This window comes from Saccopteryx bilineata, chromosome 9, assembly GCF_036850765.1.
Source record: "Saccopteryx bilineata isolate mSacBil1 chromosome 9, mSacBil1_pri_phased_curated, whole genome shotgun sequence".
Lineage (NCBI taxonomy): Eukaryota > Metazoa > Chordata > Mammalia > Chiroptera > Emballonuridae > Saccopteryx > Saccopteryx bilineata.
This window is the reverse complement of record NC_089498.1, coordinates 45,564,214-45,620,245: the sequence shown is the minus strand read 5'-3', so window position 1 is coordinate 45,620,245 and position 56,032 is coordinate 45,564,214. Positions and strand designations below refer to the sequence as shown.

Here is a 56,032-nt window from a genome sequence, read left to right as displayed (position 1 = left end):
ACATTGATTTGTTATCCCACTTATTCATGCATTCATGGCTGATTCTTGTGTGCACCCTGGGGATTAAACATGCAACCTTGGCATATAGAACGGCAATCTAAACAACTGAGATTCCTGGCTAGGGCTCTACTCTCACACAAAATTTGAATGATGAACATGAGATGTAGGCCATGCTTCCAGCACCATCACTGTGGAAGTGTCCACTTTTCTGTGATGGTCATCTAATTATAGCGGGTTCCTGATGGCAGTTGTTCCATAATTGTGACAAATTCCTGGTTGTGCTGCCTTCCTGATCTTGGTGGGGGAAGCTAATTCCTAATAAAACAGTCAAGATCCTGATCCTAGTATTGATTAAAAAATAATATCAACTAGGTGTTTTTCACCAAAAAGGATTTACTCAGGAAAAAGAAAGGGTTGCAACCCAGTGCATGCCGACATGGGAAGTCACCTGCACACTGTGGCCTGTGTGTAGTATTTATAGAAGGAAAAAGAAAGTTAAGGGGAGGGGAAGTGAGAACCAGAGAGCTTTATTATGAACATGGAGTTCTTCCTGGAGGGTTCCATGATTACAGAGAGTATGAGAACTTCCATAAGCCCAAATACACTCTCCCGACTGAGTGTATTTCCTTAAAGTTCCAGTTAGTCTTTATCACTAGAAAGGAAGCAGGCCCTTGAAAAGCCTAGGTTTTTGGTTTAGGTCTTGAGGTTGTATCTAAATGGACAGCACAGAGTCTATTTGTTCAACCTTCCTGACACTTCTGAAAGCCACTCAACACTCTACGATAAGTTCCTTTCTGCAAACATTAACTAGAATAGGTCTTGGTCTCTGTAATGAGCTGTATAAATTTCCTATGGCTACTGTGACAAATTACTACAAACTTTGTGGCATAAAACAACAAAAATCTATTCTCTCACAGTTCTGAAGGCTAGAAGTCCTCAATCAGTGTCACTGGGCCATAACCAAGGTGTCAGCAGGGCTGTGCTCGCTCTGGGGCGCTAGGGGCGAAACTGCTCCTCACCACTTCCAGCTTCTGGTGGCTGGCGGCACTCTGTGTGTGGCCTTGTCACTCCAGTCTTTGTCTCCTCCTTTCTGTGTATATAACCTCCCTCCATCTCCTTCTCTTTATTTCCCCATCGATTTGAGAGAGAGGAAGGAAGTCAGAGAAAGGAAGGGAGAGAGAGAGAGAGAGAGAGAGAGAGATATCAACTCATTGCTGCACTTAGTTGTGGACCCATTGATTGTTCTCATATGTGCTCTGACCGGGGTTCAAACTGGTGCCCTCAGGATCAAGACAGGGCCCTCAGTGCTTCTGGATGATGGTCTGTCCATGGTGCCACTGCCAGGGCCCTCTACCTCTCTCATATAATGACACTGGCCATGGCATTTAGGGCCCACCTGATAATCCAGTATAATCTTACCTTGATCCTTAATTAAATCACATCTACAATGACCATTTTTTACAAATAAGGTCACATTTACATGTTCCAGGTATTAAGGCATGGATATTGTTTGGACAGCCCTTTCTCACCTTCCACAGGAATCAACACAAACCTTCCTTAGAGCCCTCACCTCTCCAAGCCAGATTCCCCCATCATCACCCAGCATAGGAGTCCCTGTGAACTATGTCCTCTCTTTCCTTCTACATTCACTCTCTGCTCTGCTCTAGGTCTGGGAACCTGGACGTCAGTTGGGACTCCCTTGCCTTCTGTCTTCCTGGACGTCAGTTGGGACTCCCTTGCCTTCTGTCTTCCATCCGGATTCAGCCAACGGGAGGGGTTAGCAGAAATTTGCAGGGGAGAGTGAGCTGTTGGGTATTGTCAACATAAAAAATACCCAAACCTGTAGAGAATATTTATGAGTTTATTTGAGCCAAAGTGGGGACATGTGCCAAGAGGCAAGATCTCAAATGCTCTGGAGAACGACAGCTTGGCGGTTCGGTTTATGCAGCTGGAATGAGGAATGATCGTAAGGAAGACTACCGGAAGGTGGGAGAAAGCAAGGCGGAAATGGCATTACAGGCTAGTTAACAAGATGCTGTGCTGTCTTGAGGGTGGTTATGCTTTTGAGGGGTATTACTTCTGACTCCTCAAAGCTGGGTTAACCTGGATGCACAAGAACAACGGACAGGAGCATTTTAGATCTTGCTTCCTGGCGTATTTCATTGGTTTGGCTCAGATAAACTCTTACTGAAATTCTAAAAATTCTTTAAAAAAATGAGCAGAGCTGGCTAAAAGCCGCTCACTAAAGAACTTGTATGCCTGGGGTATGACTACCCACTATGACCTGCCCATTTAGGAATTTTTAATCAGACCTTGCTGTGAGGTTACTTTCCATACCACCCCTTCTTTTCATCCACAGTATGTTCTGTCCTGTTCTGTCCTGTCCACTTCCCTGCTGGGCTGTGGGCTGGCAGCAGCGGCGTCCCAGCATCTCTGACCGGGGACTAATGGCCACTCCCTCTGTGTGCCCTCTGGTTTAGGAATGGTAATAGCTTCTGGCTGTTAGCTGGGCCTCAGGAGCTTACCTTTGCTGGTGTCCCTTAGCCAGGCCCTTTATCTGTCCATGTTGTTTAAATAAAACCCTTACCCCACATGATGGTGACATTGGTTTCCTGCAGGAATCCTGGCTGATATAGCTGCTTAGTCATGCCTACACTCACTCATCTTAGCAGGAGAAACGGGAGCCCAGGTCTGGTTTGGTCACTCAAGTTTCAGCAGGATAAAGGACATGAGGAATTGTTGTTTGGCTGGCTACAGCTGTGCCTCTTCTATCCATTTTATCAGTAGGGATAAAGCTCCCTCTCTTATTTAAGGGTTCACATGTTAGAGCTTTTAAAAGGATGATAAATTGATTTAATATTTAGTCCTACTTTGTGCCAGGGATCTTGCCTTAGCACTTGACACGATTTGATGCATTTAATTCACACAACCGCCCATTGAGGAAGGATATTATAACTATTTTACTGATTAGAAACTAAAAGTTAAGTGACTTCCCTAAAGTCACACTTCCCTGAGCAAAAGTTGGAACTTGAAGATCTCTCTGACCTCAGAGATTACATTTGTAGCCACTATAACCATATTGTCTCCTTGTGGTTCTCAAGATATTTCTACCTATCAGATGAGTAGTTAATTGCTTTACATATACTGTTTCTAATTCACAAAAGACATAACTATGTATCCTCTCACTTCCGCCTCACTGAGGTCAGATTTGCCATCATCTCACACCTGACTCCCTCATCCACTCTCCGGCATTCCGGTGCACTCTCCTCTAACGAGGCCTGAACTTGTAGACATGTGCATTGTACTTGCTCCCCTGATAAAAACCCTGTAAGGAATCCCTTGCTTGCAAGTGCTTTGAAGATGTTATAGATAGCGTTGACCTGGCTCCTGTCTACCTGTCTAAGTGCACTCCCAGCCACCCCTCTGTGAGCTCTGGATCCAAGTTATTTGCCTCCTTTATGTGCCTCAGACTTCTTCTTCTTCTTCTTTTTTTTTTTTTGCCTCAGACTTCTTTGTTGGTTCCCTCCCCATCCTGAAGCTCCCTGAGGACAGGAGCTGTGGCTCAGTATCCCCAATACCTGGCCAATAACAGGCGACCAGGCAATACTGTTGTAGGCATTTAGGCATGAACAGAGCAAGTGCAGAAAGCACTGGGTTCCTAGCAACAGACAATGGTAGGGTGAGGCCTTGCCTCCCAGGGGCCCTTTCCTCCCCTAGCACAGCTGGTCATGTGGGTTAGAACCCTTGAATTTTTTTTAAATTTTTATTTATTTATTTACTTTTTACAGAGACAGAGAGTGAGTTAGAGAGAGGGATAGACAGGGACAGACAGACAAGAACAGAGAGAGATGAGAAGCATCAATTATTAGTTTTTCATTGCGCGTTGCAACACCTTAGTTGTTCACTGATTGCTTTCTCATACATGCCTTGACCGCGGGCCTTCAGCAGACGGAGTAACCCCTTGCTGGAGCCAGCGACCTTGGGTTCAAGCTGGTGGGCTTTTCCTCAAACCAGATGAGCCCGCACTCAACCTGGCGACCTCGGGGTCGCGAACCTGGGTCCTCTGCATCCCAGTCCGATGCTCTATCCACTGCGCCACCGCCTGGTCAGGTGAACCCTTGAATTTTTATATCACTGGTCATGCGGTTGGGACCCTCCCTGCCCTTTCCTCCCCTGGCATGTTGCAGGTGACCCGGTAGATCCCCTTAGATGAGGAACAGGGTACCAGAGAGTAGCCTCCTCGGACTCTGATACAAGTCTTTGTATGACCACTCCCTTGAGCATTAGGTCTGAGAGACACCATCTAGGCTTCAGTTGTGTTTCAGTTCCAGGCCCAGAAAAGCAGCAAGGCATGGCACCCCAGGATCAGCTGTGATGACTAATGACCCCGTGACCTCATACCGACTGATTGGTGGAGACCAGGACCCTGAAAGGACACAGCTGGAAAACCGATGTTCTATTAGATTGTCCCCTGAGATCTCCAGCTAAAACCCTGAGGAGGAAGGACCCAGGGCATGCTCCTTCTCTCTCTTCAGCACCCTGTGCCTCTCCCCACTCCACGTGCTCTCTCTCTCTCTCTCTCTCTCTCTCTCCTGAATACCCTGTGCCTTTCCCCTTCTCCCAGAGGCATGCTTTCTCTGCTTTTCTCTCCCTTTTAAGCTCCAAGGGCCCTACTTTTGCCTCTGTAACTTATTCCCTGAGTTCACAGATCCTAGCTGACTCACTTCTACTGGCTAGTGACTTTCATCATTATTAATTTTTAATTTAGAAATTAGATTTAGTTTGGCCTCTGGTGATACAGTGGATAAAGCGTCAACCTAGAATGCTGAGGTTGCTGGTTTGAAACCCTAGGCTTGTCTGGCCAAGGTACTATATTTCCCCCTGTATAAGATGCTGCCATGTATAAGAAGCACCTTAATTTTGGAGCCCGAAATCTGAAAAAAAAAATTACATAAAGTTATTGAACTCAATTTTATTCATCATAAAATTCAATGAGTGCAAAAACAAGTGCAAAAATGTGGGAAATACAAGTTTAAAAAATCTACAACCACGTGTAAGACACACTCTGTTTTTAGACCCCAAATTTTTCAAAAATTGGCACGTCTTATACATAGGAGAATACGGTACATGCGACAAGGAACCAGAGAACAACTAAAGTGAAGCAACTGTGAGGTGATTCTTCTTACTTCCTCCTCCCTTCTCTGTAAAGTCAATAAATGAAATTCAGAAGAAAGAAAAATAAGAAAGAAATTAGATTTAATGGAGTGACATTGATCAATAAGAGTACATAGGTTTCAGGTAAATATTCTTATAGCATTTGAACTGTTGATTGAATTCTGTGCCCATCACCCATATCTCTGTGACTTTTTTTTTTTTTTTTTACAGAGACAGAGAGAGTCAGAGAGAGGGATAGACAGACAGGAACGGAGAGATGAGAAGCATCAATCATTAGTTTTTCGTTGCGTGTTGTGACTTCTTAGTTGTTCATTGATTGCTTTCTCATTTGTGCCTTGACTGCGGGCCTTCAGCAGACCGAGTAACCCCTTGCTGGAGCCAGCAACCCTGGGTCCAAGCTGGTGAGCTTTTTGCTCAAGCCAGATGAGCCCGCACTCAAGCTGGCGACCTTGGGATCTCAAACCTGGGTCCTTCCACATCCCAGTCCAACGCTCTATCCACTGCGCCACGCCCTGGTCAGGCTCTCTGTGACTTTTTAAACCTACTTTTGCTTGTCTTTGAGTCTTGGCTCTGAATTCTTTTTTATGCAGAACTCAAGTACCGAGGTTGCTGAACAGAGGTTCGGTCTAATCTGGTTGGTAAAATTCTGGTGCCCTTTGGTAGCTAACAATACCACCCATGGAGAATGAATGAGTGATTTAATGGATGGATAGATGGATGGATGGATGGATGGATGAATAGATGAATAAACAAAGTTTTCAAGGCAGTATCATAAGTTATTTGCAAATGAAGAAAACTAAAGGCCAGAAAGGGTAAGTATACCACTAAAAGTCACTGGGCAAATAAATGCCCTATAAATTCAAATTCCCTGAGTTCAAAGTCGGACTTCCTCCACTTAACACTATCTCAAAATGATTGCTCATAGTACTAAGTGTGGCACAATTAAATAAATGAAAATAACACAAGGAGAAATTGTAACACCACAAGTACATAGGTCTTACAAGCACAAGGACACATAATGAACAGGTTCCCCAAAATATCATAATACAGTCAGGAGTTGCATGACAATGTTTCAGTCAATGATGGACCACATGTATGACAGTTGTCTAATTACATTATAAAAGAGCTAGAAAATTTCCATCGCCTGGTGACACTAAGCCATTGTGATCTCATAGCACAATACATTGTTCACATGTTTGTGATGATACTGTTGTAAACCTAATGTCATATACGAGTATAGCACACACAGTTCTGTACAGTACATAATACTTAATAATAAATGACTATACTACTGGTTTATGTATTTACTATACTTTTTATCATTTTTTTTGTATTTTTCTGAAGTTGGAAACAGTCAGACAGACTCCCGCATGCGCCTGACTGGGATCCACTTGGCATACCCACCAGGGGGCGATGCTCTGCCCATTTGGGGCGTCACTCTGCCACAATCAGAGCCATTCTAGCACTTGAGGCAGAGGCCACGAGCCATGCTCAGTGCCCGGGCCAACTTTGCTCCAATGGAGCCTTGGCTGCGAGAGGGGAAGAGAGAGACAGAGAGGAAGGAGAGGGGGAGGGGTGGAGAAGCAGATGGGTGCTTCTCCTGTGTGCCCTGGCCGGGAATTGAACCCGGGACTCTTGCACACCAGGCTGACGCTCTGCCACTGAGCTAACCGGCCAGGGCCTTTATCATTATTTTAGAGTGCACACTTTCTATTTATACAAAAAAGCTTGATGTAAAATGTCAGCAGTAGCCTCATACCTCTCATGTTTTCACCGTCTCTTGATTGCTGAAATTTCCCTTGTACTTGATTTAATATCGTGCTGTTTTATAAATTTAGTGTAGCCTATATATACAAAGTTTATAAAGTCCATAGTAGTGGACAGTAATGTCCTAGGCCTCACATTCACTCAGCACTCACTCACTGACTCACTCAGAGCAACTTCCAGTCCTGCAAGTTCCATTCATGATAAGGGTCCCATGCAGGTGAACAATTATATATATATACATATATTTTATCTTCATTTTTCATCTTTTGTACATATTTATACTGGAAGTTTCCTATGTTTAGATATGTTTGGATACATAAATACTTACAAGTCTGTTATAGTTGCCTACAATATTTTTTTTTAAATTTTTTAAATTCATTTTAGAGAGGAGAGAGAAAGGGAGAGAGAGAGACAGAGAGGGAGAGAGAGAAGAGAAAGAGAAGAGAGAGAAGGTGGGGAGGAGCTGGAAGCATCAACTCCCATATGTGCCTTGACCAGGCAAGCCCAGGTTTCAAACCGATGACCTCAGCATTTCCAGGTCAACGCTTTATCCACTGTGCCGCCACAGGTCAGGCAGCCTACAATATTTAATACACTTAAACCTGCATACAGGTTTGTAGTCTAGGAGCAGTAGGGTACACCAGTGGTTTTCAACATTTTTTTTTTACAGTTGGGAACTAGTGGAAAAGGAGAATTATTTTGGGGTCCATTGACAGAAATATTACCCTAAGCATAAGCAAGGTCTACTAAGATCATTGGCTCCGTAATTGTCAAATAACATGAGGATAGTTAACTCTTTGATGGACCAGCATGAAATTTCTGGCAGACCGGTCCACAGACTGGCGGTTGTAAAACACTGGACTACACCATACGGCCTCGGGGTTGTGTAGAAGGCTGTGCAGTCCAGGTTAGTGTAAGTCTACTCTATGATGCTAGCATAACAACAAAATTGCCTAACCATGCATTTCTGAGAACATTCCCCCGTGATTAAGCGGTGCAGGACTGTAACAGAGAACTTTGATATCTATACTCCCCAAACCCCTCAGAAATCAGACGTGCTCAGATGGGGAGAGCCAAGAGTCAGAGATTCATAGAATATCAAAGAGACCTTCAGGGTAAATAAGATTGGTCCATGGCACACAGGGTCAGCACCAAAGTGGACACAGGAATCAGATCTCTTCTGGACCAACCCTGGATGATGTAATCCACACAAACACACAGTCCCACAGCAACAATGGCATCTTTTCTCATTGTTTATATGCACAGTTTTTTTTAAAGTATAAAAAATAAACAATTTATTGGGTGTGAGTTTAAAAATTCACACATATAAATATATAAATAGGGATTGGGTGGCAATAAATTAAAAATGATAGATGCATAAATAAAATCTAAGATAAAGGGACAGGTTGCAGGTGGGTCTCAGGATCAGACACACAGGTCTCCACTGGCGACACATTTCAGGTCACAGGTGAAGAGGCGGAACAGGTTGAATGTGACAGAAGCTTCAAGGCAGTCAGGGGATTCCTGTGGAGAGGAAGGGACAGGTCAGTGGCTGTCCATCATCTGGGCTCCCAGTTGGCTCCAGAGACTGGACTCTCCGTAGTCACTCACCTTTTTCTGGGCCTCGTGGAGGCGGTGCAGCCAGTGGCGGAGGTGGCCCTGCGACCTGGAGCCTGCTGTGGACGGAGCTGGGACCTGTGGGCAGAGGAGGGTGGTGTGTGAGGCAGGGTCTGGGACTAAGGGGGACAATATGGTGGTCAGAGACCACAGACATGACCTGGGAGCCCAGAGCACTCACACAGGCCTGAAGCTTGGCGTGGATGTAGCGCAGAGTGTGAAGTTTAAAAATTCACACATATAAATACATAAATAGGGTTGGGTGGCAATAAATTAAGAAAAATGGTAGATGCATAAATAAAATCTAAGATCCAGGATGTTCCCCGGGGTTACATTAGCCACAGTTCCCAGGACCTTCAGTGTCAGGGACAGCTCAGCCTCCAGGGCCACAGGGCGCTCCCACACCTGAGGAGGGGAGACAGAGGCAGGTAAGGGCTGCATGTGAGAGAGATAGGGAGGAGGACAGGTGAGGAGGACTAAGGAAGGAGCAGGTGAAGGTGAAAGGTCAGGGAACAGGTGAGAGGGCACAGCCAGTGTGGGCAGGTGAGGGGAAGAGGCCAGCGGGACTGAGGGGGAGGACAGACAGACAGGGACAAGTGAGAGGGGAAAGTGAAGGGGCCACTGAAGGAGCCCGAGGAGCAGCCAGGTGAGGTCAGGGCGGGGCCTGACTCTCCCAACTCACCTGCAGCTGCCTCAGGTCCCGGGTCCTGGGGAATGGGCGGGAGCTGCAGCTCCAGTTCTTCAGTGAGAGCGACTCTTCCTGGAGAGCAAGGGCAGAGGTCAGCCACAGCTGGAGGGTTAGAGGTCAGACCACAGCTGGATGGGAGGATGGCTAGCAACAAGAGAAGGGGCGTGAACTTCCAAAAGGATGGCAGAGGAGCACCATGCAGAACAACACGAGTCAGCCCAATGCAACAAGAGCATGAGAGAGCCCGCTGTGTGAGGCTGGAGGCTAGCCCAGTGGAGGGAGGGGACAGGTCCACCTTCAGCCAGATGTCACATGGTAACCCACTGAGGGAGGCGTGGAGGTCAGCCCACAGCAGGTGGGCCAGTGGGAGACTCACCAGGGCATCCTTGGCCCTCTTGAAAGCCTTCATGTCTTGTGGGGACAGCATCTTAAACTGGGCCATGTGGCAGTTCCTTGCACCCGGGAGGGGCATGGGGACAGGAACTGCTCCTGTCCTGGTCAGCACCATGGTCATCAGCACCGGCACCAGTGTGCAACCCACAGTCAAGTCTGTGTTACAGAAGGAGAGACAGATGAGGGGACAGGGAGTGTCAGGGTCTGAGGGTGGGGTGGGGAGGTGAGGGTCATGGACGTGATGTGAAGGCTCATCCAGCTTCATCGTGGTCTCTGGTCTCTGTCAGCAGATGGGACCCAAATGTTTGCTCACAGGCTGTCACCTGGGTCTCTCACTCAGCCTTGTTTGTTGTCTCTGACCTCAGTCTCCTCTCCTGGGCCTCAGCCTGCTGCTCTGTCTGTGTCTCTGAACTTACAGTTCTGCGTGTGGTGTAATTTTTTCCTGAGCTTATGGTGCAGTTTTTAGCCTGGACACATGGGCAATCCAGACTGATGTAGGAAAAGTGAAAACATGCCTTCCGCCAGGGGATGCCCCAGGCTGGGGAAGCCCGTGTGGGGCGGGGCCTTAGCCAGGTGAGCAGCTAGAGTGAAAGAGAAACTGGCACAGATTCACCTACAGGAGATGAGTTCCTAAAGAAATTTCAGGATAAGGCAGCCTCAACCCCATAAAGAGGGCTCATGGTGTCCTGGTGGGGAGGGGACAGAGAGACTTACTTGCCTTTCTGCAGGATACCCCAGCTCAGGGAGAGGAGAAAGGCACCTCTAGTGGTGTTGACACAAAGAACTCTGGAACTTCCAAAAAGGAGGCTGTGAAAGGGTGTAGGGGGATGACAATGGGAGCAGGTTGCTGGACGGTGAGAGAGTCAGAAAGGCAAAGCAAGCCAGAGTTAAGAGAGGAGACCAGCTCTTCCCTCCCTTCCTCAGTGGTACTGAGAGAGAAAGGAAGGGAGGAGGGGAGTCTGACTAACATCTTTCATTGTCCAGGCACAGAGGGACCCAGGAATAGGAGGTTCTGCTAGGAAATTGGGGTGTGGCCAAAGTCTTCAGGGGAACCAGCTCCGTTTGTGTCAAATGCCTTCACTCATTCACCAAGTATTAGTCAGCCCCACTCTGTGTCAGGAACTGCTCAAGATGCCAGGAATAAGGGCATTGAAAAAACCTTATGAAACAACCCTTTTCTGGAGCTTTTTACTAGAAAGGAGTAAAGGAGAGTAGAGGAAGGGGGCTAAGCACATGGTATACGTTATACCAGGTAACAGAAAATGAAAAACACCTTTAAAGGAGGTGAGAGCAGAGTGAAGGAGGGTGCTGCACTGAATAAGGTGGCCTGAAAAATCACATTTGAGCAAAGACTCAAAGGAAGTGAAGGAGGGAGCTATGTGAATATTTGAGGGGGAGCAATCAGTACAAAAGGAAAACAAAGACGCCCCCGTTTGTCAAGTACTTTATGTCTCACCTGTCAAGGAGGCTATGTCACAGAGCAGTATTGAACCCATTATATCTTCAAGGACGTACTGTACTTTGACTATATTTTAAATATGGAGTAACATTGGCAGAATGAATTCAAAGCTTAGTTCTGTGACCTATTTTAAAAATAAAGTATTTTGAAATAAAAAAAAATGAATGAATGAATATGGAGTAATTTGCAGAGACTCAGAGAAGTTAGAAGACCTGTCCAAGGTCACACAGCAAATCAGTGGTAAGGGCAGGGTTTACCCAAGTTTTGTCTAACAGCCAGACATTAGCCTTGAGCTCTCCTGCTTCTGTGCAACGATGTCTTCTGAACATGAAGACAATGAATTTCTAGGACAGAAGGTACAGAGTGCTTTTTGACAGTTGACTCCCACCCCAACCCCTTTTTTTCATTATTCATAATTCCAGGCAGAGATTGGAGAGAAATCTCAGATGGAAAAATTGAGCTCTGATACACAAAAACGTTTCAAAGCCAAGAGCAGAAAGTGTCCAAGACACCTTCTAGTGCATTGGTCAGTTTCTGTCAACTGCAGAGGCCTTAACCCAGAGGAGGAGACATTGCATCAACAGTGAATTCTGAACATGAACACAGGATCTCAAAATTCCTAAACTTCATACTAGTTTTCTTAGAAAGTTCAGTGAGGTGTTAAGAGCATGGGCTATGGAGTAAAGGGGCAGGGATTCAAACCTGGCTCTGACCGTCGCTGGCTGTGTGGCCTTGGCAAAGAGGCAGGTAGTTAGCAACTTAGACCACCAGCCCATAGAGGTGGCCTAATATAAAAGTGTAAATGTTTGTATACTTATGTGTGTGTGTGGTTTCTTAATAGAAACCATTAATTAAGACCATCTTGCCTGACCAGGTGGTGGCGCAGTGGATGGAGCGTCGAACTGGGATGCGGAAGGACCCAGGTTCGAGACCCCGAGGTCGCCAGCTTGAGCGTGGGCTCATCTGGCTTGAGCAAAGAGCTCACCAGCTTGGACCCAAGGTTGCTGGCTCCAGCAGGGTGTTACTCGGTCTGCTGGAGGCCCACGGTCAAGGCACATGTGAGAAAGCAATCAATGAACAGCTAAGAAGTCGCAACGCGCAACGAGAAACTGATGATTGATGCTTCTCATCGCTCTCCGTTCCTGTCTGTCTGTCCCTGTCTATCTCTGCCTCTGTAAGAAAAAAAAAAAAAAAAAAAAAGACCATCTTATGGCTTCAGCTAGAAGCTTTATAAACATTATTGCAATGTACATTACTCGTTTGCAAAGGAAATATAATAATACCATTGAAGAGATAAGGAAACTGAGGCTCCGGAAAAAGTAATTTGCCCAGTTACACCATAATTAAGTGGCAGGGTCAGGATTGTAACTTACCTGATTTCCCTGGCTCAGCATTATTATTTTTACTTAAAAATATTTTTAATCTTGTTAATTTTAAAGCAAGGAAAAGAGAGAGAGAAACATTGTATGTTGTTCCATTTATTTATGCATTCATTGCTTGATTCTTGTGTGTGACCTGCAACCTTGGATTATGAGGAAGATGTTCTAACCAACTGAGCTACCAGGCCAGGGATCTGGCTCAGCCTTTTTAATTAAAATGTGTCCTTCAAATTGAGCACAGGGGAGCAACCGATGTAAATACAAGAATATTTAATAATGGCAACAAATTAACACCAGAAGACAGAATTGCAAATTACAAAGGTTTTCACAAATACATAGGACACATAGGTAACAGAATCCAAAGTTCACTGCCAAATCCCTTAGGGGTGAGGCCTCTCCAGTGGGAAGATCCAAGAGTCACAGATTCATAGAATCTCAAAGGGGACACTGAAGGGCTCAAATCAGGGGTGGGACTTGCCATGGGGGACAGGGTTCGGGGCTTCTGATAGCCAGAGAAGTAGAAACTGGGCCATGTTATGTAGGGTCAGCGACCCATGGCAACACAGAATTCAAGTCTCTTTTTGCCAGACGAGGCCCCAAGATGATCTTAGGGCAATTCATTCCACAGAAACGTCCCTGCTTCCGGGAGACACGTTCTGGTTTCTGGAAAAGTGCCTGCGCCTCGGGCACCCAGCACAGGTCCTCAAGTCTGTCCAGCGGCAGCAGAGGCTCCTGAGCTTCAGCACCCACTGGCTGCAGCCCCGCCTCGACGAAAGGGCAACACAGAGCTGCGCGCGCAGCCACACGCCTGCAGAACCACGGATCCCCGAGGAACGCTCGCTCGAGGCATCAGACACAGGGCCCCGAGTGCGCCACCAGCCTCAGGTCCCACGTGAGCAGACGCAGGAGGTTGAAGATAACACCTGCTTCGTGGCACCCAGACGAGTGCTGGTACCCGGGAAGGAGACGGAGCAGGGCTGAGACAGGAATTTCCTCACGAGGAACCCCTCTCCATCCGTCAGCTAAAGATCGGTGACGCCACCGCACACACCCTCTCCCCGCCCCGCCTCATGGTGTCTACCCATTCACCGCCCGCTCTACTCACAGGTCTTCGCGTTTGGGGACGCCTCCTGCGTGGCCGGAGGGACTTCCTCCAGGAGCCTGGACGCACCAGCTGGAGCTGGAGGGGGGTCAGGAGGTAACTGATAAAGGCGAAGGATCGAGTCTCCCACCAACTCCTCTCGCCAGCCTCCCAGTCGCAGACTGGGGACTCTAAGAGGACGCGAATCCTCTCGACCGGTTTGAGGCTCAGCAGGACAGACTGTGAAACTGTAGGGAAGGAGATGGCAGAGCAAGCTGGGGGGGGGGGTGTGTTCGCGCGCGCGCGTGAAGGAACGGGGCACGGAACACTCACGCAGGCCACCACGTTCCTTTCTGCGGCCGCCAGCAGCTCCAGGGTCGGGAGGACGCCCGGGAACATCTCGGGGCTGGGCAGGCTGCTCAGCACGGCCCGGGCGTCCGAGAGGCCCCGGGCTACGAGGCGGAGCTGCGCGCACGACTGCGGAGACAAGGCTGAGTTAGAGAGGCAGCTGCGCCGCCGGGCCCCGCCTGCGCCCCGCGGACCCGAGCACTTCACCGAGGGCTTCGGACGGTCCCTCCTGGGGCGGAAGGAGCAGTTGCGTGGCCTCCAGCTCAGTGTCTCTTCCTCCTGGTGAGGACAAAGGAGGGGGGAGTTGAGACTCCTCACTGTGGACACTGAAGCTCTGGGATGTTGGGGGTTCCTGGACGTGGACCGGGACTGATTGGCACGGGCGTCCGTGTTGTGCGCGGAGCCACACAGCTCTCCGAGCACGTGAACGCGGACTGAAGGGCATCCCTGCAGAGCGCTGCGCCCCGACGTGAGCAGAGTAAGCCTAGAAAGGATGCCCTCTGGTGACTGCCGTGAAGGCAGTTTCTGTGCTTACGATGTGATGTCGGTGACCGGGAACGCCTCGTGGCCAGAATTCTGGACCCTGAGGTGCGGGGTGCACCTGCTGCAAGCTGGGATGCCAGGGTCCCTCGGGACAGAGAGCAGCGTCCCCGACCCTGGCAGGCCCGGAGTCCCCGGGACTGGACGTCTGGGCATCACTCACGTAGTGGTCCCTCAGCGCCTTGACGGCCGCCAGCGCCCTGGGGTCCAGCGAGCGGTAGTGCGAGAGGAGGCAGCGCCTGGGTTCAGCCCCGCCGGGGTCCGCCATCGCGCTCACCGTCACCAAGACCCACAGACCCACCGCAACCGCGGCTGTGCCACTTAGCCTCATCTCTGCTCCTGCAGGAAGCGAGGGACGCCATGGAGGCCGAGAGGGAAGACCTGTATCCAGGCCCTGCCTCTGGTTAGATTGGCAGAGGGACCGATCTCAGCACTGGCGCTGAGCATCCGCAGCGGGAGAGACGCGGTGGGCCCCAGACCGGCTTACCCTCAGCCCCTCTCCCCTCACTGCTCAGCAGCAATGTGCCCTCCGTGCCTCGTGCTGGAGCGGGGCCTGCCTTCCACTGTCCCTGCGAGGTGTCCAGACTGGTGTCCACCTTCGACAGCGGTGGCTGCACCCTCCATGGCGGCTTTTATGTGCCTGGCTGAGATATAGCAGCCGGGCTTCCCCGCTCAGGTTAAGTTTTCCAAACATCAGCGCTGGCCGCTGGCCCAGTGGGATGCTGACCTAGGGGCAAGGACTTGACCTGCCTGCCCCAGGGTGCCAGCCATGGTTCTGCCCCAACTCTGTTCTTAGGCAACTGCTTGTTTCTGTTTTCTGGACATCTGTTTGTATTCTACGCTTGTATTGGACTTTCCTTTGCACTCGAGGAAATAACTGAAAACACATGATTTCATTCCCTTCGAAGGTACAGGCTTGGTGGGGCTCCCATGCCAGGGTCTGCCTGGGGAGTTCATACTGGGGATTTCCAGTGCTCTCTCTCTCCTTACATTTCTGTCAGTCTCTCCCTGTTTTCTATTTTCCTTTCTCTGCATAAATATTTTCCATTCTGTTCTCTGTGGTTTTTCTTTATCTAGGTCTTTGACAGACTCTGCCTGGCTTCCACAGTCTGTCATTAAATGATATGTATTTCTTTACCAATTCAGCACTTAACCTTGGGGACACATTCTGAGAAATGCATGGTTAGGCTATTCCCTCCTGTGTGAGCATCACAGAGCGCACCTCCACAGACCTGGACAGCACAGCCTACTACACACTTAGGCTGGGTGGTATAGCCGATTGCTCCTAGGTTTCAAATCTGTATAGCATATATACTGTGTTGTATACTGTAGTCGTAATACAACGGCTACAATCGTTTTCTAAACATAGAAAATGTATAGTAAAAGTATGGTATATAAAGATAAAAAAAAATACACCTGTATAAGACACATATCGTGAACGGAGCCTGCAAGACTGGAAGCTGCTTTTGGTGAGTCAGTGAGTAAATATGAGGCCTAGGACATTACTGTCCACTACTACAGACTTTATAAACACTGTACATTGAGACTGCACAAGTTTATTAGAAATATATTTATTTCTGCAATAATGGTTAACCTTAACTAACTATAACTCTATACTATATAAACTTTAAAAAGTGGTTGCTAGCTTGAGCACAAAGGTTGCTGGCTTGAGCAAGGGGCTCACTGGCTAGGCCAGAGCCTCCCCATCAAGGAACATACAAGGAGCAATCAATGAACAATAAAGTGCTGCAACTACAAGTTGATGCTTCTCATTTCTCTCCCTTTCTGCATCTCTCTCACTCAAAAAACTTTCAAAAAACTTTTCTACTCCTTTGTAACAACACTTAGCTGAAAACACATATTATGCGGCTTTACAAAAATATTTTCCCTTTATATCTTTATTGTATAAAATTTTTCTGTTAATTTTTTTTTTTTTACTTTTGAAACTTTTTTTGCTAAAAAGTAAGACATGTTCACACACATTATTCTAGGTCTACACGGGGTCAAGGTCATTAGCAGCACTGTTTCCCACCTCCACACCTCGCCCCGCAAGAAGATCTTCAGCTGCATTAACAGGCGTGGACTCATCATCCCCTGTGTGCTCTGACCGTGGGTCGAACCTTGGATGTCCACAGGCTGCGCAGACTCCTATCCACTGAGCCACTGGCCGGGGCCAAAGCTGATCTTTCACCAGCTTCAGTCACTTGGTTCTTGTTCCTCATAGCTGTAGTGGATGGGACATGCCTGACTGGTGAGCAATAGCCGGTGCTGATTTTCCAGCTTCCTAGTCCTTAATCACTTATAATTTTATTTCCAGTTCTATCTCTCATCAGGGATTCTTTGTTTTTAATTTTTATTTTATTGATTTTAGAGAGAGGAAAAGAGAGAGTGAGAGAGAGAAGAAGATCGATCTGCTCCTGTATGTGCCCTGACCAGGGATCAAACCAGCAGCCTCTGTGCTTTGGGAGGATGCTCCAACCAACTGAGCTATCCAGCCAGGGCTCTCATCAAGGCTTCTTACAAGCAGCATTAGCAGTGGATTTTGTACACTTGGAGCAACGCTGAACAAAACAACATGAGATCAGATCAAGCACGAGAGCAAATGATGTGATCAAGAGACACGGTAAACACGGGACGGATGTGGCTGCTGCCGGGTAATGCTCCATACTGTTTCACAGCAGCAAACTTATATTTATTTTTTTATACAAGTAGAAAGTGTTTACTCTAAAGAACTGATAAAGGCCCTGGCCGGTTGGCTCAGTGGTAGAGCGTCGCCCTGGCGTGTGGGGGAGCCGGGTTTGATTCCCAGCCAGGGCACATAGGAGAGGCGCCCAATTTGCTTCTCCACCCCGCCCCCTCCTTCCTCTCTGTCTCTCTCTTCCCCTCCCACAGCCAAGGCTCCATTGGAGCAAAGATGGCCCGGGCGCTGGGGATGGCTCCTTGGCCTCTGCCCCAGGCGCTAGAGTGGCTCTGGTTGCAGCAGAGCGAGGCCCCGGAGGGGCAGAGCATCGCCCCCTGGTGGGCAGAGCGTTGCCCCTGGTGGGCGTGCCGGGTGGATCCGGTCGGGCGCATGCGGGAATCTGTCTGACTGTCTCTCCCCGTTTCCAGCTTCAGAAAAATACAAAAAAAAAAAAAAAAGAACTGATAAAAAGTATAGTAAATACATAAACCAGTACTGTGGTTATTACTGTAGGGACCCTAATAGTGAAGACCAGGATGTGAGTTCTGGTTAACACGAGAAACTACAGAAGCAAGTACTAAATCCCATGACATTCTGGGCTGTTTGCCCTAGCTCCAGCTCCCATGCACATTTGGGCTAACTGACTCAGCTTTGGTTCTCAGGCTTTTCTAAGTCAGCAGCCCCGAAGACTGCTTTCTGGGTATAGGCTGGCTGACTCAGCAAGATGACATCACCACATTGATGTAACGGTTGATGCAATGTTTGTACTGTGCCATTATTGTCTCTAAGCCCTATATCTACCCGTGCCTGCTCTGCTGGAGGGAGAGCATCAGAAGCAGAAGTAACAGCAGCAACAACAGGAGCAGCAGCAGCAGAGATGAAGCAGGAATAAAGCAATGGATTAGGCACCGTCTTCCTCCAGCTCCTCATGCTTTCTTTACCTAAGGAATCTCACTACCTAAGTCAATCCTTGCAGAGCTGGTGTTCTCCGACAATTACCATCATCCGAGTAAATATGTACTGCATAAAGCTGTATGTGCTACAATTTTATGCAATGACCGGCAGCGCAGAAGATTTGTTTATCCCTGCATCAGCACACAGATGAGTAATATGTCACACAACGATGACTATGACATCACTAAGAGACAGGAATTTCCCAGCTACATTATACTCTTATGATACCACCATCTGTCATCTGTTGTTTGTTGATCAAAAAGTTGTTATGAGATTATATGAAAAGCATTGTTAATTTTCTGTTAAAAATTGGAATTACATACATGCTTTACTCAATCACTGTTAAAAATAATTATAGCTAATATGTACTGAGCATTGCCTATATGTTAGGCCCCACGTGAAGCCCTTCTCTTGTGTTTACTATTTTATTCTCCTCATCAACACTGTGACATAGGTTCTCTCATTGGCTGATATTTTATAGATGAGGAAACAGAAGCACAGAGAGGCTGTGAGACCTCTCACACAGTTCATAGACGTGGCTGCGGGCATTGACCCCAGGCTGTGAGGTTATATCGGTGATGCTCTGCCATCAGTTGCTTGTAGAGACTGATCTCTCCAGGTACAGAAGAGTGTAGGTGTGTTCTAGGCAAGTTCACTCAAACTCCTACACAAGACCACTTTCAGTTAAATTTATTTATTTATTTATTTATTTATTTATTTATTTATTTATTTTTACTAAGTGAGAAGCGGGGAGAGACAGACTCCCACATGAGCCCTGACCAGGATCCACCCAGCAAGCTGCCCTTTAGAGGCCACTGCTCTATTGCTTTGCAACTGAGCTATTTTAGTGCCTGAGGCGAAGCCATAGTGACAGCCCAATCCCTGGGACCAACTTGCTCGAACCATTTAACTCATGGCTGCAAGAAGGGAAAAGAGAGAGACAGAGAGAAAGGAAAGGGGGAGGGGTAGAGAAGCAGATGGTCACTACTCCTGTGTGTCCTGGCCAGCAATTGAACCAGGGACTTTCACACGCTGGGCCAATGCTCTATCACTGAATGAACCGGCCATGGCTAGTTAATTACATTTAAGTCCATTTATAAATATTGATGATTACGAGCAAGTACTGACTGTTTTTAAGATCTGTGTCTTCCTTAGCATTAATATGAAAGAATTGTTTTGTTTTGCAAGTATATAAATTTAAAGCATAGAAACATCTAGATGGTTGAAACAGAAGAACCTGAAAAAGTCACAAGAGAAGTGAGAAACATCAGAAATGATTACCCAAAGTGTCTATGCAACACACTTTCTAAACTCCATGACCTCTCCCCCACCCTTCCCAGCACCCACATTTCAGCTAGAGATCCAAATAGTTTGGAGAAGGTGACTTGGGCACCTGTTCCTGGGATGGGACACGTGACCTGGCTGCAGCCACTCAGCTCAGTTCGCCTGCCTGGTCACAGCGATTGGGTTTAGAGTGGGCATATGAGCACAGCCAGTCTGTTCAGAATGAATCTCAGTCCTTCACATCTTGAGGAAAAGATGCTGCCTTCTTCCTACTGGAGAAGAATGAAACGTTAAGCCGGGAGCTGCTAGCACCCACCCTGCAGTTATCCTGGACTTATAGTTTGTCCACTCAGAGAACCGAGACCTGAAGACCAAAACAAAACAAAACTGACAAAACTGAGAGGTTCACAATGTCTTATAGGAGTAAACTTCATCTGAAGCCTCACCTTCACTCTGGAGTCTCGGATTTATAAGTCCGGAATTCTCCATTGTTTGTTCAAGCCAGCTTGAGCTGAGTCTTCCTTTATGTGCCCAAAGTGTCCAAACTGATATACCCTTTGGGGCTGAGATGAAACCACATGTCTCCCAAGACCAAAGAACTAGAAGTAAAATTGGTACTGGGAGGAAGAGTAGAGTGCTGTGGGATTGGACACAGGAAAGTATCAAATGTGAACTCTTGTCAATCACTGATTCATCTCTGAGCACCATAATGCAGGTTATTAGCTCCAGTCATGTGCAATAAAAAAAAAAAATGACATTTAATGTTGCTATGGTCTGAATGTCCCCTTAAAACTTATGTGTTGACATTCTAACAGACAAAGATGATAGTATTAGTAGGAAGGGTCATGAAGGGGTGATAAAGGTAGGAGATGGGATCTTCAAGAATGGGATTAGTTCTCTTTTAAAAGGGAAACCACTGAACTCTCGGCACCTCTCCACCATGTGAGGACACAATAGGATTTGCCTCCTGGAAGAGGACCCTCACCTGACCACACTGGCCCCTTGATCTTGGACTTGCCGTCATCCAGAGCTGAGTATTGAACTTGCATTGCTTACAAAGCACGCAGCCTGTAGTAGTTTGCTATGGAAGCCCAACCGGACTGGGAAAATACAGTCCTTATAGGAAGGTTTCCTGTGACCCACTGTTAGAGATGCCTCTTCTGTTGTAAAAACTGCTTCAGGAATTTAACAACAGCAGCAACAACAAAGCTCTGGAGAACTTTCTTGTGAGTACAACCCAAAATGATCTAGGAACTGGATCACTCATACATTGCTAGTAAGAATGTAAAAAAAGTACAGCCAGTCTGAAAAAGTTTTGCAGTTTCTAATAAAACTAAACATGCAACTGTTAGTCAACCCAGCAACTGCACTCCTGGACATTTACTCCAGAGAAACGAAAACTGATGACAACATAACAAACACTGAATGCAGTGTCTACACAGCCCCAAATCTAGAAATGTCCTTCAGAAATTGAACGGTTAAGGAAACCCTGGTGAAGCAAGAATGAATGACTGATACACACATCCCCGCGGATGACTATCCAGGGGATCATGCTGAGTGAAAAAGCTCATCCCGTAAGGTTACTGCGTACCACATAGTCCTATCTAGAGAACATTTTTGAAGTGACCAAATTTTAGGAGTGGAGAATAGATTAGTGGTGGCAAGAGATTAGAAACAAGGTGGGTGATGGAGGGAAGAAGATGGGTGTAGTTCTAAAAAGGACAACCCAGGGGTCTTTGTCTTGATGGAATTGTTCTGTCATGACTGTGGTAGTGATTACATGAACCTGCACGTGTGATAAAATTGTGTAGAACTAAACACACACACATACTGAGCACTAGTAAAACCGGCTTATCTGAGTAAGGTGGGTGGGTGGTATCTATGTTAATATCCCAGTTATGATTTTTTACTATCATTTTATAAAATGTGACTGCTGGGTGAAAGTTCATAAACAGTGCTTGGGAGCTCCTGTGTTGGGTTTTATAAAGCATGTAAATGTCGCCTGACCTGCGGTGGTGCGGTGAATAGAGCGTAGACCTAGAATGCCAAGGTTGCCCATTTGAAGCCCTGGGCCTACCCAGTTAAGGCATGTACAATGAGTTGATGCTTCCTGCTCCTCATCCCTCTTTCTCTTTCTCTCTCCTCTCTCTAAAAACCAATCAATAAAATATACTTTTAAAAAGCATGCAAATGTACAATTATCCAAAATTTATGAAACAATTTATGTACACCTCAGTCCACATGAGGTGTATAGAAGGCTGAAATGTTTAACTTGGGGAAAGTGGGCAGCATTCTGCGGCTCAGCCAGGGCTGGTGCTCCCAGAGGCTTGTTACATGGAGAGCAGGTACCACCCTAGGTGAGATGAGGCGGAGAGCGTGGCTGCAGATCAAAGAACACAGCCATTGTCAGACCTCAGCGTGCAGGAGGGACCATGAGATTCAGTTGGATTATTTAACTTTTTACTGTTGAGGTTTTTTTCTGTTATAGGTACCACTCCTTTGTTACACATGTGGTTCGCAAATATTTTCTCCCAGTCTTTAGCTCATCCTTCTATCCTCTTAACATGGTCTTTCACAGAGCAAAAGTTTTGGATCAAGTTCAGTTGATCAATTTTTCTTTTATGAACTGAGCCCTTGGCATCAAGTTTAAGAACTCCTGGGCTAGCTCTAAGCCCTGAAAATGTTCTTGTAATTTTTTCCTAAAAGTTTTACAGCTTTATATTTTACATTTAAGTCCATGACCCTTTTGGAGTTTATTTTTCCTTTAAATGTGAGATTTGAGTAAAGGTTTGTTGTTTGGACTGTGGATGTTCAATTGTTCCAGCACCATTTGTGGGAAATGCTTTTGTTCCCTATTGAATTGCTTCTGCGTGTGTGATTACTTCTAAATATAAGCAGTGTCACACCAAGCATATTATTCAGCAACTAACTTTTCTCACTCTATATGTTGTGAAGATATTTCCATGTTGATACAAATAGATCTACTTCATTCTATTGAACTGTTATAGGTATAGCTTAACTTGTGGTTAATGAGCCACCCTTACAATAAGAATCAGGGGAGAGTAAAGTTGCATGAAGAAAAAAATGCATTTTTATCTTCACTAACCTCTAACTGAAATTTTACATTTTCTTCCATTAAGAATTCAACCAATTATAGCAAGGATGGCTTAGTAGATTTGCAGAAGTTGTGACTGTCAGTAAAAGAAGCCACAGCCTGACCTGCAGTGGTGTAGTGAACGGAGCATCAACCTGGAATAATGTAGTCACTGGTTCAAAATTCTGAGCTTTCTTGGTCAAGGCACATATGAGAAGCAACTACTTGAACTGATGTTTCCTGCTCCTCCCCTCTTCTACTTTCTCTCTCTCTCTCTCTTCTCTATAAAATAAAAATAATAAAATAAAAGCAGCCACAGATATTTTAATAGCGCATTACAGATGTGACACATATCTTCAAATATCACTTACTATCATTACTACTCCAGAAGTACAGTAATTATTAAACTTATTGCTGCATCTTTTACATAATGTATTATAAAGAAACATGTATATTACTTACTACAATGTTGTTTTTATGATTTAGTAAACGTGTTGCAATATAATCTGTTTTTTTCTACAGTCTTGTGTTTTTAATACTATGCATTTAACAAGAATTCTGAACCAGTAAGTGATTATAGCACAGTTGCAGGATATATGGTTAATGTAGAAAAGGTAATTGCTTTCTTGTATAATAGTAATGAACAATTAGAATTTGAAATTGAAAAATATTGTTTACATTAGCACCCTCAAGATGAAATACTTAGGTTCAAATCTAACAAAATATAAGCAAGCTTTATATGAGGAAAACTATAAAACTCTGTGAAAGAAATCAAAGATCTAAAAACAGAAACATTCCATGTACATGGTTAGGAAGACTCAATACTATAAATACTATAATACTCAGTTCTTCCCAATTTAATCTATAAATTCACCACAGTCCAACTAAAATCCTAGCAAGTTATTTAGTGGATATTGACAAACATAAAATTTATACAGAGAATCAAATAACCCTTAGTAGCTAGCACAATATTACAGGAGAAGATTAAAGTTGGAGGACTGACAGTAACTGACATCAAGATTTACTCTAAAACTACACTTACGAAGACAGTGTGTGGTGTTGGAGAAAGGACAGACAGATTGATGGAACAGGATGGAGAGTCCAGGAATAGACCCACACGAGTATAGTCAACTGATATTTGAGAAAGAAGCAAAAATAATTCAATGGAAAAAGGATAGTCTTCTCAACAAACGGTACTGAAACAACTGGTCATTCACTTGCAAAAAGCATGAATCTGGATGTAGACCTTACATGCTTCACAAAAGAAACTGAAAATGTATTATAGACCTAAATGGAAAGTGAAAACCATAAAAGTTCTAGAATATAGCATACAAGATAATTATGGGTACTTGGACTTGGTTGAGGCTTTTAGATACCGTAAAAACATGATCTGTGAAAGAAATTGATGAGTTGGATTTCATTCAAATGTACATCATCAGCTCTATGAAAGACACTCGTTTTATTTTATTTAGACATTAAATTTAACAGGGTGACATTGGTCAACCAGAGTATAGAGATTTAGAGAAAATATCTCCACATCATCTAGACAGTCAATTATGCTGTATATTCATCACCCAAAGTCAAATCATCCTCCATTACCCCATATTTGTTTCTCTTTTGCCCCTCCCCTCCCCCATCCCTTTTCTCTCCTCCCTTCCCATCCCTCAAGTAACCACTGCACTCTTATCTATGTCCATGAGTCTCAATTTTGTGTCCCACCTATGTATGGAATCATACAGTTATTAGCTTTTTCTAATTTACTTATTTCATTCAGTATAATGTTATCAAGGTCCATCCATCTTGTTGTAAATGATACTATGTCATCATTTCTTATGACTGAGTAGTATTCCATAGTATATATGTACCACATCTTCTTTATCCAGTCCTCTATTGAAGGGCATTTTAGTTGTTTCCATGTCTTGGCCACTGTGAACAATGCTGTGATGAACATGGGGTGCATGTGTCTTTACATATCCATGTTTTTAAGTTTTGGGGGTATATACTCAGTAGAGGGATTGCTGGGTCATATGGTAGTTTTAGTCTCAATTTTTTGAGGAACCACCATACTTTCTTCCATAATGGTTGTACTAATTTACATTCCCACCAACAGTGAGTGAGGCTTTCTTTTTCTCCACAGCCTCTCCAGCACTTGTTATTACCTGTCTTGTTGATAATAGCTAATCTAACAGGCGTGAGGTGGTATCTCATTGTAGTTTTGATTTGCATTTCTCGAATAGATAATGAGGATGAGCATCTTTCCATATATCTATTGGCCATTTGTATTTCTTCCTGGGAGAAATGTCTGTTCATGTCCTCTTCCCATTTTTTTTATTGGATTGTTTGTTTGTTTGTTGTTGAGTTTTGTGAGTTCTTTGTATATTTTGGATATTAGCCCCTTATCTGAGCTGTTGTTTGAAAATATCATCTCCCATTTAGTTGGCTGTCTGTTTGTTTTGTTGTCAGTTTCTTTTGCTGTGCAGAAGATTCTTAGATGCAGTCCCATTAATTTATCTTTGCCTTTACTTCCCTTGCCTTTGGGGTCAAATTCATAAAATGTTCTCTACGGCCAAGGTCCATGAGTTTAGTACCTATGTTTTCTTCTATGTAATTTATTGTTTCAGATCTTATATTTAGGTCTTTGATCCATTTTGAATTAATTTTTGTGCAAGGAGACAAACCGCAGGCCTAGTTTCATTCTTTTGCATGTGGCTTTTCAGTTTCCTCAGCACCATTTATTGAAAAGGCTTTCTCTTCTCCATTGCGTGTTTTTTGGCTCTTTTATAAAATATAATTTGACCATATATATGTGGTTTTATTTCTGGGCTCTCTATTCTGTTCCATTGGTCTGTGTGTCTATTTCTCTGCCTATACCATGCTGTTTTGATTATTGTGGCTCTGTAGTATAATTTGAAATCAGATATTGTAATGCCTCCAGCTTTGTTTTTTTCCTTAGGATTACTTTGATTTTTCTTGGTTTTTTTTTTTTGTATTTTTCTGAAGCTGGAGACGGGGATAGACAGTCAGACAGACTCCCGCATGCGCCCGACTGGGATCCACCCGGCACGCCCACCAGGGGGCGACGCTCTGCCCACCAGGGGGCCATGCTCTGCCCTTCCGGGGCATCACTCTGTCGTGATCAAAGCCACTCTAGCTCCTGGGGCAGGGGCCAAGGAGCCATCCCCATCGCCCGGGCCATCTTTTCTCCAATGGAGCCTTGCTGCAGGAGGGGAAGAGAGAGAAAGAGAGGAAGGGGGGGGTGGAGAAGCAAATGGGCGCTTCTCCTATGTGCCCCGGCCAGGAATCGAACCCGGGTCCTCCGCACGCCAGGCCGACGCTCTACCGCTGAGCCAACCAGCCAGGGCCTTGAGGAGGTTTTTGAAAGTTCTTTCTGTTTCCTCCCTGCTTATGGGTCTATTTAGGCTTTCTATTTCTTTGTGATTCAGCCTAGAAATATTGTATTGTTCTAGGAATTTATCCATTTTTTTCTAGGTTGTTGAATTTGGTGGCATATAATTTTTCATAGTATTCTACAGTAATTCTTTGTATATCTATGTTATTTGTGGTAATTTCTTCTCTTTCATTTTGGATTTTGTTAATATGAGTCCTTTCTTTTTTTTCCTTAGTGAGTCTTGCCAGGGGTTTGTCAATTTTGTTGATCTTTTCAAAGGACCAGCTCTTTATTGTATTGATTTTTTCTATAGTTTTTCTATTCTCTATTTCAATTATTTCTGCTCTAATTTTTATTATTTCATTTCTTCTGCTGGTTTTGGGTTGCCTTTGTTCTTTTTCTAGTTACTTAAGATGTGATGTTAGGTTGTTTACTTGAGCTCTCTCTTGTTTTTTTCAGGTATGCCTGTAATGATATGAATTACCCTTTTATTACTGCTTTTGCTGCATTTCAAAGATTTTGATATGTTGTGTTATCATTTTTGTTTGTCTATATATATATCTTTTGATCTCTGCTTTTTTTTCTTCTTTGACCCAGTCATTTTTTAGAAGTATGTTGTTTAATTTCAACATTTTTATGGATTTGTTTACTTCTATTTTGCAGTTAAATTCTAATTTCAAAGCCTTATGGTCAGGGAATATGCTTGGTGTAATTTCAACCTTTCTGGATTTGTTGATGTTAGTTTTGTGGCCCAGCGTATGGACTATTCTTGAGAATGTTCCATGTATGATGGAGAAAAATGTGTACTCTAATGTTTTGGGATGAAATGTCCTGTAGGTGTGTATTATGTCCATTTGTTCTAGTGTTTCATTTAAGGCCAATATTTCTTTATTGATTTTTCTGTTTGGATGAACAATCTAAAGCCATCAACGGTCTATTGAGGTCTCCAATTATGATTGTATTTTTGTCGGTTTGTATTTTTAGTTCAGTTAGTAAATGTCTTTTTTTTTTTACAGAGACAGAGAGAGAGAGATAGATAGGGACAGACAGACAGAAACAAAGAGAGATGAGAAGCATCAATCATTAGTTTTTTGTTGTGACACCTTAATTGTTCATTGATTGTTTTCTCATATGTGCCTTGACCATGAGGCTACAGCAGACCGAGTAACCCCTTGCTTGAGCCAGCAACTTGTGTCTAAGTTGGTGAGCTTTGCTCAAACCAGATGAACCCACGCTTAAGCTGGCGACCTCGAGATCGAAACCTGGGTCCTCCGCATCCCAGTCCAACACTCTATCCACTGTGCCACTGCCTGGTCAGGCAGTAAATGTCATATATTTTAGTGCTCCCTGGTTTGGTGCATTTATATTAATAAGTGTTATATCTTCTTGATACAATGTCCCCTTTATCATTATGAAATGCCCATCTTTGTCTCTTCTTTCCTTTGTTGTCTTGTAGTTAACATTGTCAAATAAGAGAAGAGTATGGCTACATCTGATTTTCTTTGGATATTATTATTATTATTATTATTATTAGGTTTTTAAAAATATTTTTCCAAGATGAGAAGTGGGGGGAGGCAGACAGACTCCTACATGCACCCGACCAGGATTCACCCGGCAAGTCCACTAAGGGGCAATGCTCTGCCCATCTGGGGCATTGCTCCGTTGCAACTGGAACCATTCTAGCACCTGAGGTGGAGGCCATGGAGCCATCCTTAGTGCCTGGGCCAACTTTGCTCCAATGGAGCTTTGGCTGCAGGAGGGGAAGCAAGAGATAGAAAGTAGAGGGGGAAGGGTGGAAAAGCAGATGGACACTTCTCCTGTGTGCCCTGTTCGGGAATTGAACCCAAGACTTCCACACATCAGGCCAACTCTACTGCTGAGCCAACTGGCCAGGGCCGTTTGCTTGTAGAATCGTTTTCCAATCTTTCATTTTGAATCTATTGTTATTCTTGTAGCTTAGATATGTCTCTTGAAGGCAGCATACAGTTGGGTTTTGCTTCTTGATTCAATCTGCTACTCTGTGCCTCTTTATTGGTGAGTTCAATTCATTTACATTTAGTGTAATTATTGACACTTGAGAATTTCTTATTACAATTTTATAAACTGCTTTCTGATAGCTCTGTGTCTTGTTTGGTTCTTCTTTTGTTTTTCTGTCATTTGTTTTTATTTGGTGCTATTCTGTACTTCCATCCTCTGTTTCTTCTTTTTTTAAGCTAGGTGTTTCAGGGGTAGCATTTCAGGGGTGGTTACCATTAGGTTATTAAAAGGAAAATTATCATAGTTATTAGAGTCCATTATCTCATAAGTGCTTCTGCACTTCATCCTCCTTTGCTATTGCTTATCTTTATCCTCTCCCCTTTTATGTTATTATTGTCATAGATTATCCTTGTCTTTATTGTGGTCTTGTTAAAACTTTTACTTGTAATTTTGTTTTGTTCTTTGTATCTGGTTGTATAACCCCGTTTAGTATTTCCTGTAGTGGGGGGGGTTCTGGTGATAAAGTTCCTCAGCTTCTGCATGTCTGTAAATGTTTTCATTTCCCCTTCATATTTGAAGGATAGCTTTGATGGATATAGTATTCTTGGCTGGCAGTTCCTCTCTTTCAGTACTTTAAATGTTGGGGTCCACTCTCTTCTGGCTTGTAGAGTTTCTGCTGAGAAATCTGAAGGGCGTTCCTTTATATGTCATATTCTTCTTTTCCCTAGCTGCCTTGAGGATTCTTTCTTTGTCATAGATTTGTGATAATTTCATTACAATGTGCCTCGGAGTAGGTCTGTTTGGGTTGAGATAACTCGGTGTTCAGTTTGCTTCTTGGATTCGAAGCTCTAACTCTTTATGAAAGACACTCTTAAGATTATGAAAAAATTGTTCCCTCCCTCTTTCCTCACCTTAACAACAATGCTTTTAACAAAATACTAAATGTAGCTTCAATGCTCGCCTAGGGGAGATTGGTTATTAAATGATCATGAAAAATGGGGGCATTCATAGCAGTATATGTGGGATATCTTCCACTGCCCCACCATGTCCACTCTTTCCACTCATCCACCCTGCTCAGGTGGCTGGTGCTTGGCCTCCAGTAGGTGCAGCCAATTGGGAGCCTAGTAGTAGGGGGGAGAAGAAAAGGAGACTCTTTAATCTCTGAGAGGTCAGAGTAATTATTCCCCAGGCTTCCTCCTCCAGGGCCACCACAGCTTGTCTGTTTCCTTGACATAAAAAGAAGGCTACCAAATTCTGGTTCTATTTTGAGAAAAATTGCCCATAAGAAGGAAAAAAAAAAAAAGAGGAGTAATAGCTACTAATTGTTAAAAAGAATCCTCCAGGAAGTAGTATTAAAGACTTACTTTAGTTCTTCCAGTTATATGTTTTTGTACAAACTGAATCTTTATAATGCATGTGTTATTTGACATAAATAAATATATGTAAAATTTCTACACATTGGAAATATTGTTCCAGATATGAGTGAAGGGAGAGATGTGGGCGAAGTTTTTTTCCTCCTTTATGTATTTCTGTATTTTTTAAGCTTTAATCATGAACCTACTTTGCTAATTTTTTTAGAAAAGAAAATAGATTTTTAAAAAAACCAAACTAAAACAGGAGGTTGATTAAGACAGAGAGAGAGAGACCCCAGAGCTAGACAAAGGCAGAGACAGAAAGACATACAAGGGACAATACAAAACAGGAGGCATATACTTAGGGAAGATGAGAAATGAAATGAAATGAAATGAAATGAAGACTGACATAGATGAATCAGGTATTTTGGGACACACACAGTAGAGAGAACAAGCTTTGAACCCAGATAGTGTGTAGGTTCAAATTCTCCCTCTGACACTAACAGAATTTTGGAAAATTCCTTTACCTTATCATGCCCCAGTTTTCCTATCTATAAAATAGAATTAAGTATAGGACATCCTCATAGTGTCCTTCTTTGAGAATTACATGAGATGTACATATCAATTACTTAGAACAGTGCCCGCTACCCAGTAAGCACTAAAGAGTTTGTTAGTGTATTAGAACAGAGGAAAGAACAAGGAGCATGATGAAAAAAGAGGATACAGAGGATCAGAGACCAGAACTGGTGACAGAAAGTTGGGGCAGAACCATGGCCAGCACCCTGGGGCAGGCGGGTAAAGTCCTTGCCCCTAGGCCAGCGGCCAGCTCTGATGTTTGGAAAACAACCTGAGCGGGAAGCCTGGATGCTCACCATTTCTCAGCTGGGCACATAAAAGCCACCATGGAGGGTGCAACCACCGCTGTTAAAGGTGGACACCAGTCTGGACACCTCACAGGGACAGTGGAAGGCAGGCCCCGCTCCAGCACGAGGCACGGAGGGCCCATTGCTGCTGAGCAGCGAGGGGAGAGGGGCTGAGGGTAAGCCAGTTTCAGGGCCCACCGCGTCTCTCCCGCTGCTGGTGCTCAGAGCCAGTGCTGAGATCGGTCCTTCTGCCAATCTAACCAGAGGCAGGGAGTGAACTCGAGGCATTTTCCTCGGCCTCCATGGCGTCCCTCGCTTCCTGCGGGAGCAGAGATGAGGCCAAGTGGCACAACCGCAGTTGCGGTGGGTCTGTGGGTCTTGGTGACGGTGAGCGCGATGGCGGACCCCGGCGGGGCTGAACCCAGGCGCTGCCTCCTCTCGCACTACCGCTCGCTGGACCCCAGGGCGCTGGCGGCCGTCAAGGCGCTGAGGGACCACTACGTGAGTGATGCCCAGACGTCCAGTCCCGGGGACTCCGGGCCTGACAGGGTCGGGGACGCTGCTCTCTGTCACGAAGGGCCCTGGCATCCCAGCTTGCAGCAGGTGCATCTCGCTTCTCAGGGTTCAGAATTCTGACCATGAGACGTCCCTGGTCACCGACATCACATCGTAAGCACAGAAACTGCCTTCACGGCAGTCACCAAAGGGCGTCCATCCTCCGAGGCAGATTCGGCTAATGCTTGTCAGCGTTCACATGCTCAGCTAGGCCATCGAATTCGTGATCTGTCGCACTGAGCCCCAAAACCGTCCAGAAAGAATTCATGTCCTCTTGGCGTCCCCAGATCCAGGCTTTGGTCTCGACTGGGAGGCTGGCGGGCAGAGTTGGTGGAGACTCGATCCTTCGCCTTTATCATTTACCTCCTGACCCCCCTCCAGCTCCAGCTGGTGCATCCTGGTTCCTCGAGGAAGTCCCTCCGGCCACGCAGGAGGCGTCCCCAAACACGAAGACCTGTGAGTGGAGCGGGCGGTGAATGGGTAGACACCATGGGATGGGGACGGGGATGGCGGGGGGGAGTGTGAGGTGGAGCCAGGCAGGGAGTCACTGATCTTTTGCTGAAAGGTGGAGAGGGGTTCCTCGTGAGGAAATTCCTGTCTCAGCCCTGCTCCGTCTCCTTCCCGGGTACCAGCACTCGTCTGGGTGCCACGAAGCAGGTGTTATCTTCAACCTCCTGCGTCTGCGTTCCTCGGGGATCCGTGGTTCTGCAGGCCTGTGGCTGCGCGTGCAGCTCTTTGTTGTCCTTTGGTCGAGGCGGGGCTGCAGCCAGTGGGCGCTGAAGCTCAGGGGCCTCTGCCGCCGCTGGATGGACCTTGATGGCCTGTGCTGGGTGCCCGAGGTGCAGGTATTTTTCCAGAAACCAGAACGTGTCTCCTGGAAGCAGGGACGTTTCTAGGGAATGCATTGCTCTACAGTGGTTCTCAAAGTGTGCGCCCCATTGTATTCCAGAGAAATATGTGCCTATTGGGGGCCAAAAAACCAACAGGGTTTTTGGAGTTTAGATTTTTGGGGGACAGAGGTGTGGGGAATTGGCTGTAAGCTGACAGTCTGCCCAATCCCCACCTCACTTGCCTGATTAGGTTGCAAAAGGCTGTTAAGCTGTGGTGCTGGATTGTTTACACTACCCCCATGTTCCCTGGAAAGATTGGAGGCAAGTTTCTTCTATCCTTTGTTTGGCATAAAGCTAAGATTTGCTAAAGGCCTCACTTTGCCCTATAAATAAAGCAAGATGTGGTTTTTGGGCGTGCTTTGTTCTTGCCAGCAGCAGTTACGGGGCCCTCCCTATCCTGTATTTTCTTAATTCCACGTATTTTCTTAATTCCTCACTGTTCCCACTCAGGAACTGGAATTACTAGGTGCATTGGTTCAAGGCATGTGCCCAGATATAAAAATAAATGTAATTACTCTGTTATACCATTTCATTATGGAAATACCACTCTTTTTGTTAATACATCATTATTATATTTATTATTAACACATTATATTATTTTTAGATAAATACACCCAAATAAAATGGATAAATTTATCAAAAAGAAGCATGATATTGAAGAATATGATTCTGGAAGTGAGCAAAAGTTAAGTGTAAATAAAATAGATCTTGAAGGCTTATGGACAGAATTTAATATACAGCATTTTCTATCACCTAACACTGAACAATATGATTAGATTAGAAACTCATTCATGGAAGCTTCCAGTGATTTTGGTTTAACATAAACAGAAGAAGAAGAACTGGCAGCTATATCCACTGATCGTGGATTGATGATTAAACGTAAGGAATTATCTCTTGAACCTTTTTGGATTTCTATAAAAGAAGAATATGTGGCAATATCTAAAAACAGCTTTGTACATTTTACTACAATTTTCAACATCCTATTTATATGATTTATGATTTTCTAGTCTCAACACAATTAAGAGTAAAAAGAGAGGAATTCTTCAATGTATTGACAAGGACATGAGAGTTTGTCTTTCAAATATATGCCCAAACATTGAAGAAATCTCTAGGACACATCAGGTTCATGTTTCTCATAAACACAAGAATGAAAAAACTTAACACATTTGTGCCAGGACCTGCTGAATTTACTAAATCTTACTAAGAGTGTATCTATATATATAAAAAGATAACTTTTTTGTCCTTTTTTATTTTTAACCCCTCTTTTTTATGAATTCTAAAAGCATAACTCAAAAAATGTTTTTAATGTCAGAATAAATTTAATTTTGTCGTATTTATTTTGTTTAATTACCATAATAGCATGCTTAGACTTTATATTTTTTTCTTTAATATTTGACTTAACTATTATAACATATTTCTCAGAAATTTGTATATAGTGCCCTACAACTATTTGTGGGATTTTAAATGTGCCCCGACTTCAAAAAGTTTGAGAACCACTGCCCTAAGTTCATCTAGGGGCCCCGTCTGGCAAAAAAAGAGACTTGAGTTCTGTGTTGACATAGGTCGCTGACCCTACATAACATGGCCCAGTTTCTACTTCTCTGGTACCAGAAGCCCTGAACCTCGAATCCCATGGCAGGTCCCACACCTGATTTGAGCTCTTCAGTGTACCCTTTGAGACTCTATGAATCTGTGACTCTTGGATCTTCCCACGGAGAGGCCTCACCCCTAAGGGATTTGGCAGTGAACTTTGGATTCTGTTACCTATGTGTCCTATGTATTTGTGAAAACCTTTGTAATTTGCTATTCTGTCTTCTGGTGGTAATTTATAAACATTATTAAATATTCTTGCATTTACATTGGTTGTTCCCCCCGTGAACATTTTGAAGGACACTTTTCAGTTAAAAATGCTGAGCCAGGGAAATCAGGTGACTTGAGTTTGAGTTCTGACCCTGCCACTTAATTATGGTGTAACTGGGCAAATAACTTCTCCCTGAGCCTCAATGACCTCATATATACAATCACATTATTATCTCTCCCTTCCAAATGAATAATGTATATTGCAATAGCATTTATAAAAATTCCAGCTGAGGTCATAGAATGGTCTTGATTAATGGTCTTTATTAAATAACCACACACACACATAAGTATACAAACATTTACACATTTTTATTAGGCCATGTCTGTGGGCTAGTGACCTTTGTTGCTAACTGCATACCTCTTTGTCAAGGCCACATAGCTAGTGAGGGTCAGAGCCAGGTGTGAATCTCAGACCCTTTAGCTCCATAGCCCATGCTCTTAACACCTCACTGAACTTCTTTTCTAAGAAAAACAAGTATGAAGTTTAGGAATTTTGAGATCCTGTGTTCATGTTCAGAATCACTGTTGATATAATGTCTCCTCCCCTGGGTTAAGGCCTCTGCAATTGACAGAAACTGACCCATGCACTAGAAGTTGATTTGGGTAAGTTTCTGTTCTTGGTTTTGAAACGTTTTTGTGTATCAGAGCTCAATTTTTCCATCCGAGATTTCCCTCCAATCTCTCCCTGGAATTACGAATAAGGAAAAAAAGGGGTTGGGTGGGAGTCAAGTGTCGAAAAGCACTTGGCACCTTCTTTCCTAGAAATTCATTGTTTTCCCATCCAGATTAGCTCCCACCACAGAAGCAGCACAGTGCAGTGGTTACTGTCTGGGTGTTAGACAACACTGGCTAAATTCCTCCCTCACCACTTATTTGCTTCATGCAGGTCTCTTAACCTCTCTGAGTCCCTGCGTTTTACTTCCTACTTATTTAGTTAGTTATTATTTAAAAGTACTTTATTTTTTTAAATTTATTGATTGATTTTAGAGAGACAGAAAGAGGTAGGGGGGAGAGAGAGGGAGAGATGCATTTATTTGTTGTTCGGCTTAGTTGTGCAGCCACGGTTGCTTTCCTCCAAGCAACAGAGCTAACCCACCAGGGCTAAGATACTTTATTTTTATAATAAGTCACAACCTTAAGCTTCTATCCCCATCCTGCCCATGTCACTCCATGTTTAAAATGTAGTCAAGTATTGAACGCCCTTGATGTTTACATGGGTTCAATACTACACTGTAGCAAATCCTCCATGTGAGTGAGATATAAAGTGCTGGACACATGTGGGTGTCTTTATCTTTCTTTTGCACTGACTGCTCCCCCTCAGATCTTCACATAGCTCCCTCCCTCATTTCCTTTGAGTCTTTGCTCATATGTGATTTTTTAGGCCAACTCATTCAGTGAAACCCCTACCTATACTCTGCCCTCACCACGCTTAAGATGTTTTTTCATTTTCTGTCACCTGGTATAATGTACACCACGTGCATAACCCCCTTCCCCTACTCTCCTTTACTCCTTTTTAGTAAAAAGCTCTGGAAAGGGTTGTTTCATAAGGTTTTTTAAAATTTTTTTTCAATGCCCTATTCCTGGCACCTTGAGCACTGCCTGACACAAAGTGGGGCTGACTAATACTTGGTGAATGAGTGAAGGCATTCGACACAAACGGAGCTGGTTCCCTTGAAGACCTTAGCCACACCCCAATTTCCTAGCAGAGCCTCCTATTCCTGGGTCCCTCTGTGCCTGGACAATGAAAGATGTTAGTCAGACTCCCCTCCTCCACTCCTTTCTCTCTCAGTACTGCTGGGGAAGGGAGGGAAGAGCTAGTCTCCCCTCTGTCTCTCTCTCTCTCTTTATTTTTTTCAAAGATTTTATTTATTGATTTTAAAGAGAGAAGAGAAAGAAGGGGTGGGGGTTAGGAAGCATCAACTCATAGTAGTTGCTTCTTGTATGTGCCTTGAGCAGGCAAACCTGTAGTTTCAAATTGGCAGCCTCAGTCTTCCAGGTTGTCACTTGATCCACTGTGCCAGGACAGGTCAGGTGAGCTGGTCTTCAATCTCTCTCTTTTTTTAAAATTTTATAATTTTATTTAGACAATTAATTTTAACTGGGTGACATTGATCACTAGACTATATAGAATTAGAGAAAACATCTCCAGATCATTTTGACATTTGATTATGTTGTATAACCATCACCCAAACTCAAATTGTCCTCTATCACCTTTTATTTGGTTTCTTTATGCCCCTCCCCTTCTCCCACCCCTCCCTCTCCTTCCTTCTCCTCCCCCTGGTAACCACTGCACTCTTATCTATGTCCATGAGTCTCAACTGTGTTTCACCAATGTATGGAATCATACAGTTCTGAGTTTTTTCTGATTTATTTATTTCACTCAGTATAATGTTATCAAGGTCCATCCATGTTGTCGTGAATGATCCTATGTCATAATTTCTTATGGTTGAGTAGTATTCCATTGTATACTACTTTGTATACCACATCTTCTTTATCCAGTCTTCTATTGAAGGGCTCTGTGGTTGTTTCCATATCTTGGCCACTGTGAACAGTGCTGCAATGAACATAAGGCTGCATGTGTCTTTACGTAGCAATGTCTCTGAGTTTTTGGGGTATATACCCAGTAGAGGGATTGCTGGGTCATATGGTAGTTTTAGTCTCAATTTTTTGAGGAACCACCATACTTTCTTCCATAGTGGTTGTACTACTTTACGTTTCCACCAGCAGTGAATGAGGGTTCCTTTTTCTCCACAGCCTATCCAATACTTCCTATTTCCTGTCTTGTTGATACAAGTTAATCTAACAGGTATAAGGTGGTATCTCATTGTAGTTTTGATTTGCATTTCTTTAATAGACACTCAGACCAATGGAACAGAATAGAGAGTTCATAAATAAAACCACATATATATGGTCAAATAATCTTTGATAAAGGAGCCAAAAACATACAACGGAGAAAAGAAAGCCTCTTCAATAAATGGTGCTGGGAAAACTGGACAGCCATGTGCAAATGAATGAAACTCGACTACAGTTTGTCTCCTTGTACCAAAATTAATTCAAAATGGACCAAAGACCTAAATATAAGATCTGAAACAATAAATTACATAGAAGATAAGATAGGTACTAAACTCATGGACTTGGGCCATAAAGAACATTTTATGAATTTGACTCCAAAGGCAAGGGAAGTGAAGGCAAAGATAAATGAATGGGACTACATCAGACTTAGAAGCTTTTGCACAGCAAGAGAACTGACAATAAACAAACAGACAGACAGCTAAATAGGAGATGATATTTTCAAACAACAGCTCAGATAAGTACCTAATATCCAAAATATACAAAGAACTCACAAAACTCAATAACAAACAAGTAAACAATCCAATAAAAAAACGGGAAGAAGATATGAACAGACTTCTCCCAAAAAGAAATACAAATGGCCAACAGATATATGAAAAGATGCTTATCTTCACTAGCTATTAGGGAGATGGTCTTTACTCTTAATTCTCAGCCGCTTTGCCCTTCTGACTCTCTACCGCCCCTGGCATCTTCTCCTTTCATCTTTACACCTGCCCTGAATAGCTTTTCTCTTGGAAGGTCTAGGTTCTTTGTGGCAGTTCTCCTCTTATTCCTGAGCTGGGGTATCCTGCAGAAAGGCACGTCCCTTGGTCCTCTCCCCACCAGGACACCATGACCCCTCTTTATGGGGTTGAGGCTGCCTTATCCTGAAATTTCTTTAGGAACTCATCTCCTGTAGGTGAATCTGTGTCAGTTTCTCTTTCACTCCAGCTGCTCACCTGGCTAAGGCCCCGCCCCACACGGGCTTCCCCAGCCTGGGGCATCCCCTGGCAGAAGGCATGTTTTCACTTTTCCTACATCAGCCTGGATTGCCTGTGTGTCCAGGCTAAAAACTGTACCATAAGCTCAGGCAGGAATTATACCACATACAGAGCTGGAATTTCAGAGACACGGACAGAGCAGCAGGCTGAGGCCCAGAAGAGAAGACTGAAGTCAGAGACACCAAACAAGGCTGAGTGAGAGACCCAGGTGACAGCCTGTGAGCAAACATTTGGGTCCCATCTGCTGACAGAGACCAGAGACCACGAAGAAGCTGGATGAGCCTTCACATCATATCCATGACCCTCACCTCCCCACCCCACCCTCAGACCCTGACACTCCCTGTCCCCTCATCTGTCTATCCTTCTGTAACACAGACTTGACTGTGGGTTGCACACTGGTGCTGGTGCTGATGACCATGGTACTGACCAGGACAGGAGCAGTTTCTGTCCCCATGCCCCTCCTGGGTACAAAGGAACTGCCACATGGCCCAGTTCAAGTCGTTGTCCCCACAAGAGATGAAGGTTTTCAAGAGGGCCAAGGATGCCCTGGTGAGTCTCCCACTGGCCCACCTGCTGTGGGCTGACCTCCACGCCTCCCTCAGTGGGTTACCATGTGACATCTGGCTGAAGGTGGACCTGTCCCCTCCCTCCACTGGGCTAACCTCCAGCCTCACACAGCGGGCTCTCTCATGCTCTTGTTGCATTGGGCTGACTCGTGTTGTTCTGCATGGTGCTCCTCTGCCATCCTTTTGGAAGTTCATGCCCCTCCTCCTGTTGCTAGCCATCCTCCCATCCAGCTGTGGTCTGACCTCTAACCCTCCAGCTGTGGGCTGACCTCTGCCCTTGCTCTCCTGGAAGAGTCGCTCTCACTGAAGAACTGGAGCTGCAGCTCCCGCCCATTCCCCAGGACCCGGGACCTGAGTTGGGAGAGTCAGGCCCCGCCCTGACCTCACCTGGCTGCTCCTCTGGCTCCTTCAGTGGCCCCTTCACTTTCTCTTCTCACTTGTCCCTGTCTGTCTGTCCTCCCCCTCAGTCCCGCTGGCCTCTTCCCCTCACCTGCCCACACTGGCTGCGCCCTCTCACCTGTTCCCTGACCTTTCACCTTCACCTGCTCCTTCCTCAGTCCTCCTCACCTGTCCTCCTCGCCTGTTCTCTTTCACATGCAGCCCTTACCTGCCTCTGTCTCCCCTCCTCAGGTGTGGGAGCGCCCTGTGGCCTTCGAGGCTGAGCTGTCCCTGACACTGAAGGTCCTGGGGACCGTGGCTAACTTAACCCCAGGGAACATCCTGGACCAGCCCCTTCACACTCTGCGCCACATCCACACCAAGCTTCAGGCCTGTGTGAGTGCTCTGGGCTCCCAGGTCATGTCTGTGGTCTCTGACCACCATATTGTCCCCTATGTCCCAGGTCCTGCCTCACACACCACCCTCCTCTGCCCACAGGTCCCAGCTCAGTCCACAGCAGGCCCCAGGCCGCAGGGCCACCTCCGCCACTGGCTGCACCGCCTTCACGAGGCCCAGAAAAAGGTGTATGACCTGTGTCATGAGACAACTGGGAGCCCTGATGATGGACAGCCACTGACTGACCTGTCCCTTCCTCTCTACAGGAGTCCCCTGACTGCCTCAAAGCTTCTGTCACATTCAACCCCTTCTGCCTCCTCACTCATGACCTGAAATGTGCCACCAGTGGAGATCCTGAGACCCACCAGTAACCTGTCTCATCATCTTAGATTTTATTTATGCATCTTCCACTTTTCTTAATTTATTGCCACCCAACCCTTATTAATATATTTATCTTTGTGAAATTTAAAACTAAGAGCCAGTAAAATATTTTCTACTTTTTGTATAAATTGTTTAAATAAATTATAATATGCCTGACTTGTGGTGGTGTAGTGGATAAAGTGTTGACCTGGAACACTGAGGTCGCCAGTTCAAAACCCTGGGCTTGCCTGGTCAAGGCACATATGGAAGTTGATGCTTTCTGCTCCCCCTTTCTCTCTTACTCTTTCTTTCTCCTCTCTAAAAATGTATAAAATCTAAAAAAAAAATTTTTTTTCTAAAATAAAAGTTATAAAATAATGATGCTTTTTCTGCTGTGGATCTGTGAGTATGTTTGTGTAGATTAGTTTTCTTTTGCTGTCATAACAAAGTATTTCAAGGTTAACTTTTTTTTTTTTTAATTGAGAGGTAGAGAGATGGAGAGAAAGACTTCCGCATGCGCCCTAACCAGGATCCACCTGGCAACCCCATCTGGGATTGATGCTCAAATCAACTGAGCTATCCTCAGCACCCAATGCTCGAACCAGTTGAGCCACTAGCTGCGAGAGGGAAAAAGAGAGAGAAAAGAAAGTGGAAGGGGAAGAGAAGCAGATGGTTACTTCTCATGTGTACCCAGACTGGCGATCAAACCCAGGATGTCTGCAGGCCGGGCTGAGGCTCTATCCACTGAGCTCATCTGCCAGGGAAAAACTTAGAATCTTAAAACAATGCAGGTTTGTTATCTCACTGTTTTATATGTCAGAGCTTCGGATGGGTTCAGCCACTTTCTCTGCTATGGGCCTCACAGGGCTGAAATCCATGTGTGGCTGGTGGGATTCTTATGGTGAAGCCACGGGAACAGTCTACCTTCAAGCTCAGTTGAGCTGTTGGCAGAATTCCATTCCTTGCACCCCTAACACTGGCGTTCCTGTTTCCTGCTGGCAGCGAGGGTCCATTCTTAGTTCTTGCCAGCCTCTCTCTGGTCCTTGCACATGGACCCCACATCTCAGAGCCAGCAGCAGTGTGTCCAATCCTTCTCTTGCCTGGAATCCTTTTGACTTCTCCTTCTGCTACATTTCTGTTCTCCTTCCAGCTGGAGGAAGTTCTCTGCTTTAGGGGACTCATGTGTTTAGATTGGGCCCCTGGGATAACCCAGGACAATCTCTCTAGTTTAACATCCGTTAATCTTTGTTACATAGGCAAAGTCCCTTTGCCATGTCACATAAAGTATTCACAGGTTCCGGGGATTGGATTGGGCACTTTGGGGCCATTATTGATCCCACCACAGTATGTGTATGATTGTGTATGTGCGTGGTCGTTGTGAGGGTGTGTGAGTGGATCACTTATGCATTCTGTTATAGGTAAAATAACATGAAATGAACATGCCTTAGTAACAACATTTATCATTTTCTTTTCTTTTTTCTTTTTTTTTGTATTTTTCTGAAGCTGGAAACGGGGAGAGACAGTCAGTCAGACTCCCGCATGCGCCCGACCGGGATCCACCCGGCACACCCACCAGGGGCGACGCTCTGCCCACCAGGGGGCGATGCTCTGCCCCTCCGGGGCGTCGCTCTGCCACGACCGCTCAGAGCCACTCTAGCGCCTGGGGCAGAGGCCAAGGAGCCATCCCCAGCTCCCGGGCCATCTTTGCTCCAATGGAGCCTTGGCTGCGGGAGGGGAAGAAAGAGACAGAGAGGAAGGAGGGGGGGTGTGAAGAAGCAAATGGGTGCTTCTCCTATGTGCCCTGGCCAGGAATCGAACCCGGGTCCCCCAGACGCCAGGCCGACGCTCTACCGCTGAGCCAACCGGCCAGGGCCAACATTTATCATTTTCATGATGAGTAACCTAGACAGCAGGGTTTATTGAAAGCTGTTTTGTTTAGCCTAACCAGGCAGTGGCTCAGTGGATAGAGCATTGACCTGGGATGCTGAGGACCCATGTTTGAAACCTGTAGGTTGCTGGCTTGAGCGCAGGCTCACCAGTTTCAGCATGGGGTCTGGCCTTGAGTGTGGGATCATACACATGACTCCGTAGTCGCTGACTTAAGCCCAAAGGTCGCTGGCTTGAATCCTGCTGGCTTGAACCCAAGGTCGCTGGCTTGAGCTAGGGGTCACTGGCTCAGCTGGATCCCCCAGGTCAAAGCACATATGAGAAAGCAATCAATGAACAACTAAAGTGCTGCAACTATGAGTGATGCTTCTCATCTCTCTCCCTTCCTGTCTGTCCTCTCTTTGTCTCTCTCGCAAAATAAATAAATAAAAATAATGAAGAAAAAAGAAGAAAAATCTGAGTTGTTTAATATGGTTCACAGGCCACATGTAGCTGGGCACTTGAAACGTAGCAGCTGTGCTCTAAGTATAAAACATACCCTGGAATTTAAATATTTTTATTTAAAAATCTTTTTCAGATGGTGCCTGCCAGATTTCTCTACTGTAATATTACTATTTTATCTTTGTAATTAATATATGGAGAGACTTTGAGACTGCTAATATTTGATACTTCCCAAACTTTCATCCATTCATTTTAGCATCCATTGATGGTATTTGCCTGACTGTTAATATTATATCACTATCAAATAATTTTATCTTTTTTTTTTTACATTTTTTCATTGGCATTCTACTCTTTTTTCCTCCATTCTTATATTCTTTGTGTTAGTTAACAATCTTTATGGAAAAGTGTTATAATTCTTAGTGTTTAAACAAACAACATATGTCATGGTTTCTGCAGGCTGGGAATCTGAGCGTGGGTCCTCTGACTGTGCCTCTCAGGGTGCTATCCAGCACTTGCCATGACTGAAAAGGTCTTAAGGCTCAATTGAGGGTAAATCTGCTCTCAAGCTCACTCATGTGGTTGTTGGCTGAATCCAATCCATTGTGGGCTGCAAATTCCCAATGATAGCAGTTGAGGGGAAAAGAGAGCAAAGCCTGGTTTTCAACCCCTGACCACTGGGATTAGAGACTTCAGCAGATCTTTCACTCAGGCCAGACCTGTTCTTGTTCATAGTTATTTCCAAGGGCCAAAATATTTCCAGGAAATGCTGTCTTATTCTTCTTGCTTCAGGGCTTTACACAGTTGGTCACTAGTACTTGTCCTCTGGTGCCAACTGTCTCTTTCTACTCTAGAGCAGAACCCATGACTGTGCTCACACCATGATGCTACATCCAAAAAGATACTGGAACTCAGGCTAGCAGTAGACAGAGAAAGGCAGCAGGCATGCATTCAAGATGCTGAGGCTGTCTTCTATAAACCAACCTCTCTGCTCATTTCTAAAAGTAATATAACATATATAATTTGGTTCTCTTTTCATGAAGTATTTCTCTCTTTCTCTCTCTCTCTCTCTCTCTCTCTCTCTCTCTCTCTCTTTTAAGTGAGAGGAAGGGAGATACTGAGATAGACTCCAGCATGTGCCCTGACCAGGATCCACCTGGCAACCCTGTCTGGGGTTGATGCTTGAATCAGCCAAGCTATCTTCAGCACCTAACGCTCGAACCAATCAAGCCACTGGTTGCAAGAGGGTAAGAGAAAGAAAAGGAAGAGTAAGAGGGGAAGAGAAGCAGATGGTTGTGTCTCATGTGTGCCCCGACTGGGGCTCGAACCCAGGATGTCCGCATGCTGGGTGGACGCTCTATCTACTGAGCAAACTGGCCAAGACTTCATAGTATTTCTGTTTATCTCATTTGATGATTCTGGCAAAGAAGAGAGAGTAGGTGCTAGAGGATGCAGATGAACTGGACTAGCTGATGACAGAAAAGACTGAGTCAGTGCAGTATGACCACAAGCAACCACACAATAACAATGACCACTGTCTGTGGCCTGGAGTTCCCAGGGGCCTGGCTACACACACTGACACCGCCTGAAAAGGTGCTAAGCATAAATCCAGGAGGCGTCAACCATGGCATTCTACTCTTAGGAAGACTTTGTTCCCCTTCCTCATTTATGTATTTACCAATTGATTTATAACAGCATGGACTGCAGCATTCTTATTTTATTCAATGGATTATAATTCTTTGTTATAATTTCTGTTGATGCTCAAATTGTCCCAGATTAAGCCAATGAGAACCCTTTCAAGAAGGCTCCTATGCTGCCCTACTTGCTTGGCTCAGTGGTAGAGCGTCCGCCTGGCGTGTGAAGTCCCAGTGCACACAGGAGAAGCACCCATCTGCTTCTCCACCCTTCTCCCCTCTCCTTTCTCTCTATCTCTCTCTTCCCCTCCTGCAGTCAAGGCTCCGTTGGAGCAAAGTTGGCCCCGGCGTTGAGGATGGATCCATGGCCTTCGCCTCAGGTGCTACAATGGCTCCGGTTGCAATGGAGCAATGCCTCAGATGGGCAGAGCAGCGCCCCCTAGTGAGCATGCCGGGTGGATCCTGGTCAGGCACATGCTGGAGTCTGACTGTCTGCCTCCCCACTTCTCACTTCAGAAAAATACAAAAAAAAAAAAAAAAAAATGGCTCCTATGTCTTATGCCCTTCTGATGTGTCCCCATCATTCTTTGAGCACCTCCTTGCTTTTTGAATAAGTGGTTCCAGGCTCATTTGTGCTTTCCCTGCCTCAACTCTGTAACCAGCCATTTCTGCAAGAACCTCTGGTTCCTTTCAGTGGAGAACAGTATTAAGAAACCAAGATCTGAGTGCTAGGTGGGCTGATTGCTAGGGATATTCTTGCTTCTATACCTTCTTAACAGACAAAGCTAGAAAGCAGATGGATGGAGGTATAATATTTTTATTTACTGTAAAAAGTAAAACATCAATAATTTTATGTTGAATATATACTAAAATAATAATATTTTTATATATTAGGTCAAATAAAGTTTATGTCAAAATAGTTTCAGATATAGTTTTTAACTTGTTAAATGTGGCTACTAGAAGATTTAAAATTACATATGTAACTCACATAATATTTGAATTTAAACAATACTGGTTTTGAGATCATGATGTCATAGTGGATCCAGGCTCTCTATGTCTGGATGATCTTCCAACCTCAGTGTGTTAGTACGGTCTCCCCTCATGATTATAATATGGCTGCCACAGCTCCAGCCATCACATAATCATATAATCATCCACAAAGCAGGAGTGGTAGAGACTCCAGTGTTAGCTGTCTCTATATTTATTCTCCTTCCCTTCTTAATCACTGAATTGTAAGTGAATTCAAGAGTGTTCTACTAAAAACAACATTTCCCTACCATCCTTGCACCTATGGCACCAAGTTCTGGTCAATGCACATGAATGAAAGTGATCTGAGCCCCTTACAAGTCATAACTTTAAAGGACATGGCAACATCATTTTTGCTGAATGACAGCAGTAAGAGTAGCCAGCTTACTTTGCCTTCATTTTTCTAGGCTATTTTTAGTGGCTATAGAATCTTGTGTTGACAGCTTTCTTTTTTCTTTCAGTACATTGAGTATTCAAGGGTAATTTTTATATAGACTTAGGTCCTCTCTGTCTGAGGCTCCCTCTATGTTGGGCTTTCTGCTCTCAATTTCCAAATGACTGTTTTTGTGCCTGAATTCAAGCTGCCCCTTGCCACATGGATGGAGGTCTGTCCCCAGAGGGAAAACCATATAAACTGTGTGTGTGTGTGTGTGTGTGTGTGTGAGAGAGAGAGAGAGAGAGAGAGAGAGAGAGAGAGAGAGAGAAAGGCACAGACAGGAAAGGGGAGAAAGATGAGAAGCATCAATTCTTCATTGTGGCTCCTTAGCTGTTCATTGATTGCTGTTGGAGGAAAGCCAAAGCACCGAGTGACTTTCTGTTCCCATCCTGAGGAAGTGAAGGTTGAGACTAAGCATACGTGACTGAAAGCAGTCGCATCCAGGGAAGGCCCAAGGATGTGGGTGCTTGGCCCGGCTGGAGCTTTCTGCAGGTCAGGAATCAGACAGCAGATGGTGTGGTGTTATGTCTCAGAAAGGGCAAGAGAAATCTAATCAGTTTTGCAAAACTAAATAATAAAATTGTACACTGTATTTTGCTTGTTAGTTTCTTATGCATGATGTCATGTTTCTGCTTAATAAATTGGATAGCTGATCTCTCCAAGGCACCTCAATCCAGGAGAGATTGGAGTCCTCCACTTGTATTGTTGTTGGCTCATTCTTTTCGGCTCCTCTTCATGAGACCCTGAACAATAACAATAGATTGAGTTCTTATATGTTCCTTGACTGGGGGGCTACAGCAGAGCAAGTGACCCCTTGCTCAAGCCAGCAACCCCGCACTCAAGCTGGTGAGCCTGAACTCAAGCCAGATGAGCCCGCACTCAAGCTAGATAAGCCCGTGCTCAAGCCAGCGATCTCTGGGTTTTGAACCTGGGTTGTCTGTGTCCAAGTCTGACACTCTATCCACTAAACCACTGCCTGATCAGGCTAAACTTAGTCTTAAACCATGTGTTCTGTTCTTGAAATGGTTGAATCCCCTCCAGTTTCTGCCTGCTTCTAATTGCTCTCCAGTGCCTTCAAATAGTTGGGTTTGCAAAAATTGTTTGCCCAGAGTTGATAATTGTTATACATGGAGAGGTTAGCCAGCACCCTCTCACCTGTCCCTGTCTGACCTTTCACCCTTTCCAGTTCAACCTCAGGTGAGTGAGTCACTCTAGGGGTCTCTCCTGGGCTTGCAGTCAGTGTCAGCTGGGACTTGATTAATCTGAAGGCTTGAGCAGGCTAGAAGTCAGTGATGGCTCACTCACATGGCTGGCTGTCGGCAGGCAGCCCTGCTGGGGGTGTTGACCTGAGCACCTGTAAGTGGTTTCTCCATGTAACTTGGACTTTTTACAGCACTGCAGTCCTTGAGTAGTTAAATTTCTTACATGGGGCTGGCTGTCCTCAGAGCAGTGTTTAAAGGACAGGAACTGAAAGCTAGTTAAGAGGTAAACTCAGAAATAACACTGTATTCTATTGGTCCAAGTAGTCTTGGTCCGGCCCAGATTCAAAGGGACAGTGACAGTAAACTTACCTTTGATGGTGGAGTGGTAGTGTCACACTGCAGCAGAGCACATGATGAAGGTATTGCTGTTATCATCACTGAGAGAAACAATTTGGCTACAGCCATCACAGCTACTTCCCTCCACATAATACTCAATATTCTGAGTGTGCATAATGCTGCTTGAGCAAGTGACCCCTTGCTCAAATGTGTCTGCCGGGGTCCAATGTTGCAGCTACTCAGAAGAATGCCAAACCCTGACACTTCTGGAGGCTTTGCCTAACTTCAGTAATGGGGGACAGGGTTTCAATGGGTGTCATTCTCAGTGGGCCTGAATCTTCTGCTACAGCATCATTACTCCCTCCCTGCCCAGGAGAACTGTCAACATGCAGAAGAATGGTCAACTCTCTCAACACATGCGCACAAGCAGCACACCCACACCCACACACCCTGGAAGCTGCTCTTCCTGTGGCAGTGAAGTTCTACCTCATCTTTTGAGCTTGCTTATCTGCCTCCCTCCTTCCATGGTCAACCCAAGTCCTGCGGAGGAGCCAAAAAGTCCCCCAGACCCGACCGATGGAGGAGGTGCAGGACCGACACGAGCTCCGCACTGGCGGGATGGAGGCCAAGGAACCCGCGTGCCCCCAGGAGCCGCCCCTGCCGCCTCCACCTCCATCGCCGCCTTCCCCGCCGTCGCCCGCGGCCCCCGAGAGCCCCGCGCTGTCCTCGCAGGAGCAGCCGTCCGAGGCCCGCGCGCGGCAGCTGCTGCTGGAGGAGTGGGGCACGCCGAGCAGGGGGAGCCTGGAGCTGCCGCCGGGACTGACCTGGAAGCTGCTCTTCCTGCGGCGGCCGCTCTACCGCAACCTGCTGCGCTCGCCCAACCCCGAGGGTGCGGACGCGGCTCGGCCTCGGCCGGGCGGGAGCTGGAGCGGCCGGCTGCCACCGGCTCTATCTTCCCCTCCAGTTGCTTCCCGTCTGTCTCGTCTTCTTGCCCTCTGTTTATGTGTCTCTCTATCTCTGTTTCTCTTTCTGTCGTTTGTGCCTCTCTCTGTCTCCTTGAGGCTCTCTGCCCCCATCTTGCAGCTGTGACTCTCTCTCTCTTTCTGTGTCATGTGTTTCTCCGTCTTTCCGAGTCTCTTTGTCAACCTGGGTCACCTTTCTTGCTCTCTTCCTTCCTTCCTCCCTTTATATTCTTAAAAAATAAACAAAAAAAACCCCAAAAAATGTTTATTGATTGATTGAATGTTTTAGAGAGAGAGGAAGAGGAGGAAAAAGAGAGAAAAACGTCGATTTGTTCCACTTATTTATGTATTTGTGTAGATTCTTGTCTGTGTGTGTCCTGACCAAGGATCCAACAAGCAACTTTGGCAAATTGGGAAAACGTTCTAACCAACTCAGCTACTCGGCCAGGACCCTCCTCCTATTTTCTAAGTCTCTTTTTCTTGGTGCATCTCTGTCCCTCTGTCTCACGAGAATGAGCATCGTCCCTCTCCCCCGGGACATTCTCAGGGCTCTCCCTGGGCCCTGACTCACTCATCCCTGCCAAGCTGGTCTGGCCTGATGGGTGGTGCAAGCTTCCTGCCCTTCCAGAGGAGCCCTGGGGGCAGGGGTGGGCAGAGTGTGGAGAGGGACAGCTTCAGCAGGCCTGAGGCTCTATCACCTGCCCCTTTCAGGCATCAACATTTATGAGCCAGCACCCCCTACAGGTCCCACGCAGCAGCCCCTGGAGACTCTGGGTGAGTGCCTGGTGGCTGGGCTCCAGGGCAGGGAGTGGTCCTGGCGACCAGGCACTTCTGACCTGTTTTGCTCCTCCACCTGGCAGGCAACTTCCATGGCTGGTACATTAGAACTGAGAAGCTGCAGCACAACCGCAGGTGAGTGGCCAGGACACGGTGGTCTGTGTTTGAGTCCCTCTTCCAGCCTTCCTTGCTGTGGGACCTGGAGAAAATGACTTTGCCTCTCTGGGCCTCAGTTTCTTGCTCTGTAAACACAGAGTTAGTCACCAGAGAGGATGCCCGTAAAGCACAGAGCACAGGCTCTGGTCAAGTCTGGCTTACACATAGTAAGTGTTCAACGAATGGCCGCTGTCATTGTTCCTCTTCTGAGTCTCTTTCCTCGGGAAGCAGAGAGTCCCAGGCCTCTGTCTGTGTGAAACTGAGCCCTGCTTCTGGACGGCGGGTGCGATGGTGTAACTCGGGGCTCAGTCACAGACGCCCAGGGTTGGGATTGCGGCTCTGCCACTTCTCTGCTGCTTGACCTTGGGGAAGTCAATTCCCTTTTTTAGCTTCAGTTTCCCCATCTGCAACCAAGGGTTCAGAAAGCATCATCCTCCGAGGGGTTGGTGGGAACTGAGACTGTAAGATGCTGAGTGAGTGCTCAGCGCCCATACGTGAGCACCCTCAGTACGAGGATGCTGTGATCAGTGTCCTGCTCCCTGGGATCAGGCTGACCTGGGAAATGTCCAAGAATGCAGCAGGTCCCAGAGCCCGCCTCCCCTGTGCCCTATCTCCCAGCTGGATGGTGAAGCATCAGTGTGTGGACCTGCTGGCTGAGGGCCTGTGGGAGGAGCTGCTTGATGATGAGCAGCCAGACATCACGGTCATGGACTGGTAGGTGCCTCTGCTCCGTCAGGTTACACACAGGGGCTCCGCAAAGCGCAAGCCTCGCCCCATCCTCCTCTTTGCTCTGAGCCCCCCACCAGGCCCCCCTGCCCCTCGGGACCCACCCCTGCCCACCTCTCTGGCCCTATCTCTCTGACACTTTGAGTTTTTGAAATGTGTCCGTCCCGAGGCTGTCCCTTCCTCCTTTGATGCTTGTCTTTTTCAAGACAAAGTCCTCCTTATCCTTCAGGGCTCAGCTCCACATGGCTCCACCAGGAAGCCTTCCTTGACCAGCCCCAGCTGGGCCAGATACATTATGCTCAAGTGTCCCAGACCTCCCCCATCCCGGCCCTGACCATTCCTGGTTGTCGCTGTGCTGCCGTGTGAAAGGTCTCTTCCTCCACTGGACTGTGACTCCCATGAGGGCAGGGTGTGGGGCTGTCTGGGTCACTGCTGTGTTGCCAGCACCACCCAGCCCAGGTGCACAGAGTGGGTGCTGGTGAGTGTGTGTTTAATGGTGACTGGGGCCAGAGCTCGGGGTTGGGACGTTGGAGCTGCAGTGGCAGCTGAAGGCCTGGACCCCACCCCCAGGTATGAGGACAGCAGGCTGGACGTGTGTGTCTATGAGCTGCATGTCTGGCTGCTGGCAGCTGACCGCCACACCGTCATTGCGCAGCACCATGTGGCCCCCCGGACCTCTGCGAGGGGCCCTCCTGGCCGATGGATCCAGGTGAGACTGCCTACCGCTGCTGCCACCTCTGACATGTCCTAAGGCCTCACAGAGGGAGGAGAGGAGAACAGGGTTCATGGGTCCGCATTAAGGACTTCTCTCTGACCCCGGTGCTGCCACAGGTGTCCCATGTATTCCGGCAGTATGGTCCTGGTGTGCGCTTTGTGCATTTCCTGCACAAGACGAAGAACCGGACGGAACCTGGTGGGCTGCGGCAAACAAGGGTGACCGACTCCTCCGTGTCTGTGCAGTTCAGGGAGTGACTGGCTGGCTCCAGGCCTGTTCTGGCCCCTTGTCTCTTCCCCCTTGACACCTCCCACACCCTTAGCACCTCCCGGACCCCTTAGCACTTCTGTGACTTCAGCACCTCCTTGGCCCTTAGCTGTCCCTAACCCTTAGCCCCTCATTGACCCTTTAGCACTGCCATGTTCTCTTAGTACCTCCCTGATGCTCAGAACCACCCTGATCCCTTAATACCTTCAGGACTCCTCAGCTTCTCTCTGACCACTTACCACCTCCTAGGCCCCTTGATCCTGCCTGGCCCTTGGCTTCTCATTTGACATCTTCACCCACCCTTAAGTGGCTGACTCTTTGGTATTTCCCCTGAATGCTCCGGGCTCCTTGAGGGCAGAGGCCACTTATTTCTGAGTCTTTTTGTGTCCCTAATCAAAGTCAGTATCTATGTGTGTGTCCCCATCCGCAGCATTGTCACAGGTGTATGGGCTGATCCCGGCATGACCTCCCTGCTGTCTCCCCACCCCACCCCCACCCTGTGTGGACTCGGGTCCCAAGCACAAGCGATGGCAGACAGGACTTCATAAAGACTGTATTGCAGGGAAAGCAGGGCGGTTGCGGTGTCAGGCAGGGAGCTCTCTGTTTGGGACTTGAGGTCTTCAGCAGACCCCGGGGACAAGACCAGGTGAGGGCTCAGCACTCTGGAGCTGCTGCTGAGGGATCTCTAGGGCATCAGTAGCACCTGCAACAGAATAAAAAATAAAAAATGATCATCAGGGAGTGCCAGGGGCTCAGAGGTTCTGGAGTGGGGGTTCTAGAAACTTGAGCTGAGGTGGGGGCGAGGTGGGGGCTGGGCTGGCCTCCAGTTTAAGGAGCTAGGTGTCCTGGCTGGGAGTGTGGGGCTCAGGCCTCTTGGAGCTCTTGGGGGTAGTGGGGTAAGTGAGGTGGTTTTGGAAGGTGCAATGGCCTGATTTAGGTTCCCAGAGTCTGTGAGTTTGGACATGTGAGAGTGCAGGGTGGGCTATGGGCCTCCAAATTGGGTCTGGGGCCTACCAGGAGCCCTGGACTGGTTTCTGGGGTGAGGGCTGTCCTAGAGGGTCTAGGTGGGTAGGGAGCATAAGGGCTAGGTAAGGGGTTCCCAGAATTGACCTCGGGTCTTGAGATCTGGGTCAGATTTAGAGTCTGGGAGACCCAGGAGGCTCTGGGATCTGATGATTTGGGGAGGGGAGACCTGCTTTGGGTCTGGGGCATCCAAGATGGGGGGTTGATGGCTCTCCATCCCCAAGCTAGGCTGACGACCCCTGAGTTAGTGGCCCTTCCTGGACAGAGCAGCTATGGTGGGTAGGCAGGTGGGGGATTCAGGAAGGTTGGAGGGGGTGCTCCCAGCATGGAGGGAGGGTTCTGTCAGCTACTGAGTCTGGGAATCCCAGAACTGGGTCTGAGAGATCCAAGGGCCATGGCTTAAGGGACGGGGTGCCCGTGAGAAGGGGGACCTTCAGGACTGGATCTAGGGACTCCCAATTTGGGTCAGGGCCCAGGTGTCCAGGAAAGCACTGAAGCCGAGGCCAGGACTAGGGCTGGGACCTGGCTGTTGGGTTCAGAGCTCTGGACGGATGTGCGCACTGGGGAGAGTGGGGCGCGGGCAGGAGCGCACCTGCAGTAGATGGACGAGATGGCGTTGGACCAGTGGCCGAGGACGCCCCTGCGGTACTCTTCAAGGCGGGGGTAGGCGCCGGCTGTGAACTTGTGAGACTTGCCAGCCTTGCCGTGGCGGGACCACACTGTAAGTTCGCAGCGCGGGGCCACCACAAGTGAGGAGATGATGTTCGTCCAGCCAGAAGGCAGGAAAGGCAGGTCGGTGCCTGGCTCTATGGACAGCTCGGCACCTCCACAGCAGTTTTCATAGTAGGGGTCGCTCTTGTCGTAGACCTTGGCGCATGTTCGTGTCCCATCAGGGTTCTTGAGGTCAGCAGCAGTCGGGCAGGCACCTTGGACACCAGGGACAGCCAGCAGGGCCAGGGCCAGCAACAGTGGGCAGAGCGGGGACATGGTGACGCTGAGGAGGTACACCCCTCAGCGCTTTTATGCTCCTGACCCGTGGGAAAGGAGAAGCTGTGAGATTAGGACTCGGGGAGGAAAGGGGAGGATGCCTCCTCCCCAGGAGTGGGGAGACCTTCTTAACCCGGGTTGCAAACTCAAAACTGAGAAATACAAAATAAACATATTTGTATGGAACGTAACAGCTTCAGATTTTATGTGCAAAAGACATTATAAAAGAAGTCAATAAACAGGACTGCGGACCAGTCACTTCCAACACAGAAGGTAACGGGGTTAATGAGTATATAGGTAGGAGGAGCTCTTAAAAATTGACAAGGAATGGAACAACCCCCACCCCTTCAACATGAGGAGAAGCTGAGGGAAGGGAAAGGGAAGAAAGGCTGGGTTTTCAGGCTGGGCAGGTCCCAAGACCTTGGGAAAGTAGAAGCTGGAGATAAGGAGGGGGAGGCCCTGGATGGGAAAGGGGACAGGAGGAGAGATAGGGAGGAGCTCCCTCCCCTCAGCAGTGGGAGAGCTTCCTAACCAAGATCAGAAACTAGAACCTATGAAATAGACATAGACCTATTTGTGTGACACTTAAAGAGCATGGCAAGGCAACGTGCAAAGGCTTGGGGAAAATAGCTATAGAAGAGAAGAGTACTTACAAATTGACGAGAAGATATCAAACACCTCCCCTCAACCACAAGAAGGAAGAGCCTAGGATGGGAGAGACGGAGGGGAGGGTCTGACCACCCACCAGCACTGCCTAGGAGCTAGAAGATTTTCCACGAGGTTGGAAATCATGATCTATCAAATAAATAGGATCTATTGCAATATATAAACTTCTAAAACTTTTGTATAGCAAAAAACAAATAAAAACCTAATCTGGAAGGAAATAGACCATTCTTGTAACATACAACAAGTGCTGAACAATCAGCAAGCAGAAATGACATAAACCAAAGAAAATATTAGGGAGCAGGACAGGAAGAGGAGGGATCCTGAGATCTCATGGTGGGACAGGGCCCCAGGCATCTGCAAGCCTGGCCAAGGACCTTCAGCGGCTCTTGGGCATTCCTGGTCTCCTGCCAGACAAGAACGGGGCCAAGAGTGGGTAAGCCTGCCTGACCTGTGGTGGTGCAGTGGATAAAGTGTCAAACTGGAATGCTGAGGTCGTCAGTTTGAAACCCTGGGTTTGCCCAGTCAAGGCACATATGACAAGCAACTATTATGAATTGATGCTTCCAGCTCCTGCCACCCGCCATTTCCTTTCTCTAAAATCAATAAATAACATCTCAAAGAACCTCAACAACAAAAAAGAGTGCATAAACTGTTTAAACAAAAATATGTAGTTCAAGTCTCTTGTTCTATGGGTGAGTACAAGTCTGGTCCTCAGTATCCTCATCTGTAAAATGGGGATTATTTCTTCTTACACTCTCGGATTGTTCTGAAAAGCGTGAGAGTAGAAAGTTCAAGTGTTGAAGGAACAGACTGGCCCCCAAATCCCAGCTCCTCCGTGAGCTTCTCACAGGCTTCCACCTCCAGGCCCGCTGGAGACAATGGTGGGGCCCACCTCAGAGCACTGGTGTAAGGAGTAAGTGGGTCAGTCCACCGAACAGCACTCACGGTAGGGCCCTCACTAAGTGCCATAGGAGCAGGTGCCATCGTTACTACTATGAGAGCCCTTAGCATGAGCCCGGCACACAGTAAGGGCGCCATAAATGTAAACCAGCACAACACAGCACAGCAGTGATTTGCTATTATCCACGGTCACTCAGCTCACCCGACTCCCCGCTCGGCCCCTCAGAGGCTATCTGCCACTTTGCCAGGGTAATGCGCTGAGCCAGAGCCCAAGGCTGGAAACACAAAAGTGGGTTCAGATTTTCACTCTGTCATCTTACTGAGTGACCTTGCCTGCTGTGCGACCTTGGGCAAGTAAACTCACCCCTCTGAAGTCCAGTTTCCTTCTATCTTCAATGGGATAATAGAAATAGAATATGAAAATATAAAGCTCACTTTATATTATTTTATAGATTATATAATAAAATAATGTACATAGTTGTTATTTATAAATGTAATATAAGTACTTAACATATACAATTGAATAAGACAACAGCAAACATATAAATATATAAAGCACAAAGTATAGCATCAAGCACATGATAGGCACTCAATAAATAGATACTATTGTGACTATTCTTATAAAGATTCTGAGGCCCCAGACCTTGCTCTGGTCCCGCCCCAAACGAGACCTGGATCCTTCTCCCTCCTTTTCTTCCACAACCCCATGAAATCTAATCTCCAGCTGCTAACTTCCCAGGGGACCTCTTTGACCTCAAGGACACAGAACCCCCACCTTCCGGGCTCTGCCAGGGCCCAGACTCAGGGATGGACACAGGGTAAGTGTAGCACGCTTGGACGCAGTCTCCCAGAGCTCCGCCTGCCAGGAGGGCCATGAGCTTCAGACACAGAAGGCAACATGGGGTAGCAGGGAGACCAGAATAGGGAGGCCGATCCAGGGACAAGAACACAGAACCCATTGGGCCAAAGCACACAGCCGGCACTAAAGAGAACCCACAGAGGTCACAGCACCCCTAGTCCAGGGACACACACATGGGCAGGGGGAGGGACTCTCCTTCACACGGTCAGCCACTGATCGTCACGGAACCTCACTGGTGACTATATGCATTGAGTGTAGACACATGCTTGATACACAGTCCCAGAGAAACACCGTCCCAGACATGCCTCCCCAACAAACACCCAGTCACCATCCCCAACAAGCCCCAGCCCCACCCCACACATCCTACTGTTATAAGGTAGTTAAATCCATAAATCTGTGGGTGTTTGTAGAGGTACGTAGTCCAAATTAGTTTTTGAAAAGTTTTATTAAAGGAAGAAATGTATTAAATATGCCGGCCGCATATGGCTGACATAGGGCAACAGACCCAAATTGTGCAACCCCCAAAACAGTTCAGGAGCTGTTTATACTCCTAATTATACATGGGAGGGGAGAAAACCGGACATCCCGGCATAAGTTTATACCTTTTGTTTAGAGATACATACATTAATTACATGCTTTCAGGAGGGGAGGGGTGGTTTCCATGGGAACAAATGCCTGCAAATGATCCATCAGCCTAAGAAAAGATTTAATTCTTTTCTCCCTACACCTGGCTAGCCACTGACCCTGTCCCCATAGGTATGGGGGAAGGTCAGGGAATCCAAGTCTCCTTCCTCTTTCTTCATTTACAACACAATGCCATCTTGGTCTTATGCTAATCACACAAGCATAGAAATCACACTTACAAAATCTTTCTGCATGACTAGCCCAAACTAATAAAATGTTCTTTAAACTTCCTAAAATATTAATATTAATTCTGTAGCTTTTGGCACCTTACAACACTACCTTACACCCCACACATCTCAAACTCGAAAACACACCGACATGTTTTCATGACATGCCTACGTGACAACATACACCACATCTTCTTCCAGAAACAATTTCCTCACTGTTCATTAACACAAACCGGACAAGTAGCAGAAAATAAATAACTCTTTATTACACATTTTTTTCTTCCTATGGAAGAATGCCTGCCCTTGAGGAGCCATGAGCCCTTGAGAAAGTCAGACGGTGAATCAATCATTTGAGCACAATATAAGAAGAGTTACAGCAGAGGTGTTGCCTGGGTCTCTGGGAACGCAGTGGGAAGAGTAGCATGGTTTTTGTTTTTGTCTTTTTTTGTTTGTTTGGTTTTTGCTTTTTTATCCACTGATATATTTTGACTTGTATAATAAGAAAAATTCCCCTTTTCAGATGGTACAGTCTTGATTTGGTATTTTTCACTATATCATAAAAAAAGGAGCTTGGTATACCTGTGAAATTGCCTCTAGAAGAGAAAATTGGTACCAGAAATGCTGGATCCCGGGTTCAAATCCAGAAAGTAGTAGTCTCAATCAGGGTAGTACCTGAACATAAACATTAGAGGTGCCACACTAGTTAAATGAAAATGTTGTCTGTTGAATAAAAACAGGACAGTATTCAGATCAGTACGTATTTAAGTTTATGCTGGTTCATCAGAACTCATTAATAGCACTTCTGTGTGATGTCACCTAATGGGATTATTTTTTAAGGGCTAATGTGACTCTCCAGAGCAGCCATAGCTGGGTGGTTTAGAAACAGTGTCCTCACAGTGTGGTTCCTGAACCAGCACACCAGCATCCCCTGGGAGTTCCTTAGAAATGCAGATTCTCAGCCCCACCCTCGTCCCACTGAGTCTGTGTAAAGCCAGTGGCCAGGGCCACCATCACAGCCGCCCGGCCCATGCAGGTTCGCATTGGATTTGGACAGTCGGTAAAGAAACAACAGAGCCAAAAACTGATGGGCCATCATCTTTAATCCTAGCTTGCACCCGGCGGGCAAGTAAAAACACATACTGGGCTCCAAAACCCACTGACATTCAGTGCTCACAAAGCTACTGACTTATCCGAGTTTCCTAGAATCAAAGGTTTCTAGCTCACCAGACTTATTCACCTCTGTTCCCCATCTCCTTCCTTCTCCCTGCACAAACTCTGCACAAACTGGCTGCTCACTTAGCACTCCACCA

At 46.2% G+C, this 56,032-nt stretch overlaps 5 protein-coding genes across 5 annotated transcripts; 2 read left to right on the top strand and 3 right to left on the bottom strand.

Moving 5' to 3' along the window:
• Positions 1-8,367: 8,367 nt before the first annotated feature.
• LOC136313143 (interferon lambda-3-like) lies at positions 8,368-9,905 on the bottom strand. Its single transcript, XM_066243306.1, has 6 exons — positions 9,624-9,905; positions 9,242-9,319; positions 8,868-8,964; positions 8,741-8,787; positions 8,554-8,637; positions 8,368-8,466 (listed from the first exon to the last, which is right to left on the bottom strand). The coding sequence occupies exons 1-6, from the start codon at positions 9,903-9,905 to the stop codon at positions 8,368-8,370; spliced, it is 687 nt and encodes a 228-aa protein (XP_066099403.1).
• Positions 9,906-13,327: 3,422 nt separating this feature from the next.
• On the bottom strand, positions 13,328-14,933 carry LOC136313138 (interferon lambda-4-like). The gene is made up of 5 exons (XM_066243295.1): positions 14,611-14,933; positions 14,115-14,186; positions 13,893-14,036; positions 13,584-13,658; positions 13,328-13,426 (listed from the first exon to the last, which is right to left on the bottom strand). The coding sequence occupies exons 1-5, from the start codon at positions 14,776-14,778 to the stop codon at positions 13,328-13,330; spliced, it is 558 nt and encodes a 185-aa protein (XP_066099392.1). The 5' UTR covers positions 14,779-14,933.
• A 15,502-nt stretch (positions 14,934-30,435) lies between these two features.
• On the top strand, positions 30,436-38,885 carry LOC136313137 (interferon lambda-3-like). The gene is given in 10 exon segments (XM_066243294.1): positions 30,436-30,588; positions 30,976-31,050; positions 31,227-31,461; positions 37,125-37,190; positions 37,550-37,644; positions 37,646-37,727; positions 38,033-38,109; positions 38,371-38,514; positions 38,617-38,700; positions 38,781-38,885. Coding segments are annotated over 10 exon segments (1,116 nt in total).
• Positions 38,886-43,712: 4,827 nt separating this feature from the next.
• Positions 43,713-49,835, top strand: LOC136313084 (F-box only protein 50-like). The gene is made up of 6 exons (XM_066243203.1): positions 43,713-46,722; positions 47,507-47,569; positions 47,656-47,707; positions 48,347-48,442; positions 49,025-49,163; positions 49,286-49,835. The coding sequence occupies exons 1-6, from the start codon at positions 46,410-46,412 to the stop codon at positions 49,424-49,426; spliced, it is 804 nt and encodes a 267-aa protein (XP_066099300.1). The 5' UTR covers positions 43,713-46,409; the 3' UTR covers positions 49,427-49,835.
• Positions 49,836-49,973: 138 nt separating this feature from the next.
• SYCN (syncollin) lies at positions 49,974-51,469 on the bottom strand. Its single transcript, XM_066243204.1, has 2 exons — positions 51,052-51,469; positions 49,974-50,139 (listed from the first exon to the last, which is right to left on the bottom strand). The coding sequence occupies exons 1-2, from the start codon at positions 51,444-51,446 to the stop codon at positions 50,130-50,132; spliced, it is 405 nt and encodes a 134-aa protein (XP_066099301.1). The 5' UTR covers positions 51,447-51,469; the 3' UTR covers positions 49,974-50,129.
• Positions 51,470-56,032: the final 4,563 nt, after the last annotated feature.

Coding starts and splice junctions, on each gene's coding strand:
- LOC136313143 (XM_066243306.1), bottom strand. CDS start 9,905: ATGAAGCTGGATGAGCCTTCACATCACGTCCATGACCCTCACCTCCCC. Junction 9,320..9,623: donor AGAGGGCCAAGGATGCCCTG/GTGAGTCTCCCA, acceptor CTTGCTCTCCAG/GAAGAGTCGCTCTCACTGAA. Junction 8,638..8,740: donor ACGCCAAGCTTCAGGCCTGT/GTGAGTGCTCTG, acceptor CTCTGCCCACAG/GTCCCAGCTCCGTCCACAGC.
- LOC136313138 (XM_066243295.1), bottom strand. CDS start 14,778: ATGAGGCTAAGTGGCACAGCCGCGGTTGCGGTGGGTCTGTGGGTCTTG. Junction 14,187..14,610: donor AGGCGCTGAGGGACCACTAC/GTGAGTGATGCC, acceptor TGTCCTCACCAG/GAGGAAGAGACACTGAGCTG. Junction 14,037..14,114: donor GGGACCGTCCGAAGCCCTCG/GTGAAGTGCTCG, acceptor TTGTCTCCGCAG/TCGTGCGCGCAGCTCCGCCT.
- LOC136313084 (XM_066243203.1), top strand. CDS start 46,410: ATGGAGGAGGTGCAGGACCGACACGAGCTCCGCACTGGCGGGATGGAG. Junction 47,570..47,655: donor GCAGCCCCTGGAGACTCTGG/GTGAGTGCCTGG, acceptor TCCACCTGGCAG/GCAACTTCCATGGCTGGTAC. Junction 48,443..49,024: donor GACATCACGGTCATGGACTG/GTAGGTGCCTCT, acceptor CCCCACCCCCAG/GTATGAGGACAGCAGGCTGG.
- SYCN (XM_066243204.1), bottom strand. CDS start 51,446: ATGTCCCCGCTCTGCCCACTGTTGCTGGCCCTGGCCCTGCTGGCTGTC.